Raw genomic sequence first — 72,089 nt, forward strand, 5'->3', positions numbered from 1 at the left:
TACTGTATTCTGTGGCTTTGAACAAGAGACACTTACCAAAGAAGTAGGGATCATCATATTTTGTTTATACTAAACATTTTACAGTATTATTGACAGTGGTTACAAGTTTCTTATTCTTTGGGCACTAAATACCATTTAAATTGGCTCCTGGTTACATCACAGAATTACAGAATCTTAAAAGTTGGAAGGGACCTTGAAAGATCATCCAGTCCAACCCCCCTGCCAGAGTAGGACCTCCTAGAGTAGGTTACACAAGAACTTTTCCAGCTGGGTTTTGAATGTCTCCAGAGAAGGGGACTCAACAACCCATCTGGGCAGCCTGTTACAGTGCTCCATCACCCTCACAGTGAAGAAGTTTTTCCTTGTGTTTCTTTGGAACCTCTTATGTACCCATTGCCCCTTGTCCTGTCAGTGAACATCACTGAGAACAGCCTGGCTTCATCCTCTTGACACCCACCCTTTACGTATTTGTAAACATTAATGAGATCACCCCTCAGTCTCCTCTTCTCCAAGGTGAAGAGCCTCAGCTCCCTCAACTTTTCATCACAAGAGATATGCCGCACTCCATCATCTTTGTGGCCCTGCTGTGAACTCTCTCCAGCAGCTCCCTGTCCTTCTGAGGGGCCCAGAACTGGACACAATATTCCAGAAGCAGTCTCACAAAGGCTAGTGCTTTGGACAATAACATTATTTAGAGGTCATGTTCACAGTGAGGATTAATAATATAGACCTTGTTAGTAATTTAAAATTATGATGAATGTTCTTAATAAAAAAGTGACTATGTAAACTATCTACAACAAAACAGTGTATTTCCCATTTATTTTCTTTATAAGAATCCTTGTTATGTGGCTTTGTTAGCACCACATTAATTGAAATAAAAAGAAAAAAGAATTTTCAGGAATATTACTGAGTCTCTCTGTAGTATAATTTATTAGTTTGTCCTTACTAAATGAGGGACAGCAACATAAAATGGGAATATTAAGAAGCAGTTTTGATACCTCACCCTTAGGTTTTTCAACTGTTCTTGCATTTTTTACACTATACACTGTTTTTTTTTTTTAAACACAAAGGCAGGGGCGCAGGGAGTAAGGAGGCGATTGCTTCACTGGTACAAATGTGGAGACCAACATATGCAATGAAGAAATTTGTACAGTAGATTTAAAGGCTATCAAAACATAAGTTGTCAGTCTGTAGGTATCTCAGTTTGAAGGTATCTCTTTTTGATGTATTTTGTAACAATGGCTTCTCTCATGATTTTGGTAAGTTTCTGCTTAGTGGAAGACATATCACCAAAATACATATTTTAGTTCCTGACTGTTGGAGGGTTATGATGGCACCAGTGCTTCTGACAAGTTTAAAAGACATGAGGATAAAACACTAGACAGTATTCCAGATTCCTCAGCAGGAAAATGTAAATCCCCTTATTTTTATTCCTACTGAGCTGTGGCAACTAAGGTCTTGTATTTAAATGTGAATTACTAAACAGACAGCATGATGGTGATAGGAGCAGGCTCTGTGTTATATGTAGCAACAAGTCCTCATAAGCCAAATACCCTGTCAAAAAATTCATATTCCCATCTATGCATCTGTGATAGAGAGAAATAATTTTAAGAGTATTATGCCTTTATACTTAAGCCTACCAAGGATATTAGACTAGGGAGTGGAGTGAGATTTACCATGTAAATTGATAGGTGAAAAAGCTTTTAGACCATAAACTTATCATAGCACTGAAGGAAACAATCCCATCTAAAAAAACTCAGAGAAGTGTATGCAAGTGTAGTCAGATATCATATGATATCTTTAGCATAATTTAGTGTTTATTTTAGAGGAACATTCTTGAAATGTATTTAACAGGCAGCTCAGTTAATTTCATTGTGAAAAAGTTAGAAAGTGAAAAGGCTTGGGTGCCGTCTGTTTTTTAAAAATGCCTTGATACTGAAAAAAAAAGGCAGTTGTCAACGTCAAGCTAAGATATTATATCTGAGATAAATCCCATCTCTTAGAGTTTGATAAGACTATAGGATTTGGACCACTTGCAGTACAGATTCCAATACAGAAATAGCAGCAAGGTATGGAACAACAGTAAATAATGATGCATGCTCTCCACTCATTTTAGACACCTTTGTAAAATCTAAGGAGGCAACTGTTACATATATATATGTACATTGCTGCATGGAGCTTCATGCAAGTGAATAGTCACCCACTTTAATAAGCTGGGCTGTAAATTTGCATGGACTATGGGCACACATGGTGAAATATGAATGGTACTGTATATAGAATCAGGGCCTAAATATGAAGCGTAAACATAGTTCACTTGCCATTTAAGTATAGATACCCCTGCAAGAAAACGTAGTGATTCTTGCTAAATGGCAGCTTTTCAAAGAAGAAATAAAGAGCTGGTTTTCTAAATATAAAGCAAGGTTCTCAAAAGAGTGATCCAATTTGGGCATATATCAGACCTTTCAGTGAGTGCCATTAGATATATAAGGACCAAAACAGACATTATTTTTTTATTCAAACAAGTGCATCTCTAGTAGGGGTGCCTGTGCTACTGTGCTTAAGAACTGATTTCCTAGACTCAAAAGGATGTAATCTCCTGAAGTGCTACCTAGATTTCTTACAATTGTTATCTTCCTGCAGAATTTTCTAGCAAAGGAGTGTATGGTCCTCCCTAGTTGATGTGACTGGACAAGCTAGTAATGTGAGAATGAACTTCTCCAGATAGTACAGCTTTTTAAAAGCAGGATTGTGTATAGTCTCTGTATTCTGAAAGGGAATCAGCTCTGCTTTGTCCTGAGCCTAAAACAAGGGAGTCCAAACTGCCATAGCTTAGTCAGCTAAAAGCCTTGTGATCTCATTAGAACTGTGGTGAACGCAGACTTGCAGGTATTACAAAAAGGAAGCTCAAGATGCAGGAATGATAAACACAGTCTTATAACTTTTGGGTGACTTTGTTCTCAGTCTGATTAAATGCACATCAACCAAGAATATGCCGTTTACATACTGGCAGAGTCTGAAGGCTTTGATTTTTTCGCATATTCAAGAATCCTTTTGTACATTTTTCTTTAGAAAACCCACTGACCATAATGTCAGACACAGGCACTGCCTATGCAGACTTCTGATTTTCTGCAGTCACAGGACTAAAGCTGGGAAACCAGCACTGTCAACTTCCTAAGCTAATGTGACTGCAGAACTGGCATATGATGTCAAGTTATGGGCTGGGGAGTGGTTGATCACGTGAGAATACCTTCCAGCTAGAATCCTAAGCTTCTCTCTCCCTAAAACTGGTGTATTATTCAAATGAAGAACGCAAAAGTATCACTTTTGCTTAATCTTTCCCATTGGTATATTGGATAAAAACTATTTCAAGGTAATGCTTTCAGTAAAATGTTATTTAGAGTGACTCTCATTTGTTAATGTGCACTGTCAGAAACACCCAAAATGCATTAAAAACTTCTGGTTTTGCTTATTCTTAGGGACAGGCAGAGAGAATGTGTTTTAACATATTCAGCAGTGACTACAGTCATATGATCGAATGGACTGGATCACATGGAAACTCTTGCTGCACAGAGTTTGACTGTATATGCTAAATCACAGTTAAAAACATCATATAGGGATCTGGATCTAAGGTTGGAATATCTTGATTTGCCCCCTGTTTTCTGTTAAGTGATCCAGAAATAACATTCTGTATTGATTTTACAAGTGAAAAATGAAATGGACAAGTATCTATATTAGATTTCCTCCAATGAAGCCTGCTGTTTTAAATGACTGACAGTGACAGTTCCCGTGAATGAGTCTGCCCATGCAGTTCAAATGAAATGGAATCCATCCAGTGTTGTGTCATTAAGTTAAAGATTTTATTCTGGAGAGAGCTGGAAACAGAACTGTTGTTGAAAATCGATTAAAATAGGGTAGTTTGCTCCCTAAGACACTGTGTCATTAATTTATCTTGTAAAAGATGAAATGACTCGGTCACTACTTTTCTATTTCCTTTGAAGCCTCTTTCTTTGTTGCTTCTGCCATCCTAACAGGCATGAGTAGATTTCTTGAGGATTCCTTTTGCTGAGCTTATTGGAGTTTTACATTTGTTTTGACTTAAGATCTAGTAGCAAGTCTTGTTTTTAATTTGCAGCGCAAGTTGATTGCATAATTGTGAAGCTGTTTGACATGTGTGATACAATTTGATTTGCATTCTTGCCAGTTTTCAACTGTAAGAAACAAAATCTGTTAGTAACAATTTTAGCGGGAGTCATTGGAGGGTTCTTAGAGTTTGTTTTCCATTTTCCAGAGATTGCAAGATGACACTCTTATACAAGTATTGGAACACTTCACATATACAGCTGTATATGTTAATGTAAGTGGCTTTGATATTTTCAGGGGGAAAAAAAAAAGTGTAAAAAAGACATATATATTTATATATTATATATTAAAAATGTAGTATAGAATGTAGGAAGCAGTATAATGATGATAGAAATAAGGATTTAAATTTAAAAAGTAATATAATGATAGCAGAGAGTCATTAGGATGTCTTGTGAAAAAGCATAGATTTCATTGACACCCAATTAGAAAACTTGAAACCTGGGATTATACTGGTGTAGAGGTGCTTTCCCCCTGGAAGGACAGAGTTGGCAAGTATTTGTCGTATGACCAACAGATCCTGTAAATCTGTGGAGGCGACACAGTCTTGCCCATGCAGACGACAGCTCAATTGAAGCTGGCCTGTGCGTGCTACACCACTGGAGACTTTCTGATAATATGTCTCTGGTATTGATAGGTTTTGGGGTTTTTTTTCCATTGTGTAGTAGCAGGAAGACTTGAAATAGCATTAATTCCCAAATACTTTTTCTCTGGAAAATAGAACAGAATTTTAGAATAGAAATTTAGAGTAGAATGTTGTAATAGAATAGAAAATAGAATAGAATTCACAAAATGAGAAGGTGATGCTATTGCAGTAAGCAGAGTTAAAGGAAAACAAACTGGCAGAGGTATATCCAGAATAAGAAGGCGGTGCTATTGCAGTGAGCAGACTTGATCTACGCAGACCTGCTTTAGCAGGGGTACGGACTAGATGATCTTTAGAGGTCCCTTCCAATCTCTACCATTCTGAGATTTTGTAAAAAGGAAAATTAACTCACAGAAGCATATCATCAAAAAGCAATACAGGTAAAGTTGTTAATGAGTATTAGCAATTAGACAATAAGAGAAAAGGCAACACAGTGTGATCTCTGTGAGTTCAGAGAAAGTCTAAGAAACTGCAGTGGAGGTGAAACAACTATCCAGAGACTAACAAAGTGATTCTGAAGGTGCAAGGTCTTTCTGGTACATGGAGAGCAGCTGATTTAGAACCAAGGTGGGTTGTTTCAAATTATGTGTCTTCTTTAATCTGTGAACCAAAATGTGTGACTATTACTTGCTCTAAGTACTTACACAGAATTGCTATAAATTTATATAAAACATACGAGTGGAAAAGACTACTTTGGTCACTTTCTGTGGTTCCCCATAATTGTAGGTGACTGTGAAGTAATGCCTACTCCATTTCAGCCTACAGAACATACCACAAACCACAATATATTTTTTTCAATAGCCTATAAAAAACTAAAGGCAGTGTGATACAGGAGACCAAAGTGCCTGAAAACTACAGTGTGCCATAAGATAAAACCAGGAGAGGTTGAGGAAAATACTGGTATTTTAGTTGCCTAGAGATCCTAACTCCAGCACAGGTCATTGCTTTGAAACCAAGCACACAGGCAGAGAAGCCTCTTGATTGGACATCTTGTATATTTCCTGCTGTTATTTCACTCCCTGTGAGCAATCTCTGATGGTTAAAAGGAAAACCCCTCTTCACCATGTCACCAAAATCAATTGTGTATGAAGAAAAGAAAAAAAATTGTTGTGTCACAATGCAAAGCTCCATACCACAATGAAGAGTGTTTGCCTTTGAAGCCAAAATAATGTCAATTAGGTCATTCTCACATGAAGGATCATCGTAGCGACATGGCAGGTTATATTGTACCTTTACTGTGCTTTAAAGAAAACAAAACAAACGAGCAAGCAACATCTGTTCACGGTTTGCACAGTTGGACACTAGAATAGCTGAATAGAGAATATGGTCGCTAGTATTTTAGAAGTTTGTTCCACTTTCTCTGGTAGGTTTCTGGAGATGTTTGTGTCTGATGCATACAGTCATGCCTATTAAAACTTCCTCAAATGAAAAATAAAAAATAGTGACAAAATAATCAGGCAACACAAGGGAAATACTTTTAAAACAAACACACTTCATTCTTAAATGTACTGCAAGTTTCAGCTGAGTGGCTCAAATTCTGCTGTGATAGATGGGTATTTTAAAATGTTCCCGAAGACTATAAGCACAGTTCTTAATTCTGTTATTCACAGGGAGGTGTATCAAGCTGGTCATAAGGTCTTCCCTCAGTATTTTTAATGGTCAGCTAATAATATGTTCAAAACCAAGTATTTTTTCACTTCAACTTCTGCATACAAGTTGCTTGTTAATTTGTCGTCTTCATGCTAGTGCAAGTTTCTCATCAATCTTATTTCACAACTGTGAATTTTTGTGGGGTTTTTTTTCTTGCAGTGGCATTCTTGCTGTCCCACTAATAGGTTCTTGCTCCTTACTTGCTTTCTGTGTTTCTCTAGCTGGGTAGAGACGGCGTGCGCTATGGCTGATTGGTATTTTAGTGTGCCAAGTTTTAACAGTACAGATCTGCTCTTCTTTCCCTTAGTAGAGTCACTAATTTGATTCCCTCTCACTTCATAGCAGACAATTACTATAAAACACGTATGAATTTACAATTTCTCCTGCTTTTTAAAATGTTCTTGAAATGAGTTCAACAAAGTTGGAACACTTTTGTGGTACAATTTTACCTTGCTTCTGAAATGTATCTTGAATGCCTTTATCTTGCTTACAGATTTGTCAATGGCATAATAATACAGATGTTAGCATTTTGCAACCTGCTTTACTACTTTACTTTAGTCTATAAAAGAATAGTAAACATAAAGAGATGCTATATATATCCCCAAAGTGCTATTATGTGCTAATATTCAGCATCTTACACAGAGCTCAGTAGAGATGAAGAAAAGCCCTCAGAGTAGAAATGAAAAACCTCATTGCTGATCATTTTTGCAAATAAGAGATGCGGTTAACAGTAGTCCAATTCCTATAATTTCCTATCAATTCAAAGACAGTCTTCACCGTGAGTATAGTAGTATTGTTTCTACAATACACAATGTTATTACTCTGCTTAAAAAGCAAAGAAACATGACACGTGATCCAAAGATAATGCAAAGACAGTGGTAATGACAGTAAGAGTTAAGTTTACTTGCAGATAGTAAATTATTTGTATATATATGGGAAAGTACACAGGATACAGAAAGGAAAATTCCAACTGGAGCTAAGGAAAAAAATCCACAATAAGAATTGCCAAGGGTTGAGACAGGTTGCCCAGAGGAACTGTAGAACTGCCATCCTTGGATAAATTCAAAAGTTCCTCCAACTTTATTGTGCAGTTCCATTCTAGGTACTGTTCTGGTGGATAGGGTAATTTAACACTGGAAATAAAAGATCCAAGAGTGGTTATATTTGGCCTATTTTTCATACCTGAGTAAATATGCAGTAATTTCAGGTAAGTTGCCAGCAGTTTGAGGGAGGTCATCTTTCCCTCTATTCCACACTGATGAAGTGACATCTGGAGTGATTATGTCCAGTTCTGGGCTCTTGGAACAAAAAAGAGATGAAGTGAGTCCAGCACAGGGCTACAAAGATGATTAAGGGTCTGGAGCATCATTTGCATGAGGAGAGGCTGAGAGTTTGGGGACTGGAAAAAGAAAAGAAGCCTCAGGGGGATCCTCGGAGGGAACGAAGAAAGGAAGTCAAGACTGTTCTCAGAAGTGCCCACTGACAGGACAAGAAGTAGTGAGCACAAATTGAAACCCACAAAATCTTATCTGATTGTAAGGAAAAAGATTTTTACTATGAGGTTAAGGAAGGTGGAAAAGATTGCCTGGAGAGGTGGTGCAGTCCTCATCTATGGAGACAGTCAAAAGCCAACTAGACAGTCCTGGACAACCTGCTCTAGCTGATCCTGCTTGAGCAGAGGGGTTAGACAAGATCCTCTCAGGAGGTCTCTTCCAAACTAAGCAATTCGGTGAAGTTTTCCAGATTTTAAAAGTCATAAAATGGCATTTCCATCGAATGTCTAGAGACTCAGAATTCCATGAAGGTGAATGCTGTGGCTTCTCTCTAAATATCATTGAGATTGCTCCACAATATCTGTTAAGAAAAGCAAGGATTTTTAAATATTATTATTCTTTTTCCCAGTCCAAATGTATCCTAGTAATTCTTCCATCTACAAAATACCAGTAGCTGTTAGGATAACTGGAGGGTAATTGGAGACTTGCCTGGAAACAGACTCCAGTGTAGCTCTATAGGGATGTAAGGTTGTACTTGTGGATCTGCTTGCACAGTTAGAATTATTCACTCATTTCAAAGGTTACTGAGAACTTGGCTGTATTTACCAATGTTAATTTCCTCTCTGAATTTACTTGAGAACTGACATCAAACATAGGTATTTCTCAGAAATGTTGGAGCTGCATTAATGAGTAAAATTAATGAAATGCTTGAAGTTTACAAGTTCTTATGTGTCACATTAGGACGATCCAGTAGTTCTTTGGAGATTTCAATTACTCCTCTACTTTGGTAACACTTAGAAAGCAGTCTTTATCTTTTATGTGTTAAATGAGCTCACATCCATTAAAAAAGTTTTTTAAAGAAGAAAATTCTATGTTAGAGGACACTCTGAGAACTGCTGAGTACAAGTCAGTCAACAGGGAAGTCAGAAGTTTAAGAAACAGAAAAATGAGAGCAGCTGTATTTTCATTACTGAGTTGAGGGCTGTAATCACCCTCTCTGTAATGCCACATTTGCTATTGCTAATACATTATATATATTCACTCTGACTAGCTCAGTTTATTTTATCAATTATCTTACTCTCAATATGAAGATGACAACCTTGTTTGTTTCCTCTTACCTTTTAACTGCTGAATGCAGATCTCAGTGTTCACATCACTTCTGTGCGCCTATATTTTTAAATGTGGTGTATGCAATGCTACTAGTTAACTACCTTTGAAATGATAAGGTTCTTTGTTATATTACTTTCCTCTGATAAGGAAATGAAAGCTGCTTCTGCACTGCTTCTTTATATTGTGGTCTCAAAAGGTGCTGAATACCTTAACTTTCCTCATGTTCAGGGAGAGTTGAGGGTATTTAGCATCTCATAAACACAGCTTGGTACCAGCCAGCCCAAAGGAGCTCCTGCATTGTGGAGAGGCAAGAATTTGTCATGTACACTGTCACTTACCTGGCATGAGACTGGTAGTCCTTAAAAGGATTTCACTATGGGATTCTATACCAGTTGTGTATGTTTGCAAGTATCACAACTGCTGTTCAATCATTACTGTATGGGCTATAATAAAGGATGTAAATCTGTGGTTTTAATCAGCTTGAACAGAAGAATATTGTGTATCTAGTATTGTGTAAACAGGAGACCAGCTGATAAATTTGTTTAGGTTTTTAGATAGACTATGCTTTGAAATCTCACTTAGAATCCAATTTATTTTTAAAACAAATCTTACCAGATGCAGTCACTTTGAAACAGACAGGAGAGCATCAGCAGTTGCTTGTTTTAAATGCACGTATGTGAAGTTTAATAACACTGTATCATGCTTAATCTATGTTCAGGCAGCGCCACTCTCATGCTCTGAAAAATGTCAGCTTCTCCTAAACTGACATAACGTGACTACTAATTGAAATACGCCCGTGGGAGATATATAGTCTATGTTGTCTACTTTCTCAGAGTTTAGCATTCTCTAACCTTTCACTCAGCGGTGTGTGTTTTATGGCATAGTAACGGCATAAGAACTATACCACACACTGCTTCAAAAGATCACAGAATCACAGAATGCTAGGCATTGAAAGGGACCTCAACAGATCATCTCGTCCAACCCCACTGCAGAAGCAAGTCCACCTAGATGAGGTTGCACAGGAACACGTCCAGGTGGGTTTTGAAAACCTCCAGAGAAGGAGACTCCACACCCTCCCTGGGCAGCCTGTTCCAGTGCTCCCTCACCCTTCACTATAGTTTTTCCTTATGTTTAAGTGGAATTTTTGTGTTCCAGCTTTTATCCATTAACCACCCCATCCTCCTGACATACACCTTTTAAATACTTGTGTTAATGAGATTCCCCTTCAGTCTTCTCTAGGCTGAACAGTCCAAGGTCCCCACAGCCTTTCCTCATAAGAAAGATGTTCCAGACCTCTGATTGTCTTTGCAGCCCTGCACTAGCCACTCTCCAGAAGTTCCCTGTCACTCTTGAGCTGGGAATCTTTAGCTTTATAGACTTTTTTTTTTCATGTAGAGGGGTAATAATCTCATACAAGATGAATATTTTATCAGGAAAAACTGCATCTTCTGTTGAATTGCTGTATGTCAGGTTTATCATGCATTCACCAGTTCAGTGTGCCTTTAATTCTAACAGTAATGCACCTCACTCAGCCTGGCAAATGAACTGATGTAAATGCAGAGCTACTGGAAGGTAAATATTCCAAAAGTAGGAATGGCTAGCAGGAGCAGGCCTAAGTCATTAAAGTCTCTGCTGTTGCAGCACATATCCCAGGATGAAAGGCAGACTGCCCTGGAGGGCCCACGCAAAATGAGTATTTATTTCAAATGCAGAATGGAAAAGCAGAGACCTAGCACAGTCACAGGTAACGTGATGGTATTGCAGCTAATACAGGAAATGCCTCCTTGTATTTTCCTTATTATTGTTAAAAGGAGTGTAGAAGAAATTTTCTAGAAATAGCGCAATTGACAAATATAAAGCAGCCTTAGCTTTATGGCAATATGGCGCATTTCTGAGAATAGAGGAGCAAAAAGCAGATGCATTGAACCACCGAGACCACTTTCACTCGTCTTAATCGTTCTCTGGCTAGTTCGAGGGAAGCACATGTAAAACTGTTTACAGGATCGAGGCCTAACTTAGTCCAGTGGCTTAGTGTTTGTTCTTGAGGGAAGGACAGATGGGTTTGAATATAACCCTTCCACGGGCAGAACCTGAAGTTATTAAGAGAGGGGGCAAGGGCCGAAGCGGGACGAGTGCCGTGCCGCGCGGCGCGAGGTGCGCTGCGGCCGCTCCCGCGCTTACCTGTGGCGGCAGCGCCTCCGCTCCGCTCCCGCCCGGCCTCCGCCGCACACCGCGGCGGCCGGCCCGCCATCCCTTCCGCCCGCCGGGGGCTGCCGGCTGCTCCCGCCCCGGAGCGGCGCTGCGGGCCGTGGCTCAGCAGGGCTCGGCCGGGGAGCAGCGCCTGCGCGCCCGTCCCTCCCGCCTGGGACCGACCGGCCGCGGCAGCCCGGCGGGGAGGGCAGGAGGGAGGGCTCGAAGGGGTGGGAGGCGCACGCCGTTTCCCTTTCTCTTTCGCTGGGCGGCCGTCCGCCCGAGGCTGCTAGGCTGCACCAGGTACAGCGGGGGGCCGGGGCGTGAGGCGTCGCAGGTGCGGTGAGGGGAGAGGGAGGAATAGGAGTCGGTCGAGCCGGAGGGGAGATCCCGGCCGCTGCCGGGCCGGCCCAGCCGCCGCCCTCTCCTGCCGACGGGCTGCCCGGGCGGCGGGGAGGGCTCCTCCCCGCGGGGGCCCTCCGAGGCCTGCGGGCCGCGGCGCGCCTTGCCGGGGGTGTGCCGGACGGGCAGCGGCGGCCCCCGCCGGGACTGGGCAGTGGCTACTGCACCTGTCACGCTGCCCCGCGGCGCCGGGCAGTTTGTCCCGCTGGCAGGGCCCTCGGACCGGGGCTTCGAGCGTAGGGCACACAACTGCTCTTATGTAAATAATCGCTAGGTGCTCCAGCCAAGTTCACGGCGACACTTGTCCTATGGGGCATAGGCGATGTGCTGCCAGGCTTACACACCTCTCCCTTTCCACGTGTGTTACAGGTAGGAAAATGATTCGCCCGGCACAGGAGCAGGAGTTATGAGCCATGTTCCTACAAGACCTCCAGCATTAGGAACAAATGCCTGGAGAAGTGTAGTTGCACAGCGCAGAGCCACAGCTCTTGTGAACCGCGGGTATCAGCACCTCTCAGACTTGCTCCTCTGACTCTGAGCACTCCACCAGCATTTCCTACCCCACGAATGGCTACTCAGAGGAAGCATTTGGTGAAAGATTTCAATCCTCATATCACCTGCTATATCTGTAAAGGCTATCTCATCAAGCCAACTACAGTAACAGAGTGCCTCCATACCTGTAAGTAATACTTTGCAAAATATTCCCTTCTTCATAAGTGATACTTCCTTGAAGTGTTATGTGTTTAATATGATCTCCCTGACGGTTTTTATTTACTTCTGAAGTGTTGCATGAAATGCTATGCAGCTTCTGGTAGGGTTTTGTATAGACACTGGTCTGCCATCTGAGTTGTCTTAAGGTCACATCTACTCTGCTTAACACCTTGCAAAGTAAAGATACCCCTTTTTTTTTCCCCCAAGCTAGTGGTAATTGTGCTAGCACCAAACACGTATCACTGTGGCCTGGCTGGTCACAAATAAGATCATTTGGTTGGATGTGGTATTTTGATAGTATAACTATGCTCTTGAAGCTTAGACCAACATATCTTCTGACAGTGTGCATGGTGGATGTGCCAGTTTGGTCATACTACCTCACATTTCTCTGTAATGTGTTCCATAGCACAATGCATAGAAATACCTGAAAGCTGACAAAGCATTTGTTTAGTGAATAGGTCTCTTTTAATGAAACTAACTTCAGAAAAAATTTTTCATGTCTTATGCTCTTAATGTTTCTAAAACATTACTGTTCATGAATTAGATGTATTAATGATCCTATCAAATTCAATCATCTCACTTCCACGAGGTAAATTACCTTCACACTTGATTTTTTTATATTTGTTTCTCAATAGAAGATAGTTTGCTTAGAACTTCTTGAGAATTTGGTGGTTTTCCAAATAAAATTTGAATTCTTAGAAGAGAAAGGGGATCTGTGTGTTTTCTGGTAGATTTTATATTCTTAAAGATTTAAAAACTATGAGTTAAAAGCCTTGTCTCAGCATCTCCTGAAATTTATTTGTAGTGTTGTTCTTGTAGTTTTTATTTTCTTGACTGTTTTTAAATTATGGTGTTACGACCCTAGTATATCAAGCACATATCAAATTAAAACATACCTTTCCTATGTGTTATTCATAGTACACAGATAATATTGCTTACCATTATCATCATAATAGTTTAGTTTTTGAGCAAAAATAATGTTAAACTGACTTTTTCCTAGTCTAATATTAGCTATGGTTTATAATGTGTTTTGTTGTATTCTTCCATTTCATGTTACTTGGTAAAGGAAATTAAGTTTAGGATGAGAGAAATTAAGCACAGTGACCTTACAAGAGCTTGAAACAAAAGAGGAGGTAGAGAAGTATTTTAGCTATTATTAAAAATATCTTTAAAGAAAATGAAATTCCAGCATAGCTCATTTTTTTTAATGGCTGAAGTTTAGTGAGCAATAGTAACTTTTAAAAGGTTGGAGTGAGGGAAAAGAAGTTGCATCAAAAGTCACTTCAGACTTAGAAAAGAAGAATTATTTTTATTATGGTATCTTTCTGGTTAGATAATCTGTTTGTTTTATTTCACTTCTGTTGTCAAACAATAATGGCAGAAGGAGTGTTTTCTTCTCAGCATCCTCTCTTTCTTTTGTTGAGTTGCAGACTGTGAGCTTTTCACAGAGACAGCTCTGTTACTGCCTAGTCCCCAGATAAGCACACGTGAATTTTACTCAGCTGCCATATAGTTGCACAGGTCTCCTCACAGAAAAGCTGCCATGTGTTTGGGTCCTTAAGTAGAACTACAGGAAAGAATGTGATGTGTCTTTAAAGCAAAGTTTAGTTGTATGAAGCTTACAGAAGTCCTGTGTCTGTAGAGCAAAAGGGGATGTGTGTGTGTCAGAATTCAGCAAGATACTCTGATAAATTATTTTATAATTTGTCTTTTAGAAAATGTTTAAACTTTTTTTGTTTTTAATCACAGATATGGTTCTTCAGTCACATCCAAATAGTTACTGCAAAATAGAATTTTAACTGTGCTTTGGTGTTTGTCTTGTACTAATTGCAATAATTTAAAAGTGTTGATCAAACAAAATCTGCAGGTGTTAACTAAAGAAGCAGCATAAATCCATTAGGTACTAGGAGTAGAACCTATTACTCTGGGTAAGATAAAAGTGTGTTCTCCAGTGATCATAGGGGAGCTAATGTGATCAGTACTAACCAAATCAGTTAGCAGTTAATTCACATCTTCTGCGTTGCTGAAAAATGTTGGCTAGTAAAGTTCTGCTTTGAGAAATGTTAGCCTTCTTAATAAGAGATGTTTCTGATGAGTTTTTTGGAAATGTTGGATAGACAACTCCACAGTTTACTGGGAATAAGTGCAACTCAGGCATCAGCAATACAAACTTTCCTTTTGCTGTTGGGAATTAAATGCTTAAATTAGTGTAAAATAATGATATATTCTTTTCTGCAAATTCAGTACTTTGTTTCCTTTTTTGCTACTTGCAACAGAATGGTTTTGTGTTATGGACTGACACTTTTTTTCTAGTCTGTTTCATGGCTGTCAAGAGTGTTTAAGAACTACTGTTTGAAGCATGGTAGATGTGAGTTACAGAGTATGTTTCATCATCTGTCCCCCCAGTTACTCCATTGTTAGTACAGTGTCCATTTGGGAAACTTGAAAAGTTAACTTTCCTCAGGAATATTCTTTAATGTCCTAAAAAAATTCAGACTGTTCACACAATCTTAGAAGTGTTGTTTGGAAGGGACATCTGGAGTTTGCCTAGGACAGCTTGTGCATGAGCAAGTTAGTTGCCAACACCACACAAGGTCAAGCTGTGGCTCTATATAGTTGAGTTGTGAATTTCCAAACATGGAGTCTCCACACTCAATGACTATTTCCACTGCTATGCTATGTATCTAGTGAAGAAGTTTTTCTGAAGGTCTTGCAAAATAACAACTTGTGACCATTGCTCCTTATGATACTATTTGCCACTACCAAGAAGAGCTGGGCTCCATCATTCCTTTAACAGCTCTTCCAATGGTGTAGGCTGCTGTAAGATCACCTACTAGCCTCAGCTGTTGGCTTTTGGCAAATAGAGGTTGCCTAGTTAACGTTTTATCCCTCACGTAGTTGAAATTAATTCCACGTGATGTGATCTGCTGCCTTTCCAGGGAGCCAGGGGAGACTGTTTAGCTATAGTTACCTGGGTCATCCTTCCCAACTTCTTTAAAGGTTAGCATAACACACTACCCTTTTCCAGTCATCACACACCTCATTCACTGTGATGATGGTGATAATATTTGAATACATCTAGCTTTCCTCAGTAGGCACTAACCTGCTGCTCCCTGGCTGCTGGCCGTCCCTCTCCTCAAATCATGCTGGTATGCATGGAGGCCTAGGGTAAATGCTGCCCATGAAGACCAAAGCAAAAAAGTTACAGAGGACTTCAGACCTTCCTATATAATCAGTTCATCAGTTGTTTCCCTTACTCATTAACAGACCCACATTTTGTTTGATCTTAAGCTACTAGCCTACTTGCAGAATCCCCTTATGTCCTGCATGAGTTTTAGCTGTGGCTGTGCATTGACCTTCTTAATTTTGTCCTTAACTGCCATAGCAATAATTTTGTATCCTTTTGTTTCCCATTCTTGATTCCACTTTTGACATGCTCTTTTTTCCATATTACTTAGGAAGTTCATGAGCCAAGCAGGTGTTGGGCACTGACCAGTTCTGTCAAAATTCCCTGTACAGTACGCTGGTTAGCTCCTGAAGTCTAAATAAGTTTTCTTTAAAAAAAATCATCCATCCCTCCTAGGTACCTTTTTTCCTAATGATAGTCTCCTTGGGAAATCTGATTAGCAGATTGCTTAAACAAGCCGGAAGTCTCATCTCCTGAAGTTCAGAATACTAACTCTGCTGTTTAACTTCACATCCTTCCTCGAAATCCAGAAGGCAAGTCATCTCATGGTCTGCCATCTGCAACAATATTCATCACCAGTTCTTCCCTGTTTGTGAACAGCAGACCAAGTGGTGTATTATTACCAGTTGGTCTCTCTAGTGTTTGCCTTAAGAAACTGTCAACCAGTGCAGTCTAAGCACTTTTAGAAATGCCTTTCGATTCAGGAAAATGATGTAATTCAAACCAACAATCTTGCAACTAGAGTGGCTTTTGGACTTTGCTAAAAGCTTATTCTCTCACCAGGAAATCCCAAAAGAACTTTGCTGCAGCAAAAATTGCCACCCTCGGACAAGTAAGCCGAGCTGCTTCAGAAGCTTCTGCCAATGGCACATGGCAGGTCTTATAGATCAGCAGATCTGTGTTAAATTTGAAATACAATATTTCAACCCAAAAAGTCTTTCTTGATTATCACACACTAAAGTTCTCTCTCTCTTTTAACAGAAGGAAATACAGTGTGACTGTGTCTGGTAATAGTAATTAACAGTGGAGGAGTCTCACAAGTATAGTTTCTGAGAAGAGTGGTGAACTATACTAAAGTTTTCTGTCCCGTTTTTATGCAAAAGGTAGCTAATTAAGTACTTCACTAAACATACCAAATGACCTGTTACATCTCCGTACCATCACTGAGATGGATTTGATGTTCCACTAGCTATGCTTATCCTGTGCCCCTCCTTTACTCACTGGATCAAAGAATGATTAACTTTGAGAGAGGAGATCCTTTGGAAGAATTCAAAGAATGAATTCTGATAAAGAATTTATCCCACAATTAACTAATTAAATGCTGTCTTGTAGAATATTTTGTTTTTAAAATTGATTATGAAGTTTTATTTAGGTGTGTTGTTAATCAGCATTTAAAAATAACCTTGGAAGAGTCTTTTCATCAAACAATATGTGTGTAGATAAGCATAAGATGTGTACTTTTCTTTGTTTGCATAAAATGACATACAGCACATCCTGACATTTGTATCTTTATTTTCTAACTGATTACAAAGATCTGAAAGAATGTGTGAACCAGGTATCTCTGTACTAGAAAATGTAGCATTGTGTAATATGTTATGGTTGCCAGCCAATTAGCATATGTCACACAAACACTTTCATCAGCTGTAGTAAAGCATTTTATGTGAATTTAACTTTTTGTGACTCATCTGTAGTGTCATAGTGCAACCATGAAATTCAGGTCCTCATTTCACTGGCCCATGTAACACATATCTCAAAATTCTGCAAACTGTCTACATTTAGGTTAAGCTGTTTTCTTTTGCTTGTTTGCTGCCACACTGTGACCTACAGTAAAGCAAGTGAAACAGTGTCTTTTTATTTTTTTTAATCTATACCAGAAGCATTAAATGTTTTTGTCTTGGGTTTGTTGGGGTTTTCCCCTAAGATGGTGTAATCTAATTGTGTATAAAGATTCCCTTTTCCCTACCTTTTTCACCCAATATTTAGACTTCTTCATGTTCTCTGAAACTTGAAAGTGATAGGCTTTGAAAAATTGTTCAATGTTTTATCTTGAGAATAACAAGAGGATGATTAAACATACCAGGTCAGAAAATACTGGTTGGTGATCCGAGTCATACTGCATCATATATCAGTTCATCATTCTTTAGTGCCAGAATTTATGTATGTTTTTTACTTCTACATTTTTAGTGGTAAATTACACTTAGTTTTGATAGGCAAATCCTTGTGACACCATAGTTTTACATGAGAAAAAGCAAAAGTTGGTTTAGTTAACTACAATATTGATTTACAATTTCAAGGGGTTTTCTTATACTATAAGATGACTTCATGATTTGAACTGACTGCACTAAGACTTCATCCAGGTCTGTATGTTTTGTTGAGGTAGGAAATACATCCATGCAGGATTGGCTTAAGATTCTTGGTTCCTTAAGATGTTTTGTGTGGATATTTTCTACTCAAAGACCTCTCTTACATTGGAGCTTAAGGTGTTCATTAGTCCCTTTCGTGGACCACTCATGACCTCCAAAGATGCCCCATTCTCTCAAAAAAAAGTGTAAAGAGAGCCCATAAATCTATTCAGACTGAGGAATTCCATTTCTTTCTGTAGATTAATTTATATTATAAATATTTTTCAGGTTACATTACTGTGGATTTTAGCAGGCTTCATCTTAGCAGTGTTTAGTATTTATGAGGTTTTTAAGGAGTGAATCATCTGGCTTTAAATAAATGTGTTAGTTTTCTATCCTGTGGCATAGAGTTCTTCTGAAAAGTAATAATTTCAAATTTCTTCTAGGCATAAATGGCAGCTATAGCTCATATAGCTCCCTATTTGTCTTTAGTTCAGAAAACAAACAAAAAGCCTAGCAAAGCCAAGTTTAAAATATCTTTACAAGACAAATCAATGAGCCCTTTTCAAAGCAGTCAGAGCAGTGTCATCTTCTCACAGACTTTGAGAATTGCTCTGACATGAATAGAGATCCAAGAGCAAGTGAAGGGAAGTAAATTATCTTCAATTTCAGGCAAAGCTTCCTTAAAACACAGGGAAATGCTTTTTGAAAGAGGGTAGTACTAATTGCGTACAGAAAAAAATAAATCACTCTGGTATTGAGACAAAGCCAGTGGTAATCCTTTTGAAGAATTTTTGTGCAAATCCTCTTAGAGTCTCCATTGCTACAAATTTCCCAAATAAGGGATTAGATTTGCCAGTTCCAAAATTAATAGCCCAATATCAATTAAATGTATACATTTTTCATTTTTAAAAAATTCTTTATAAATCATTTAAAAATTATGTCAGGTTGGATAAACTGGCTCCATAGAGATGCTGAAGAGCAACCCCTTCCTTTATTATAGAAGTTAGCAGAAGAGGAACTTCATTGCACTGGCAGTTTTCTGTAGAAAAAGAGTTATCCCCAGGATCAGTTTCTGTGAAGTCAAGTCAGAAGAGGTCTAGATTAGACCAAACTCTTACATTGCTTACCTCAGTGACTTTCAGATGAATTTCCATGTGGCCATTATTCACAGCTGTGGTAGACTTCACAATTTCATCATCATACTAACTTCTCAGCCTTTTTTTTCCCCCCCACACTCTTTACATTGAGGTTTTCCAACTAATGGAATTTCTATGATAGCAGATGATTCTTAACCTTGCAGTTCCCATCAGTATTGTCATCACCCAACACAAATCTGTATGCCTTCTCCTGGCAGAAGTAGTGTATAATCTCTGCCTTCAGCACAATATAGATACCAGGATCATGAGCTATCAGGTGCTGCAGTTGGAGAGCTCCATTGACAGTAGCGTATTTCACAGATTCCTTGAGAAGCTTTGGCAGAATATGGTTCTTTTCAGTTTCATTGAAGTCATCCAAGAAGTGCTTGTTCTAGAACTCATTTCAGACTTTTACTCTATCTGGCATAGGATTTAATAGGTTAATCCTGTTTAGTCCTTTGATTTACTTCACACTGACCTGCTATCTCTACATTAAATTGCTTTGGTGCTGTCTACTTTAGTAATGTAGAAGAATCATGCCCCAGAAATGCACAGGAGTTTTGTTGTTGTTATTGTTGTTGGGTCTTTTTGATAAACAGGAAGAAGACATCTCCTCCGTTAATGAATGGGGAAGATGTGATTTTCACCAATGTTAACCACTTCCATTTGTGACAATATTTCATTTTCTATACTATCTTCTGTCTAAAAATGTCTGAGTTGCTTAAATAAGTGAATTAAAATTCAGTTTTGCTGCTGTATCTACATATGGTCTTCTGTTTTAAATTTTTTTAATTTTTTTACAGTGATCACAATACATACTACTATCAGTTAAAGAGCTTTCTCCATCATGGTTTTGTGCCACTTTTTTTGTTGTGATTTTCCTGTCATGTGATTGGAGTAGGACCTTTTTATGAATGGCTCATTTTTCACTTCTCCAGAAGAGCAAAATAAATGAATGGCATGATATCAAGAGGGCCTATTTCAGAGAAATAAAAGCTCACCTAATCCTCGGTTTCTCATGAACAGCATATCAGAATTTAATAATAATGTTATTGACTGTTGGTTGGTTGGTTGGTTTTTTCAAATGACACGGCATGCTCAATTTTTTTCTTTGGACGAGCTTCAGGACTACTGGTGTTATCAAAAAGTACATGTACGGTAGTTATAGTTTGAAGATAAGTAAGATTATATTTGGAGACTATTACATTATGTTGTTTGGCCAGGTACTCAAATTCTAACCATGCACTTAAATGATCTTGGTGGCAGATTGCATGTAATTCAAGTCTGGACACCTGTAGGAGTTTCTATTTGTTCCTTAGTACATGTTTTTACAGAGCACTATGTCTTATGGCAATGCCTGTTCAAAAAGTAGAACTTTGGGAGAGGGATGCTACTTCTTCATCTGTGGCCCTGAGACCCACTTGTGACACTTGCTGACCTCAGGGGACCAAGCAAACATCCTGTTATCTAGCTACAGGTGAGAGGGCTGTTTGGTTTTTACATGTGACAACATAATATTCCTTCCTGTACAGGGTTGTGTGCCTGAAATGAGGGTACGCACTGTTACCTTTGAAGGTTCTGGAAGTTGTGCTTGGAATCAGGATATTCATTTAAAGAGAGCACTGCAGAGCAGAGTCATGGCACCTTTTGGTGCACAATGTTGTATTCTTGCAAAAAATAAGAGATAATTCTTGTCTCTAAAATCTTACTGAAACTTAAACCATTTTAAGGTAAACTGGGGAAGAAAACCCACAAACATCAGAGTTAAAAATGTCCATAATAGATGTAGGTGAAGAAACGAAAAAAAAAAAAACACATCTGTTTATAATCTTCACATGATTGGGGTTTTTTTAACTATATTTTACTGTCTGTGCCTCTTCCCCATTATGTCATTGTGTATAAGTGTCTGGGTTTTGATCAGTGACGGAACTGAACTAGGCTTTCGGTTTTTCCCAGTGCTCCTTGGTATTGCAGGTGCATGACAGAAGGGTAGATACTTCAGATAGTTGTGGGAGGTCCAATGGCTGAGAAGTTACTGATGAGCTAAAGAATTCCATCTTGGCGATGTTTGACCCTAGGCTGAACATGTACAGATGCTCATTTTAAGAAAACATTGTAGTTGAGAATCTTCATATCTTTTCAAGGATAACTTTTGTTATTTTCAGTTCTAGAGGAGGTTATCACACATGTTAATGAAGAGAAATGGTAGGAACCTTAACTATGTGTGGTTTTAAAGTTATTTGGACTTGTGCTTTAATTTAAGCATGTTTTCAAATGCTTTTTTGGGCTGACATGAAGGCTTCATTGAAATTGATGTAATGAAATTTTTCATACTTTGTAAATGTAGTAGCAAAATGTTTAGTTTTAGCAGTATTAGTTAGAAAAAGTATACAGAAAAGTGAAGAAATGTTGTAGGTAGAGAACATTACCTTTTCTGCACTAGACTTCTTACCCTGTGGAGGTGTTAGAGAATGCTTATGCAAAAATCAGTTAAGTCTAGTAATTTAACAAATTGTAAAAGATCTGTGATATAAGAGTTCTGTGATTAGAGGTTCTTGTATCTATGTGCCAGCACTAAATACTTCACAACTTGAGATTAAGAAAAAATCAACTCATATCCTGAGGGCTTGAATGGTGCTCTCAAAGCATCAGTGAGAGCAGGGCTCTCATGTCAGCTCTTTCTGGGTTCCCACATGCAGAGGATAGCACTGCTCCCCACTTATTGGGCATGTTTGGCAGCACTCAAGGTCTTCCTGAGTTCACTTTACTAGATCATCGGAAATCTGCCCTGCATCCAGCACTGCTGGAGCCGTTTAGCTTGGGGAGAGTGCCAGGAGCCAGCCACGAGCTCTGAAGTCTGTCCATCAAACACAAAGTTCATTTTAGTTTCAACCAAAGCTGTGAAGTTCATGTCCTGAAGTTACTGTTTTAAAGCACTTGGAAAAAAGGAACACCTACAGGGACGTTTAATATGTTTGCATTATTGGCATTAGCTGTCTTGTAGTAACTCTTGTGAGCATACAGGCTTTGCTTGTTAGGTGATTTTTGTTAAAGGAATTTCAAGATTCCTTAAAGATTGACATATAATTAGGATTTACCAGCTTGTTTAGAGATACTCTTAGTTCTTTAGGTAATTGATGAAAGAAGTTACAGTATTTCAGCAGAAAATATATTGTAATTGTAGCAGTCCATTTATTTTTTCAGTCCATTTACTGATGAATTTGCAGTTCTCATTTCAGTTTAGGTGAAGTAATAATAAACAGAGGATAGTTTATCTGCACCAAGAATGTTGTAACGCAGTAATAATAGGAGGCATATTTGTTCTCATCAGCTTGGCTTCCATTTTCTTATTAATGGCAGTGAAATCTACAGGCCGTAATTAATCATTTGGAAGCAGAAGCAGTGTAGTACTTTGTTTAGCTTAATTTCAACTTATTGGATTTTAAATTCACCTTGATTAAGGAGGGTTTGTTTAAACTTGCTGTGGTCATGATCCTGATTTTTCATTGTAAGATTCAAGAATTAAATGTTTACTGTAAGTTCTGTGACTGCTTTTGAAGGTGCTGTGTCAAAAGGGAAGCAACTTGTGTACAATCTCTGTGAACATTTCTCTTACACTAAGTATTTACCACAGTATTTTCAGTTTCCAGCAACACTGTTGGAAGGAAAATAATGTGCATAAGTCATTTTCAGATCATCTGAAGGGATGATTGGCTCTGCTGGGTTGCAGATCCCCAACATGCACTTTCTCAGAACCTGCTTTTCACATGTGCTACACGGTACAGGATTTTACATTTTATGATACTGGGAGAATTCTAAGTACTAAAAATACTGCATACTTTAAAGTAGCACTTGTCTAACCTGTGCTGAACTCCATGTCCTGACAGAGCAGAACTAGCTGTGGCTTTGAGGAACATGAAGTAAGACACAATGTAATAATTTGCTTTAAAATAATATTCTTTAATGCTTGTATTTAGCTGGTATCATTAGGTCATGGTCAAGCAATATTATTTAGATCTTAGTCTAAGTTGTGGATTTTTTCTTTTTTCTTTTTTTGTCTCTCAGTTTGTAAGACTTGTATTGTTCAACACTTCGAAGACAGCAATGACTGTCCCAGGTGTGGCAACCAAGTGCATGAGACCAATCCACTGGAAATGTTAAGGTAAGACACACAACATTTGCTGAAATGGAAAAACAAAAAAAAAAAAACCCAAACAAACAAAATCTTCACATCTTTTATCCTGAAAGGGAATTAAACATTTTGGTTATTTGTATAGAACTTTCATCAGCTGGTTTTGGACAGAATCTGTCAATTTCTCATTTTCCAATAAATTGTAATTTGAGAGGGTTCTCAGATAGAATAAAAGGAGGATGAAGAGAAAGACTGGGTATATTGTAGATATTATAAAGTGCATTTAAATAACACTATTAAATAAATGAACCAGATGCCTTTCATTCTTTACATGAAATTAAATTCTAGAGTTGCTTTTTCAAACAATTTATGGCATTCCAAACTGCATGCAACTTTTTTTTTTTTCTTAGAGGAATGTGGAAAATGAATCATGCAAATTACTGAATGTTTCCAGGGTGTAGATCTGCCAGTCTGAATTGAACTCTTCTGTCTGATTATTGAAAAAACACTCATGAAAGAGAGTCTTTTAGTCTCATTTTGAGACTAAAAGTAGTACCTTTTCTTGAGAGTATGCACTTTTTAGATAACAAGAATCTTTTCTTAAACAATTATTCTTGAAATTCAGGATTCTATTTTAGTGATGTTGAAACAAAGGTGGTAGCCATCCTGCAAGTGTAGTACAGAAATCAAGACATGTCATCTAAGTGAGTCAACATGGCTTCACCAAGGGGAAATCCTGTTTGACCAACCTGATAGCCTGCTATGAGTGCATAACCAGCTGGCTAGATGAGGGGAGAGCAGCGAATGTCATCTACCTTGACTTCAGCAAGGCTTTTAACCCTGTCTCCCGTAACATCCTCATCAGAAAGCTCAGGCAATGTGGCTTGGATGAGTGGACAGTGAGGTGAATCGAGAGCTGGCTGAATGACAGAGCCCAGAGGGTGGTGATCAATGGCACAGAATCGAGTTGGAGGCCAGTGGAGTTCCACAGGGATAGGTTCTGGGGCCAGTCTTGCTCAACATCAACGACCTGGATGAGGGGACAGAGTGAACCCTCAGCAAGTTCCCTGATGACACCAAACTGGGAGGACTGGCTGATTCCCCAGAAGGCTGTGCTGACATTCAGTGGGATCTCGACCGGCTTGAGAATTGGGCAGAGAGGAACCTCATGAGGTTCAACAAGGACAAGTGCAGAGTCTTGCATCTGGGAAGGAACAACCCCATGCACCAGTACAGGCTGGGGGTTGAACTGTGAAGAGCAGCTCTGCTGAGAGAGACCTGCGAGTCCTGTTTGACAATAAACTAACCATGAGCCAGCAATGTGCCCTTGTGGCCAAGAAGGCCAATGGCATCCTGGGATGCATCAATGCAAGTGTGGCCAGCAGGTCAAGGGAGGTTCTGCTCTGCCTCTACTCTGCCCTGGTGAGGCCTCATCTGGAGTCCTGTGTCCAGTTCTGGGCTCCTCAGCTCAAGAGGGACAGGGAAGTGCTGGAGAGAGTCCAGCACAGGGCCACCAAGATTATCAGGGGACTGGAACATCTTTCATATGAGGAAAGGTTGTGGGAACTGGGGCTGTTTAGTCTGGAGGAGACTGAGGGGTGATCTTATTAACATTTGTAAATATCTAAAGAGTGGGTGTCAGGAGGTTGGGACATCCCTTTTTTCTATAGTAGCTAGCAACAGGACAAGGGGTAATGGGATGAAGCTGAAACACAAAAAGTTCCACTTAAACATAAGAAAAAACTATTTCACTGTGAGGATGACGGAGCCCTGGCACAGGCTGCCCAGAGGGGTTGTGGAGTCTCCTTCCTTGGAGGTCTTCAAGACCTGCCTGGACATGTTCCTATGTGACCTGATCTAGGTGAACCTGCTTCTACAGGGGAGTTGGACTACATGATCTTTAAAGGTCCCTTCCAACCCCTACCATTCTGTGATGCTATGATTCCAAGTGGAAGAAGTTAATGTTTTTCTAAAATGAGGAAGCCACTCTCTGCCTTTGCTTCCAACACTCTTTCCACTGTCGTGTGTCCCCCGTCCCCCCCCAGTATTATTAGTTTGTAATACTTTTGTGCACTTAGGAAGAAATATTCTTACATCAATGTTAAAATAAATCTTTACATCTGGAATTTAGTAGGGTTGGTCAACGTGTTTACTGTAATTTATCATATTTTTGCTTTGATTTTGGACTGATATGTATGTGCATAACAATTGCCATGCTTCAGTTATATACCAAGAAGACAGATGAGACAGATTAAATTCGATAACTCTAAAGGATGTTATTTTGTCACCTAAATGGTTTTTTGGAAGGGTAGAGCTAAAAGGGTTTATGTAGGTGTTTGCCGTAAGTATTTTTCTGATCTCCTGTTCAGTGTCTGAGGTACTGTGTCAGCCATAATAGGAGACGCCATACGGAGTTCAGGCTACTGATAATCTGAAAACAAAAGCATTTTAGAAATATTTCTTTTATTCTAACCGAACCATTTCATGGGAGCTGAGAAATGCATTTCCTGAAACAGCTAGTAGATGTTTGGTAATGAACATAATGCTTTAAGCCAGAGATGTGGGAAAAGCTATTTTCTCTGTAATTATTTCCTGAAACTTCTTTTAGAGTCATTTGTTTATTTAGCAACAAACTGCATATAGCCAGTAGTTTACTGGTTGTATTTTTATCAAACAGTTTTTACCATTTTCTAAATTAATAATCAGAAGAGCACCTGAGCAATATAATTCTCTCTTTTGAATGTTGCCTGCATAAGTTAATGCAGGTCTTACACTCTGACTGTACAGACTAGCCCCTCATTGCTGAAGAATGCAGTCATTTTCTGAGAAATGGCATTGAACACTCTAGATAGTAATTTTTAATGTGAGCTTTCAGATAAACTTAGAAACTGTGCTGAATAACTATGAAAACTATGTAAGTTTTTTAGATAACTATGAAAACTATGTGAGTTTTTTAGATATCTCTTTTGACAACACTTAGTGCTGTTGAAACTATTAAGCCAAAGTCTAAAATTCAGCATGGAGCTCTAGAATGAAAATTTAGGAAGAATATTCAATTCTAGAATTCTCTTTCCTGATTTAGCAGAATTCTGCATCATCAATATTCAGTAGGGTCTGCACTGGTTATACCATGAAGGCAAGCTTCTGTTTTTCTTGCTTCTTTGGATGATAATCTTCATGTGCATCACTTGAGATAATTAGCAGTTATCACAGAATAGCTTTGTTCTTATAACTCATTCAATAGTATAGATGAAAAAGATCTATATGAAGCTGACATAAATGCATCTTTCTTCTTTTTATACATTCTTATTTGGTGGTTGCAAGATGTGGGGATGGAAAAATATCTAAACTAGAAACATTCTTTCTGTTAGTGCTTTAAGATCATATTCATTGACTGAGACCTACTTTGGAGTTATGTCATTTCATGTTTTCCCATTAATGGATGTTTCCATTAATACAAGTCTTTGTTAGAGTGATCAGAGGTGTGGATAAGAAGAACACTGTAAGAAACATCTGAAATAGAGACTTTTTATCATTTCCTGTTTTTTTCCTGTAGTTTAAGTTTAGTTTCCCTGTACTTAAAGTGTTACTTTTTCTGTATTTTTAAAAGTATTGATTGTTATTTACACTTCATAAGGACAAATAGCACTTTTTGGTTTGTTTTTGAAAGAAAGTTATTGACTAGAGTATGAAGTCAGTTCTTGCTGCTTGCACAATCAATTTCCTAAGTATACTGGTTTTCTTACTATATAGACAGTACCAGTGACTTGGTTTTGACCATTGAAATTAATTAGACAGTGCCAATTGGGAATTAAAAAAAATAATGTAGAAACAGCAGCATGTATTATACCATCCCGATGAATGGTTAGTGGGATTTTGAATGAAGGTAGTGATGTTCTCTTTTTGAAGTCCTTTTCTTTTTTTCTGGATAAGTTACGATGATTGGAGCTTTCTTACAGTGTGAAATGAATACCACTTACATGACACATTCCCAGGTTCCCAGTGTTCAGTTGTAGGAACTTCATAGAAAGAAGTACCATCTAGTTACATTAGGAGAGGCTAGAGGTGGTAACATGTCAAGGTAGGGTCATGTCATAAGCTAAGTGCATAGAAATCCCATGATTTTGCATTCCTTCTTAGGCCTTAGCTGTAAGAAGAGGCCCTCTATGCTGCTTCATTTTAAGGAAGATCTGTCTGATTTGCTGAAGATTTTTTTCCTGTCCTTAGAAGAAGCAGCAATCAAAATAAATACATGGAGGTTGTAACTTAAACAGGAATATTCCTGTGGTATGACTGTCTTTGTGAACTGACAGATAACACAGGGAACTGGTCTCATACCAAGATGATTGGTTAATAGATCTAATTGTAAACTTTCAATTACAAATATAAATTCTGTAAAGAAGAGAACTTGGAATGCTCATATATTTATCATAAAAAGATAATTGTTACCTATTATGATTACTTTAAGGCATTCCTCAAAAATTAAATCTTTTGGTCTTCTTCCTACTTTGCCACTGCTAGTGAACGAAAGCGAACAGTTATATGTTATATAACAGGCCTATAGTGTATTATTAATAACAGGTACACATACATGTATGTATATATGCAAATATATATGTACAGAGAGATATATCATTACTGAAATGATGAAATAAAGCAATTGCAATAATTGCTTTTGCTATCTTTTCATTCTAGCTTCTGACTGAATCTCAGGGTACTTAATTTCCTTGGCCATATGACTTAGTGCTTTGTTTTGTCATGGGTTTTTTATTAGGCTGTGAACAGGGAAAGTTACTGTTACCAAAAAAGACATAGAGGGCAGAGGAGAGAAAAGAAAAGGAAACAGAATGAGAGATAGAGGAAACCAAAGAATAAGTGAAACAGGCAGTGGAACTAAAAAACAGATGATAAATTAAAGAGTTAAAAGAGTAGGTAATTCAGAGGAAGGGAAAGAAAAAATTTTAGCTTCAGGAGCAAAGGCAAGTGCACTGTGTCCTCTGGAAGGGGACTGTAATAGTTATTTCTGGCACTAATGTCAGGAAATCAGAGGACATGCCTGTGCTGCATACTGTTGTCTGGTAGACAAACTCATGGCAGATTTAAGTGGTTTAAATGAATTATGTTGGGTACTGAGAACTGTCTAGCCAGAGCAGCATGGATGCTCTGTGGTGGTCTTTATCCTGCCAAGACTGGTTTGTCTGTGTTGTAATGAGTAGGCAATAATCTGTTCAGTTTTTCATAACTACCTTATTACCAAAGCACTTGAACACTTATTATGATAATAGAGTTTAGAATTTTCGTGATTTCATGATCTGGACCTTAAAATTGGATACTACTTCTCCAGTTGGTTCCTTTTAGTAACACAATTATTTGCGTGTAGCACAAATTAAAACAATTAAGTTTTTACAGTATTGTACATCTTCTCTATTACTTCATTTTTGTCTTCATACATTAAAAAATAAATTCCCTGGTTAGTTCTAAAAGAAATCCATTCAAGAGGTAGTTGAGATAAACTTTAATGCATGCTCTCTCTCAAGCTAAAATCAATTGGTTCTTGCAGGATGTAATATTTACCAGAAATATATAATCCATTTTACTGTTCAAAAGCTTTTGTTCCTTAATAATATTTTGAGTATTTTAAATGCTGGTTTCTACTTAATGTGAAATGTATTTTTTCCTTTTGAAAGGCTGGATAACACTTTAGAGGAAATTATATTTAAGCTGGTACCTGGACTTCGAGAACGTAAGTCTTTCATTTGTTTTTAGGTACCTGTTTGGGTTGATGGAGGGAATATGGCTGTTTCTAATGATACACCTGTAGTATCAATTTAAAATTTCATGTTACTTTAATTTTTTTGGTGTTAACTAGAGGAACTGCAGCGAGAGATTGAATTTTGGAAGAAAAACAAACCTCAAGAAAATGGACAAGGTGATGATTTTTTTTTTCCCCTCTATCATCTGTACGTTAGTTAATGTTGCTCATTAAGCCCTGTTTCTTCGAACACTTATTCACTTGTGCATTGTTTCTACTGAATCCAGTATCTTTATACTACAGAAACTCATACAAGTCTGTGTAAATGTTGTCTGGCCCTTTATGTACTGCTGCTTTTCTATTAACCAGTTGTTTTACAAACAGTAGCTTATTTTACCATTATTTTTATTTGCATCTCCCAAAGTTCTCACTTTCAATGCTTACACAATTTTCCACTCAAATTCTTAATTTTATTAATACAGAAAGATGCAGAACTACTCGAATTTTTTACAGATTATTTTCTGTTACTGAATTTGACCAGCTGTTAAGTAGGAGGTTGTCAAGAATTATTTATGACAAGTAGTAAAACAGTTTTCCACACATACTAAACAATTATTTTATATAGATTCCAAAACACTTGTTTTTTCTTTTGTAGTTGAGAGCTCAGTATTGAGGTGCTGAGGACTACATCTAAGTGTTTTTATGTCCCTTTAATTTGATATCAGCATTTTCATAACATAGCCTGTTTGATTTGGGCATTTTGAAAGGCTCTACTAAGCTAAATAAATAGCTACTTTTAGTAAAGGATCACTGTCAAGTAAATATCCTTTATACTCTTCTGCACCCCAATGTTTCTAATATCTTTTCAACGTCATTTCTTTCTCTTTCTTACTAGTTTTGTTGATTTGCATTTGGCATCCATTATAAGGGACAATGTTTTTTTCTTTGTTTTAATTTAATGAAGAATTGCAGGGCAGTTTAGATTAAATTATATTAGTTTACTACAACATACTGTGTAGAGTTTCCCCATACAGTCTTAAAAATACTTAGAAAATATTTTTATGAAGTACGGATATTTGTTGGATATTTAGAAAATTATTTTCTGCTATAAACACAGATAGAAAAAAAAAAACCGTGTAATTTGCAAATTTGTAGCATCTGACTTACTTTTAACCAGTTTATTCTTCTGATTCTTACCTTCCTCCCATAATTTAATGGTAAACCTAATGGAGACTAGTTCCTAAGTGCAATGAGTTAATAGGATTGTTTTGTGAATCAGAAGAAAGCTCTAACTCTCATGAAACACTTTTAAGTAGCTGCAGATGTATCCTCTATCCTTTGGGTTATCGAAATTTGGCTCTACAAAACATTTGAAAGTTGAGACACCTCATTAAGACAAGTTATGAGCATTTACATTCCTTTCAGCCCTAAACAAGTATTTAGAATCTTGCCTGAGAATAAATTACTTGGTGAGAATAATTTTGATAAAAAGGAACCATTTCAGTTGTCAATACCACATCCTGCAGTCACATAGTCTAGTTTAAGAGTCTATTAGCTATGTCCTGTACCACAGGTCACAAAATAGTTCCCCACCTTAGGATCTAAGATAGCAGTGTTTACAATTTTCACATATCAGAACAAAAAATAGCCAAACAAGAAAGCATATCTCAGGCATTGGTGACTCCACTAGGAGAATGTTTGCTGGAGAGAACTGATGATGATGATAGGAAACGTACTGTCGTCTAGAGAAAAAAAAAGTCTTTATTGGTCTTCTCAAATCTGAACTGGAGTAGGAAGAGAGCAAGCACCTTTATATTGATTGACTCACTCTCTGGTGATCAGTTTTACACTGAATATCAGAGAAAAACACGGGAAGTAGACAATTTTCAAAGTCTGCAAGAAAAATGAGACACCAGTTGACTCCTTAAGGAAGGAGAATTGGAGCTGAGTGGTATGTTGGTCTGGTTTTCCTCAAGTCCATTTTGGAGAGATTAAAATTTCTTCTTTTATTTTAACCTCTGTCATATTGAACTTTAGTAACACATCTCTAATGGACCATCACATTGATTTCTGGAGGTTGCCTGTGCAAACATAATTAATTCTAATATATACAAGCACTTTTAGTAAATTCTCTGGTGCCATTTGTAAGAGGGAGCGTTTGAATTTCTATCAGAATACCTTGAAAGCTATGACTTTTTTGTGTGTTTTCTGTGATCATTTTGTGGAATGATTTTGTGATTGGAAATTTGCTAATCTCTATTTCTGCAGTTGATTTGCTTTTTCAAACTGCATAACTAAATCTTTCTCTGTTACTCAGCAGTGATAACTGTTGAAAGTTGTGGATGCGTTTGCGTTAACATAGAATCTGTGAACCACAGGCAGACTTCTCAGACAAATGCTTCTGACAGGTAGACTGTGGCTGCTTGATGAAAAGAGTTAGGTTCCTGGATTTTCACAGATACTAGAAATTCTGTTCATACCTAGATGGTAGAAGCAAAATACATGTATGATATAAACTCGACTAAATATGTTGATAGCTAGTAGGGACTTAAGGGTAAATCTTCTAGACTTATAAAACACTTCAAAATTGTCAGGAAGAACAGTAATGAATGTAGCTTGAAACTCATCTTGAATATGTAAACTGAAAAAAATTAACTGATTACTGTGTCTAAGGACTTGGGCATGGCTTGATATTTATTAAAGTTTCCATTATGTGTTTTCACCTTAAGTCTTCTAAATAACTTTTAAAGTTTGTGATAAATGTAGGAAACAGCAAAATTTTATCTGAAAGTTTTTCAGGACATACAGAAATAGGTTATTAAAGTTACTTTGATAATGTTTTATTCCAAAAGAGAGCAGCCTTTGTTTTAAAATGCTAGATAAATAAGTTGGGGTTATGGAAAAAAAAGTCAAGTGTATGTAAGCCACACTGTCTGAACTTTCTGATGACTATGTTATGAGAGACAATGTCAAAAGCCTTGCTGAAGTCAAGGTAGATGACATTCGCTGCTCTCCCCTCATCTAGCCAGCTGGTTATGCACTCATAGAAGGCTATCAGGTTGGTCAAACAGGATTTCCTCTTGGTGAAGCCATGTTGACTACCCCTGATAATATCTTTTCCTTCATATGCTTAGTGATGACATTCAGGATGAATTGTTCCATCACTTTTCCAGGGATGGAGGTGAGACTGACCGGCCTGCAGTTTCTTGGGTTGTCCTTCCTGCCCTTTTTGAAGTCTGGCGTGACATTGGCCATTCTCCAGTCCTCAGGCACCTCGTCTGTCCTCCATGATTGTTCAAATATGAGGGAGAGAGGCTTAGCAATCACATCAGCCAGCTCCCTCGGCACTCTAGGATGCATCCCATCAGAATCCATTGACTTATGAGCCTTAAGCTTGGCCAACAAGTCTTTAACCTCTTCCTCTTCCACCCAGGGCAAGTCTTCTGCTGTCCAGGCCATCCTACTATCCTTGCTGGACTGGGCTTCCCGAGGGCGAGCCTTGGCCATAAAGACTGAAGCAAAGAAGGAATTCCATAGCTTGGCCTTCTCTGCGTCCTCAGTCACCAGGGCACCCTCTGTGTTTAGCAGCAGGCCCACATTCCCACTTGTCTTCCTTCTGCTGCTGATGTACTTGAAAAATGCCTTATTACTGTCCTTAACATCCCTGGCTAAATTTAATTCTAGAAGGACTCTAGCCATCCTAGCTGCACCCCTGCATGCCCTGGCAATGTTCCTATACTCTTCCCAAGAAGCCAGCCCCTGTTTCCACCTCTCGTAGATGGCTGCATTCTGCCTGAGTTGTCCCAGCAGATCCTTGCTCATCCATGGAGGCCTCCTTTCCTTCTTTTCCCACTTTCCTACATGTGGGGACACACTGATCCTGGACTTGGAGGAAGTGGTGCTTCAAGATTGACCAGCTCTCTTGGGCACTTCTACCATCTAGAATCTTAACCCATGAGATCCATCCAAGTAGGTCTTTGAATAGGCCAAAGTCGGCTCGCCTGAAATCCAGGGTCGCAGTCCTGCTTTGTGTTCTGCCTCTTCCACAAAGGATCTTGAACTTTGCCATCTCATGGTCGCTGCATCTGAGGTTGTCTCCAACCTTCATATCCCCAACGAGAGCCTCCTTATTTTTCAGTACCAGGTCCAGCAGCACACCCCTCCTTGTTGGTTCCTCGTTCGCCTGTGACAGGAAGTTGTCGTCAACAATCTGTAGGAACCTCCTGGACTCTATGCGCTTCACTATGTGGCTTTGCCAAAAACTATCAGGGAAGTTGAAGTACCCCATGAGGACCAGGGACTGTGATCATGAGGCAGCTCTCAGCTGTTCATAGAAGGCCTTATTCACTTCCTCCTCCTGATCCGGTGTCTTGTAGCAAACTCCTACAACAATATCACCTGCCTTACCCTGCCCATTAATTTTTAGCCATTGGTTATTAGTTACATACGTTGCAGCCTTACCTAGATGTACTTGCTAGACGTGGCATTCTTGGCATTCAACTATGCTAAACCTTTGAAAACTGTAAAGAAGGTTTCCAAAGAGATTTTTAATCCAGGAATTGACAAAACATGTAACAGCATCAGTGAAGAGAGATAACAAGGTGTATGTGATCATATAGGATGTATTCTCTGCCAAAACATATGGGCACCATTTGTCTTTTCTTATATTTTCAGTTTTAAAGGAGGCTAGCTAGGTATATGGTTATTTAGTTATAAAATCCTTCTGGAGAGAGAAACCAAGTCAGAATTGGATGAAAGTTAAGTTTTATCTTCCCTTAGTTTACTTCATGATAACATTACAGGAATTTGTTTCCATTGGGCTATTGCAGGAGGCAGTTAATATGAATTGATTACCTATCTTACTTTGATATACAGGTGTTGGGATTAGTTAACTCCACTGTTTATTGAAAAGCAATATTTTTTGGCAGTGAACTGCCACACCATAGAGTAGATTTACTTGGTTATCTTGATGCATGCAGTCACAGGGAGTTTAATCACTAGATGTACACAGAAGCAGACAGCCATAACTCTTAGTGGTCCATCAGCCCAATTATTTTCTGTCACATGGAAATCTGTTGTTTGCATATTACATTAAAATTTCAGTAGCAAAACTTTGTTTTCAGAGATTTGTAAGTCAATCAATTTAAGAATGTAAATTTGAAGAAGTTAATTTGAAGAAAAATATACTCTTGAAAATTAAGTATGTGTTTGTTGCTGCTGTGCCTTTTAATGATTTTACACTTAATTAATATGATCTTCATATTTTACAGATGAAAGCCCAAAGGCTGATAAACCCAAAGTAGATGAGGAGTGTGATGAAAATGAAGAAGATAAAGACTATCACAGGAGTGACCCACAGATTGCTATCTGCCTTGACTGTTTACGCAACAATGGGCAGTCAGGAGATAATGTAGTCAAAGTGAGTAGCAAATATAATCTGTGCTGTTGTTATTGTTGACAGAATAGCACCTTACAGGAACCAAACAATTTAATAAGCATGAACAATAAATTTAAATGTGGTTACCCATCTCCACTTCCACACTTATTTAGTCCTTTTGTTTGAGACATTTAAGTTGCATATAGAAATCCATCTGTGACCGTAGATTTATTTATTTTAAATACAACCCTGATGTAGATTATGTATGGCTGAGTTACACAACACATCATGGCATACTACAGAGATACTTAAAAAGCTAGCTTAGGTGAGCTGCCTCACACTTTCAGGACTGCCATTTTACTGTGACAGCATGAAGCTGCTTTTCAGATATGTTATTCACTGAATGACTAGGACCCAGATCTTCTGAGCTGTAAACCTGATTCTGACACTGATGTGTCACGTATCACATGTTAGATATGTCACTTCTGTCTATAAAATGTGTAGACTAATACCTGCTAACTACTGTTTTAAGAATTAGAGATATTTGATTTCTCTTCCTGAAGGGAAGATTACCTAATGGTACAGTCTAAAAGAAAGTGTTTAGAAATACTCTTAGATTTTAACAATTAATTAAATTACAAACACAGTATTTTTTTAAATATTAAAACATTACTTGTATTTTGTGTGCTGTGTTCCATGTATAATTTTGAAAGTTCTTAGGAAGGTCTTGATTCAGCAAGAGGACATGTATGTATTATCCCTGTCTGTTTATGTAAGAAATCTGTGTTTCCATCACCTGTAGGAGTTTAAGGTTCTAGCTTTCCTTTTAAATCAAAACAATGAGGTTCTGGGTCACATAATCTGGGACAATAGATCATATTTCAGGTTTTTAGCCTCCCTGTGTTTTACCTAGATAATTTGAGGATGTTGATCTTGATGAGGGAACAGAGGGCACTCGTGGCCAAGAAGGCCAATGGGATCCTGGGGTTATTAGAAGGGCTGTGGGCAGTAGGTTGAGAGAGGTTCTCCTCCCCCTCTCCTCTGCCCTCATGAGACCACATCTGAAATATTGTGTCCAGTTTTGGGCCCGTCAGTTCAAGAAGGACAGGGAGCTGCTGAAGAGAGTTCAGTGCAGGGCCACAAAGATGATGAAGGGAGTGGAGCATCTTCCTTAGGATGAAAGGCTGAGGGAGCTGGGTCTCTTCAACTTGGAGAAGAGGAAGCTGAGGGATGACCTTATTAATATTTACAAATATGTACGGGGTGGGTGTCAGGAGGATGGATCCAGGCTGTTCTCAGTGATGTCCGATGATAGGACAAGGGGCAACAAGTACAAGCTGGAACATAAGAGGTTCCAAAGAAATACAAGGAAGAACTTCTTCACTGTTCAGGTGATGGAGCACTGGAACAGGCTGCCCAGATGGGTTGTTGACTCTCCTTCTCTGGGGACATTAAAAACCCACCTGGACGAGTTCCTGTGTCACCCACTCTAGGTGATCCTGCTCTAGCAAGGGGTTTGGTCTAGATGATCTTTCGAGGTCTCTTCCAACCCTTAAGATTCTGTGACTTTGTTTTTACTTCATTTTTTTCTCTCAAGGACTGATGAAATTCTAAGAGTTATGATGTGTTTAACTCTCAATATTACTAACACAAATACTTAGATTATTTAAGTTTTTCTGGGGCTTTTGGTAATTTTGGTGGTGTGTTGTGGGTTTTTTTCTCTCTTCCCTGCTTTGTCTTTCAGAAGTTTCTTTAGAACTGGAGAGATGTCAAATAAAAAAAAAGTGAACAAAAATGAAACTGTGATGTCATTTTGGATTACAATAGTGCAGCTAGATTGGTTACTGATTGGAAGAAAATGTCAATTGCAGCTCTTCTTGCCCTAAGGATTACTTTCATGCTCCAAAATTTCTAACATGGGTTTTTTTGTTTTGTTGCTATTGTTTTAGGGTTTAATGAAGAAATTTATCCGCTGTTCTACTCGTGTGACTGTGGGAACTATCAAAAAGTTTCTCAGCTTAAAATTAAAACTACCAAGTTCTTATGAGGTACATTTGAAAGAACAATGCTTGTATTTTTATTTCAGTGGAAAGTATTCAATCATGTTTGAACCTGAGGGACATTTTTGTAGTCCAATCACTAAATACTGTTCAGTATTCCAAGTTATATTTTCTACTCTTAAATAAGAAGTGATCATTTTATCACCGACAGTGACTAAAGTTGCTAATGAACTCATACAATTCTAGAAGCTTCAGTTTGTTACTCACCTATGAAGGAACAGATACACCAGGTTTTGATATTTTTATGTAAAAAAATAAAAGGTTTCCGCCTGGCTAATGAGAAAGTCAATACAATTTTCAGCCAGTAGCTGCTGGGGAAAAGGAGAGTTCAACTAGACATATACCGAATTAGTCTTCAATTTCGATATAAGAAGCTATCAAGTAATTAGGAAGAAATTAGGAGCAATACAATTTGAATATTTCAAAATGCAGATACTTGTTCTATACATTCTCTAGAATTAGCTGCAATTCAGTGGAGAGAGAGTCTTTGTTGACTGAGTGATTTGATCTTGGCCAAGACTGTTCGCTGGGGGTATTACCTAACATGTTAGAAGTTGTGATGCAAGGTGGAGCTGGGAAATATGAGACTCCTGCCTCTGTTTCCCCTCTTCCCAGGAATACAGAAGTTTTGACCTCAGCACAGACTATTTCTTCAGCTGATTCTCTTGCAGTAGTCAATGACTCCATGGGCTCCTGGCTGCCTTTAGCACAAACAACAGCATCCCAGCTTTGGTCAGAACCAGGGCTGGGAAGTTAGGTGCACACATTATTGCAGAACAGGAATATAGGCAGGAGTTTATCATATTGTCATGACATACTGACCAGCCATTGTGATTTGATTTTGTTAATTATGTTAATTCTCTGGCACCATAATGGCTCATGTTACACAGTATGTGCTCACTTCAAAATTTTGACATTCTTTTCCTCTAAGAACCAGAGGCTAGTAAAAAAAGAATTGTCAAAGAATTGTCAAATATTTTCAGTGGAGGGTAGAAGATGCCATAGTAGAGTTTCAACTAGTAATTTTTCACAGTAAGATCATTACTTTTCAATTCTTTACCTTCAGTTAATGAGGAATTATGTTTGTATACTCAGAAGTACATTTTCCTTGTAATTTATAGTTATTTTAAATTTCTTCTTTTTTTTAGTTACTTTAGAGCTCATTTTTTTTTTAAATGAAAATTTCAATACTACTGCTTAGTATCTTTGCATTTGAAAGAGCAATTTTGGGTTTGAAAGGCCTTCATAATAGGACATAAGGCTTTCTCTTCAAACACATACTGCGTAGTATTGATAAATGTAGGGAATGTTTGTCTACTGGTGATTTCCTGCCTAGTTTAGCAGACTTTCTTCACACCTTAATGGAAAACACAAAACTGAAAACATGAAGTGGAATGCTAGTGTACAAAATAGCATATTGTCAGCATGCTGCATTTATGCGAGTTTCATGTGGAATTACTGTGTAGTGATAGAAGTTGAGCGATTAACTCTCAGAGATTCACTTAAGAGTTCATTTAGCTGTTAAAATTTTGCATCTCTTTATCTTACTGTTTGTTCTGTTGTATTTTAAGCTGGATGTACTATGCAACGGAGAGATCATGGGGAAGGATCATACAATGGAATTCATCTATATGACAAGATGGAGACTAAGAGGCGAAAACGTAAATGCTGTTACATTATTAATAAATGATGTTTTGGTGTATTTATTATAGAGAGTATACCTAATTTCACAGCTTGGTCCAAAATATATTCTGTGACCCTTCAAAAACAATTTATTTACAAGTACATTTTGGATGTTTTCTTGGTTTCTTATGTTAAAACCTGCAGCATGCATATTGTGTGGATTCTGAAACTTAAGAATAGCAGGTGTACAAAGTCTACACACAAGTTGTGCTTAGAGTTTTAAGTCAAGTATCTTGTTCTTTTTCTCCAAATTTCCTTTTAGTGAGCTTTTGAGTTAGAAGTTGAGGAATCTGCATCAAGCAATTCTTTACTAAGGATCTGGGATTTTTTTCAGTCAGTAAACTGAAAGTGACACTGAAAAATTGTTGGTGAAATCTAATTGGTTTATTACTGTTTCTGTCAATACTACACCCAGGGTTTTTTTTCAGATATGCTGTGTAACACTAGCATCCAGATAACACAGCTAAATTGTGCTGTGTTCTTGAGCTTTCCTTGCTTTGTGTGTGTATTTTAGAACTGCAAGATTTAACTTACTGAAAGATGTTTCTTACAGGTCTGATACACAGTTTGATTTAGTAGCCCTTATAGTGCCTTGTATCTTGAATTTTTTGTTGTTGTTGTTAGAAGTCATATTCCTATCTCCTCTCTAATACATTTGTTTGTTTGTGGCTGTGGATTGTTCTCCAGTCTCTATTGGTTTGTAGCATATGCAGATTTGTTGTGTATCGCTACAAATCTGCTATAAGAGGCTGTACTGGAGTACAGCTAAGGTTAAGCACGTAACATATGTTAATGTATTGAGCTGTAGAAAATTCCAAACTGTCTGTACTTCACAAAAAAAAAAAAATTAAGTACGTGCCATAAAATGTATTGGGACATGGACAGAGAAGATAGAGGATTAAGCACACTGTAGAGTTAATAATTTATGTATTTCTAATGGTTTTGCATTACTTTGAAGGGGAAGGGGTTAGGATAGGTTTTGGTATTCATTACATTAAGTAATGTTGCACTGAAATTCGGTGGTTGCTGAAACCCCAATATTGCATCAATAAGGGAGCTTTATGCAGTATTTTTTCCAGTACTGCCTTGAAACCGGTGGGTGTTTGTTTGGCTTGCCATCTTACATTTTTGTTAGCATTGGCTGTATTATTAGGAAGTGTTGAGGCAACAACTTTAGTGATAATGGAATTCTTTCATGACATTTAATCCCAAGCCCCATCCTACAGATGCACTTCTGGCAATTGCAGTAGTTTGGAAGCAACAGTAACTATCATCTTCACAAAAATCATATTGTTTGTACTGGTTAAAATTTTTAAAAATCTCAGAACTTTTTAAGCAAATGTGAGAGTTAATAGCTCATGATTAAATTTGTAAGTTATATTTACATACACATAGTATAATCAGATATGTGTTCATCTTTACATAGTTTTAAATTACTCCCTTGAAGTCAGAGATGACAAACTGAAACGTGTAAAAATTACATTGTGCTGGTAATAGATCCAGTAACATCCAGGCTTCTATTTTATTTTCCTTAACTGTGTTGCGTCTTGTTACAAACCAGAAGTTGTAGTGGTAATTAATTAACAATCTCTCCTTTTGGATGAAGATCAAGTAAGTCCATTATCTCTGTCTTTGGAACTATTCACCTTGAGCTTTTACTGGAACACTTGTGGACCTTACAAGAGATAGAGTAGCAAAGGGAAAATATCCACTTATTCATTGGAGAATTCTTTTCTGTGTTAAATAAGTACATTCAATTTAAGATTTAAGCTTTACATGTGAAAGTTTAAAAAGAAAAAATAAAAATGGTAAATGTGTATGTCCAGCTGTGGATGCCTCTTATCTGATCAGAAAATCATCTCCTTCGCAGTTTCCGTGTCAGAACTGCTCATCTTCGCAAGTCTGCTCACAGGATGGCACTTTTTATCAGGTAAGAGGCACTCACAACTGTACATACTACAGTCATTAAGGTCCTGTCAGCACTGCAATTGTAATCCAAGTTGTGGAGTTTTCATAATTCCTCACTACAAGGTGCTGTATGAACAAGACCTGAGCATTTTTGTTCCTTCAGAGAACACTCTACTGAATGACTAAATAGAGGCCATTGCAGAAGATTTTACTTAACATTAGGCCATTTAACTTTTTGTTAGAGAGATATCATTCTGTAGGCTCATACATCAATTTGGTAGGATTTTCTACCTCTTCCTATCTCATCCTTCTAACTAGTAGCACTGGACAGTCACTGACAAGAGATTAATGCTGAAGACTCTGAATTGAAAGAGACTACATTGGCTTCATCTCTTTGTGACAATTTGTATGAAGTAAATAAAAGTTATATTTTTGTGATATAATATTCCTTTCGTATCTTTTAAAGTCGGAAATGGAATGATGCCTTATCTCTAGAACAGAACAAACCAAAACATCCAGTACCTGCAAACTGAAGTTCATTCCTAAATTTCATTGATCAAGCTGGTTTATACCGATGTGAAACAATATCTGAGTTTCTTCATTGAGAATTTTTGTTTGAACTAATTTCTAAAAGTTATTTTGGTCATTCTGAAATTAACTTTTACTCAAGTGAAACCATTAAGTTAATGATAGAGTCACTCCCCACTGTGGATGGTAGTAACTTACTGCAGCAATATCTACTTCAGTAATAAGAATTGTTCCACCATAGGGCATTTTATTGGTACAGTTACTTTGTAATTTTGTTTGCAAAAACACTGGGCCTCAATGGTTTACTTGGCAGTTTCAGTGAGGTGACTGTTCTGTGTCTGCCTATGTGCACTTCCAATTAGCGTTGAGTATCTTTAAGAGAAAATCACTATAATCAAAAGTGAAAAACATGTGAAATGGCATTTATTTTAGTCATATCCTATGCAAAAACAATCGGAGACCAAGTAATTTATGATATTACAAATATGTGTTCCATAATTGCACGTGCAATTATGTGCTCCCTACCTTCTCTCATAAATGCTCCTGCTACTGTTGAATACCTCTAGGTTTATGTTGTGATTCATCTGCATTACAGTTTGTAAATCCTCAACAAGTATGACCACATTTGATCATCTCACTACCATGGCATGCAAAGTTTATTAACCTGTGTAGGTGTCTGTAAGAGAGATCTTTCTGTTTTGGTCACTAAAGTTCATCTGTATTGCTTTTTAAGAATACAGTAAAAATAGCTTCTGCAATAATTCTTTTTGCTTCCAAATTTGAAATTAAAAAAAAGACTGAAATTAGCTATGTTTCTCTGCCCTGTGGCAGAGACATAGTTAAGCCCATCCAGCTGCTGAAATTGTAAGATTCCTGTGTTCTATGCTATGGAAAACATCATATTTTTTTTTACGTAAAAATATATCATTAGATCTGAGGTTGAGGAGTTTGGATTTGGGGAAGAGGTTAGCCCTTATCTCTCAGAAAATCAACAGACAGCAGTTTGTCCTGATTTTTTGGGATTCTTTAATGCTAGGGTAGCCCAGCACCCATTAGCTAGTGCTATTAGTATAGCTGTGGAACCTCCATGTATAACAAAATCAAACAAAGTATGTCATCTGTAAATAGACTTTGGTTTAGAAAGTGTAAAATATCAAGATTGCTTTTTGTCAAACACAGCGACACAGAAATAAGAGGAGTTGTTTGAGCACTCCGAGTCTATGTGTTGTTACACATAAATCATGAAACATGTATAATCAAATATGGGAAATTTACATTGACAAGTAATTACAGCTAACTCAGAGATTAAATACAGATTTGAAGCACGGGTGTGGATTTAACTGTTGAAATGTATGGAAGTGTTTCATATAGATAAAATTGATTGTCAATACATGTGTCTTAGGGATAAGATCTGGCTGTTTTTCAGGCAGTTTTTACTCGCATTTCTTTGTATTTTTTATTAATTATATCCTCATGTTTCCTTGTCTATTTTTGTTGTTGTTTTTCTCTTGCTTTTGTTTTTAGTCTTACCCTATGGTACTTCAGTATCGACCTAGAATTGACTTCGGATAGACCAAAGGGCCAGATCCCACTGAGATGAATCCTGCACTATTTGTTTACCCATCGACAGATTGCACAATGAATGGATGTGCCTGGTTTAGGGGGACACAACCAGATTTTCAGCATGCAAATAAGGACATTGTCTTTCTTAAAATTGTCAGTTGCATCTCTGTTGTTTCTATTAGAGCAAGCCAAGTGCCATTCTGCTACTGAAATGTGCATAAGATATTTGTGTATCTTAAAAGTGTGCTGCAAATCATAGCCAAAATCATGAAGTGTACAGTCAAGATTCAAAATCTATGGAATATTTTTGCTTGCGTGTTAGAAAATTTCTCTGGTCCTAATATTGATTACACTAGCAAAATGGCAGAGTGCTCATTCCGTGTGGTGTTGCAGTTTCACACACTTACTATTTTACTGAATATTGTTGTTTAAATCATAGAGTACTGTAACAATAACTAAGGATTATACCTTGAAAATATTTTGTATAGAAAATATATTTAGAAAAGTGGTGATTGGGCCACTACCTTTTTCTTGATAAGCTTCTCATGGGTCCAGGTATAGCTCACTCATGAGTGTGCAACAGTCCTTTTGCAGTAAATGAAGATGAATTACCCTTAAAAAGAGATGTAGAACATGGTAACTGAAAACAGTAACTTTAAACCTTCTAAATAGATTCTGATAATATCACTTAAAAGCATCGCAGCCTTTGTCATTGCACTTTCACATGGTTTCCCTAAAAATTGCAATTTGGGATACTAGCTGTTATGGGGAAGTGGCTTCTGGTCAGATTACATTTCTTCTAATAAAGCCTTCATAAAAATGAAGCTTAAAATAATGTAAATGTCTGAAACAAATTTCACTGTAAGATAACAACCAAGGCAAACTTTTACATAATAATTACCTTTCATGGTTAGTATTGGTTGGAGGTCTATCATAGGCAAAGACAAAAATAATATATAGCTTTAAATACAGTGTATTTCTTGTGACTATCTGGAGCTTAGAATTTGTTACAGAAATTTTCACTAGTTAAAGTCAAATCATAAAACTATTTCCATAAAACTCGAGGTAGTGCAATACTGAAGATAAGCAGTCTGACCAAATTAATTGTTCAGGACATTGTTTTTTCTGAGACCTGGTAGTGCTGGATAAAAAGTGATTGCTGCCTTAGGTATTGCAAGCAGAATGGTTCTAGCGTGGAATGTTTATTGGAGTTTCTGGTAATGTTGCAGGGAGCATATGTTTTCTGTAGTCTTCCATTGTCTTTGCTCTGCTTGAAAATCAGTTGAGTTTTCACTTCAAATTCTGAGACACAGTTCAGTACTGTTATGTAATTTCTAGTTAATACATGTCTGCTAAGTATTGTAGATAACTGTTTACTTTCTTATGCCTTTTGCATATAGCAAAAAGGAACCAAATCAGTTTTTTTCAGAGGCTACTATTGAGTGAACTAATCACTCGTAGGTGGGACAATGAAAATTATATCTTGGGATCAAGTATAAAAGATAGAAGCAAGGCTGTAATTATTAGTAAATTTGGTTTTGTACGTTAGTACATTTCTGTAGGAGAAATAAGCATGTTGTAGATTAAATCTAGCCCCTTTAATGTTAGCATGGTTTCTAAGATTGATGACTTGAGGAACCCATATATAGTTGGGTTGAGTTCTGCCATTGCACTCCAAAGCCCATATGAAATGCAGAAATAAAGATGCTGTCAGTAGCAGTCTGTTGAGGAAACCTGCCATTGCAGGTCAAGGTTGCACATATTGTGCAGATGCCAGTGATGCAAAAGGTTTGGGAAGCTGCTGCTCCTTTCTGCAGGCATGGTGTGCTGACTGATAGAGGCACTGGCTTATCCACACTGTAGATGGGAAGGGTTGCACGTGCTGGCTGCAGAAAGGGGTCATCTTTTTGCTCACTCAGCCGATGATGAAACTCGACAAACAAAATGATACTCCATGTAGGGAGGGCCCTTCTCCTGTGCAGAGTCTCTAGGGAAAAATAGATCTTGTTGTATATACAGAGGTCTCTTCATGGAGCAGCTTGGAAGAGCAGAGCATGCATTCTAACTGCATTCTTCTTTAGCATATACAGTTGTTTTGTATGGTAGAAATAGGATATTATTTGTAAATATTTACATGCACATACAAATGACACCTTACAGTTTTTATATATTTCACATGTTTTTATACCAGAACTTTCACTGTAGATTGATTCACTTGACGTAAAACGCCTGTTTCGCTTTATCACAAAACTAATTGTAGTACACTTACGCATAATGTCTGCTTGGTTCAGAGGACAGTTTTTTTCTCAACTGTTGTGCTTGCTGCTTTGACAAATTTGAACAGACTTGTTTTTAAGATAAGAACACGTTATTTTTTAACCCATTTTAAGTTATCATCACAGAAGTTTGCATTCACCTAACAGGACCCCCGAAACAGGACCGCTTTGTATGTGTGGGCTTCTGAATGGCAACTAATAGAAGATTTGACTGTGCAATGACTTTCTGTATACACAATTGAGAGAGATGTGAATTCTCTTGATGAGAATTAGACTTTGGTTTGTTTCATGGTATTTTCTTGATGCAACTTAAAGCTAGTTTACAGAAGACAAATCATCGTTTTAAGCATGGAAAATACTGACAGATATGATGTAATGTTCCCAACTGAGAATCACGGCATTAAATGCATAGGATCTAGCCACCTACACTTCATGCATTTCTGATTTGATGGCATGCTGCCTGTGTGTTCTTATAATTTAATAGTTTTTGTAGCAGTGAAGTGCCAGTGAAATACATATCTTAACTGGGCAGCTTGTGTAACACAGGCATTGCCTTCATAGGAATTTCTCTCCCATATAGTACATATGTGCCATGTGTCTACAGATATGCATATTTAATTCATTTGTGCCAATTAAGAATATCTGAACAGCATAGGAATATGAGAATGCATGTACAGATTCCTGTGTGCCAAAGATGGGGTAAAGTGAAATGAGTACCTAAGCATTCCATTAAATCTGCACCATATGCCATCCTAGAGCAGATGACTGTATACAGTCACATTTTCAGAGCATTTCTGTGACAAAGTGTCACCACTGCATGTTTGTAAAGAATAGGAATATAAAATAAGTGTTGCTGCCACTGTTGTTTCCGTGACTTTCCCATATGGGCAGTACCTAGCTGCAGGGGAATAAGGTGTGAAAAAATTGTCACTACTACCTAACCTTGCTGTCTCTTCTTTAGCACATTTGGTGCTTTTCTTTTTTTTCCCTAAAAGTGAAAAACTTGTGTCTGCTTTTAACTCTGGGGTAACAAGTCATAAGCAACTTATTTTTTTGAGCATAACTATATGGTGCACTTTTTTCAGTAACAAACTGTAAACTGTTACAAGATCCTAGAATATCTCAAACAACACAGAATTAGATGGTTAGGCATGAAATTTATCTGCCATCATGCATTCCTACACAGCTCATAGCTAAGGGCCTAGTCCTGTAAACATTTTTAGTTGGATGAAATACCAAATAAGATTACTACAATAATGTGACTCATTGCTGTAGTAGGTACCATTCACGTGAAAGCTGGGATTTGGGTCCTAGGAGTATGCAGTGTGTAAAGTATATTGTGCATACTCAGGCAGCTTGCAGTTATTTTGCAAAAAAAAAAAAAAAAACAACCCACCCTATAAAAAGTATTACTTTGACTTTACTGAAAATGTTATTTAAAGCAAAGTGCCTGGTTATTGATACAGAATACCTTTTAAGCCCATTATTTGCATTTGCTTCTGTGTTTTATCTGTGGTCTTAAAATTTTCAACAAGATTATTTCATAAACCAAATGTATTGAGAACTTTCTTTCATGGGAAACAATAAGAAAAAGAAATGTGTTTAGATAATTTAAAATTGAAGAAAACCCCTCTCTGAAACCCTGTGTGAAGGTAATTACTTTCATATTGGGATTATTTAATTTTCTGCATGAGGAACCCATGAATTCTTGATCTTTGTCTTTTTTTCTCTATAGGTTGCAATAATCTACATTGACTTTTCTCTTCTACTGTTATCAAAAACAGTTCCAATATGTCTGCAGAAGAGAGATTGATCACATTCCCTTTTATATATGAGCTAGGCTCTTGTTTTCAGCTACAGACAAAGTAATGGTTTGGAGTTCTATCTCATCTCTCCCATGTCTAATTGTTAGATGTGACTTTGTGAGAGAAGTAAACAATTTTTTCTTCTCTCTTGTTTTCTAAAATAATAAAAGAGACCAGGGTTTAGTCCTTTAGTTGAACCAATCACTGACCTGTCTTGTTCTGTTTGTTTCATATCACTGAAAATATAAAGAGGCATTCACTCCCCAGAAGAAATGTTCTTGGGAGGACTTGCAATGAAAGGAATAGCATCCAGTTCAGCCAAATACTACGTCTCATAGAAATACTAGAGAACAAATAGTTGTTCAAAGGCAGTGTTAAGTCTCCAACTAAACAAGTTGAACTCTGTTTATAGAGGGGCTATATAAAATGCTGGTCAACTACATGGACTGATCAAATTAATTTTAATCTTCGAAAAGACCAGAGGCAGTTAAGAATTATCTCCTTATCCACAGCAAATATATATAAACAAAGAAGTTTAAATGAAGAGCTGATCTAGTTTCTTCACTTAACATAGACAGATTGAAGGCATCAGTTTGCTTCCATCAAAGATGCATATGTCATGTAGAGTATTCCCCTCTCATTTTCCTTAATGCTATGTTATTTTCATTTATCTCAGTTAAAATGTCTATTCATACACCCTCTATCCTGTAATTGATTCGAGGTTCTTGCACATCTTTTACCCCTTCCCGTACCTCAACCCATTTCATACCCAAAAAATAGAAACATTGAGGAATTGTAAAGGACAAATTGCACACGAGGAATCAGCTCATAGGTTTCATTTGTCAGGCAGCTCTCACAAGTTTCAGCAGTTTTCACAGTTCTGCATTTTGAGTCCTTTATAAGCCAGTTTGAAGAAGGTAATGCTTCCACAAGGTGTTCAGTTAAAACACTTGTTTGAGGCAGATTGCAATGTACTGGAGCATGTTCCAGGATGAATTCTGAGACATAAGGGGATAGATTAACCCTGATGACAATGTGAAAAGCTTCCAACTCCTCATTTATCACTAGTTTTATCACATATGGGTGGTCTGGCCTTCAGACCTCGGTTGAAGCATCCTTCTGTAAGAACGTCCTCCAACAGATGATCTTACAATGGTGATGTGTTTTTCTTCATAAGCAGATCTAGCTGCTGAATTAAATTTTTTAGACCACTCTTTACACTGTCCTTAGATCAGATTAAAAGATCCAGTTCCAGAATAGAAAACTGATTAATTGATGAATTCTTGGCACATTCTTTCATTCAAGGTACTTGTCCTAAATCCGAGTTCAGGTAGCTTGCTACTACAGTTGAGTAATGATATTGTTTTGTTCTGTAGTAAGCAACTTATATCCATGCAGTTCTAGAATGTCACAGTGAAACAGAGGAATTCTGTATATAGAAATGTCCAGGAACCTTTTTGTACTTGCAGAATGAGACCTGGTTCTGTATGCTTATGATGGAGGAGACATTCTGGAATGAAAGGTGTCTACAAGCAGAGGTTTTTGTCATTAGTTTTAACCAGAGAGGCATTAGTTTGACTTTGCATGTTTATCTGAACCATTAGGCATACTTTTCTTTGAAGTAACTTTTATGTGTATTTTTAGCAACTGCTTCTAACAAGGTTAATAACATGACAGTTGACAGGTGATGAGGTGAACAGGAGTAGTTACTGTGCATTTCCATGTTCCTCACGATAGTGAGTAGAAAGCAAAGTAGTTCAAAGCAGGTAGTTATACAATATACCAAATTGCTGCAACAGTAAAAAGATTGTGCTGCTAGTTAACATACTGAGGGTTGTATAGCAACTGAAGTTGTAATGAAGATAATTGTTATCCAAGTGCAAGGCACATATTTTGTGGTGGTATTCTACTCCTAAAGTTGTGATTTGTATGATACTGAGTACAGTAGACATTGTTGCTGTTGTCTCATGAATTTTTGATCTGGTAAAATGAAACCTGCTCCCTTTTGACTGAAAAATATCACATACTAATTGATTTTAAATTACTTTTTGTTGTCAGATATTTAGTTTGTTCATTAAAAAAAAAAAATTAAAAGTAAACTATTCTTAAGGATAATCTGATTGCCTAATAGTATCAAGGGACATATTTAATACCAAAGGTAATGCCACCCAGAAACGGACTTGGAATAAGGCATTGGCACTTTTCTGGGAGTGCAGTAGTTGAGAGTTACACCTGGCATCAATCAGGCAGAACTTAACTGTTTGTAGCTGTCACCGAGCTGAACAGTTTGGCACACATATCACAGTTTCCCAAACAAAACAGAAAAGGCAAAAACCAACAGGAGTAGGATAAAGGTTAACAGACCTAGAGTAGCTCTTTGAGCCATAGCACGTGTTCCCGAAGAAAGCACAAAGGCTTGCATTACTGATGTGTCTGCTATACCTGGCCTGTGAACTAAGGAGAAACTTCAGTGCGCTGTCAATTCTGTAAACCTTCCAAAGCACAAAATAGTCACCAAGCTACTTTTGGGTGTTGTAGTTCAGTGATATTTTGGAGGGTGGAAAGGACAGACTTGGAGGATAATGAGAAGATATTAAGTATGTCTTACAGATTTTTATAGATATTTTTTTAGTAAATGGCATTGCTGTCCTTGATGTGAGACCATTGTTTAGCAAGTTGATTATTTTACTTCTGCAGGATAACATAGAAAGAATAAAGAAATCCAAATATCTTGATTTCCTTTTCCAGGATAGTGATTAACTACACTGGAAAGTAATAGGACAATTTATCTATTTAGCTGACTGAAATATTTCACTTTAAAAGCTTACTGATCATTTTTTTTCCTAAATACAATCTTACTAGAATGAACATGAAGCAATGCATTTTTCCCTTATTGCAAACTTAACTATTGAAATTATTTTGCATTTTTTAAAATGGATGCAAAGCCTGAATTGTCGGATGTTCCAGGCTACCAATGAGATTAGACAGAGTTACTCTCAATGGATTTTTTTTTTTTGGGATGGGGGCCTAAGTGTCCTTATATAAGCTGTGATCCAAGTTGTGATAAGAAAGGAGCCTATGGTGAGCAGTAATAATGTTCTAATGCTTCCTTGCATTTGATCAGTAGTTGACAGTTTTTAATATATCAGCCCTCACAGTACTTAGGAGCTCATAGAACATATTGTGATGTTAAGTTGCTAATTTGTTTTAAAATATAAAATGTTTTAAGCTTTTTGTCAAAAGTGATAACATCATATTACAAATAAACCTTTTTGTGGTTGTAAAATTTAGCTTATAAATCATTCAAATTGAAGTGAAAAAAAAACACAGGTCATTGTTAATGACAGTCTATCCTACTATTAAGAATATATGTATTTTTGTAAAGGAAAAGCACTTGTAGATATTTAGTCAGTCCAATATCTATGTTAATGTTTTGGAAAAAAAGAAAACAAAATGCTGCTTAGAGAATCACTTATTTCTCTTTTTTTTTTTTTCCCTCAAATGCATTTTCTGTTGATTTATGAAATGTTTATTCTGTGTGAAGCTGTATAGTTAGTACAGCTGGGCTAAATACATTTCTTAATCAATTCTATCTGACTGTGGTAATACGTTTTGTCTGATCAGAATGCTGATTGCAAAGCATAGACTGGTGGTGCTGGTTTTCATCTTTGATATTAGCTTCATCCTGCCTTAGAACATTTCTACTTTGTACTAATTACAAAAATACTAATTTTTTGTGCCATTTTTATTTTCGTGGATGTTTTAGAGTATATTTGGTTGTATCCTACTATACCTATAACCATTTTTACAAAATGGAGACAAAATTTTACATACTCTATTTAAAAAACAATTCCCCAGATGAAAAAGTATTCCAGATTAGTCAAGATTACTACTTAACTTTCCTCTAAAGGAAACTACTGCTGGGGTACATTCATGGAACATGATTACATCGCTAAGGTTTCTCAACATTAGTACAAGTAGTATTTTTTCCAATTCAGAATAGCTCACATCTTTTAATATTTTGTGGCTGTTTGAAACCTCACTCATAACTCTATTTTGATTCATCAGAGGGAATTAACACAGTTAAAAAAAAAAACACAACAAAATAATAAAGCAAAACTGTGGCAACCACATTTATTTGTAGTTATTAGTGTATGTTCCAAAATCTGTTTACTTGTTTCAGTGGGATTCTACAGGGCTCTACTCCATGGGCCTGATACTGAGTTAAGCTCTTCAGCTTGACCGTAATGGAGCTACTTTCTTTCATTATCCTTGTAGCTACAACTTGAAATGACCCAGAGTTTCCACTTTCTCTCTGAATTTCCTTTCATGAGTAGCTAATATTTTCTAGATGTAATCTTATTCTATTAACCTTCACCAAAAGTGAGTAAGTTTTGCAGTGTTGAATGTGCACGCTAGCAGTAGGATTCAGTGTTATAAACTCAGCTGAGTAAATACTTGCATAATTGGCAAATTGGAGGAGAATTTCACTCAGACTCTGAACACTTGTAATGGCACTATCTCATTGATACACGTGCTTCACAAAGACCTGCATGTTATCAGGTTTTTATGTGTTTTATTACTTGAATATTGTCCATTTTTGCAATGTTAAAAAAGCTGATTTCTGTATTAATTTGTTGGGAGTTCACATCTCAGGGTCCACAAAGTAGCATTTCAAAAATTTCAATCCATTTGAGCTGAGTGCAATACCAGTGTTGCACTCTCCTATCTTTGAAAGAGCCAAATCCCTTGTGTTTTGAGGTATTTTTAAAAGCAGTGTAAAATTCACCCAGTTTTACCAAAAAAATGTGGGGTTTTTGTTGTGTTTTTTTTTAAATCTGTGCTAAAAATCCTTAGAAGCCACATGTGGCCCTGGGGAAAAATGAGCCACCTCTGAGTTAGCAGCAGTGAGAAATTGGGTAAGGGCCGTGTTGGTGCTTCAGGAAGGTTGGCAAAGAGGTCCTGCCTCATGACAGAGAGTGAAGTGTACGCTTTCACAGCTGCATTTGCATTTGTAAGAGATTTATTTTACACCAACAGCTCATGCAAACCCTGTAAATGCACCTTTTAGAATCTTGTGTATAAATATATTTGATATGTAATGATATTTCTTGTGATGCAACTACCTGTATGGCTCAGTACTGGTGATGTTAAACTGAGCACATGATGCTAATATCAAGGATATTCACAGCACCTCTGTAACAGCTGATAACAAATGAGAGTTTGGTCTGACCTGTATGCTGCAAGATGCCTCTAGCCCAGTTGGATTAATTTTATGAAAAATCTAGATGAGCAAGAAGTATAACTAATCTGCTTACTAGCACTGAATTGCTCCTTTCTCAAAGCAATAAATATATTCATGTTGTAACATCTGTTGTGTGGCCTACAATACAAGTTGTTTTGTTGCATTGTTTCTATATAATTTATTTTGTGCAATAAAAAAATCTCTGGTTTTATCTGACTTCTCTCTAGTTTGTAATAGTATTTGAATTAAAACTTGTACTAGTTTTATATCTCAGTCATGCAAGCATACTGTCAACTCACAGAACTGCAGAGTAGAAAGTGCAAGACAATAATATTTTGCCATATAGAAAAATCAGAAGGTACTTACATGACCAAATTTTGTTCTCATTAATGTCAGAGAGTGTTACCGTTCATTTTCATGGGTGCTAAGCCTGCCTAACACTAAAGTTGACTGGATTTGGCCCCCTGTTTGTAAAATATAACCAAGAGTGTTGCACACACAGTGTGTGTTTGGGGCTTTTTTGAAAAAGTGCATTTCAGTGCCTAACAAACCCAGAAAGCTTCTGACATGGTTGGTTTTTTAAACCTAATTCCACTGCTTTTTATCACATCAGATTTTTTTTCCCTTCTCTGTTCTCTCCCTTTTTGATGTTGTTCTGAGTTAATATGGTTCTGTCAGTGTTTATTGTTCTGTGCGCTTAACTTCTGATGACCCTTTATCATCTTATTTGGGGTTTTTTAACTCTAAGGTAAGGTAAAATAAATCAGAAGGTAGAGCATATCCTTATAAATAAGATCTTGTATGAACTAACAATCATCAGGCTTTATACTGAGTTACTGCAAAAAAAAAAACCCCAATGGAGGAAGAGCTGTTATTCAAGAAAGCTGATACTTCTTCCCTGGATGCTACTGTGAAACCTGTAATACCATCGCATGAGATCTGAGATGTGGTTCAGATTTGGAAATGTGAGAAAGGATTGCTGATTAACCTGTAATGATCTGAGACAAACAGCATTTTGCATCTTCTTGTAAAATCCTTCTAGATATTGCTAGAAGAAGATAACAACTGTTTCTGAGAACAGAATATCAAGATGTATATATAGTATATTGCAACTTGTACATGTGATTAAGTAAAACATGTTTTCCAGGGGACTAGTTAGTAGCATTACAGTTTGCTAATGCACAGGCAAGGAGCAGTTGTGGCACCATTGGCTGCTGTGTAAGCTGTGCAGCAGCAGCACAGCCTTGCTGGCTGTCTTTGAACCTTTTTCGTGCTGAATATTTGACCTCCAGGTTTTTCAAAGGTCATAAACTAATCCTTTCTCTTCTCCTAAAGGTATTCTTGAAACTTAGGATGTGTCAGTGGATAAACCCCCAAATTTTACATATTGCGTCTATATTCTTCATGAAACAGAAACTGAATCATATTGAAGTGCAAAATTTTTCTTCTAGGTAAGAAGCAATGTGTCTTCAAGCAAGATTTCCATTAAAAATGTCAGTGGCTGAATTATTCTAAAGAATTGTCTCAGGTAGCTAAAAATAGATTCTTTCTGAGAGAAAACAAAACCACAGAAACATACATAGGAGTAGTAACAAATGCCTGATGAGTTATAAACCCAGATTATGTTTTGTTGAAGAAGGAAGGTAGGTGGTATACAAATAGCTATTTACATCAGGGGCACGGCACATGAATTTCCCTGTTAGAACTGTGATTCAAATTGCTCTCTGTCCTGATTATTTTTTTTCTCTTTTATTCCAGAGGAGCATATGCTATGCAACATCATTATAGACAAGAATAGTGTTTTGCAAAAGAAAAGTGATTTAGTAATCTAGTTTTCATTAAAGAAACAGAAATTTGCTGGCAATATGTAATATGAGCACCTCATTCCAGTGGCAGACTTCCAACATCTTCATTTGGAAAGAAGACTGCTGCATTCATAATTTATAAAAGCATTGGCATCTATCCCATTAAAAAACACAGGAAGAGAAAACATTTTTATATTCGAAAACGCTCTGTCCATCTCTTCTGAACTATTTATAGGTGACGTTCTGTCCTTTCCTGACGGTATGTAATTAACTGCTGTAAGTGCATTTGTAGATACGGAAAGTAGTTGCAGGTAATAATGTTCTTAACAAAAGCTGTACTTGGAGTCACTTTAAGTTACTTGAATTTAATGTTGTCCTCTCATGATTGATGATGCACAACATGTATGTGTCGGTGCCCCCAAAGGCTTCAGTCCTGCTGCCAGGAGCCTCTGCAAATGTTAATGTCCTCCTGTATCTGTAGCACGGGCAGAGCTACTTAATAACTAGTATTCTTCCTTTAGTTTTTCTGTCCATATCTTTCTCAAAATGTTACAATTTTGTCTTGACTGCTTTCTAAAAGGTGTTTTATTTCCATGCTCCTTCCCATAAACTACTAAAAGTGCTGCAGACATTAAAGAGACCGCTCTGTTTGCTCATCTTTTGCTGCACCCAACATCAAGATTTCTGAAGATCTTAAAAAGTGGGCTGACCTGCTGCTCTTGCACTTTGCTAGGTTATGGTGTTGGATTTGTAAACCACCTTATTAGTCATGGACTCTCACCAAAAAAATGGCTTTGAACAGCAGATCCTAATGGTCTCTTCTGAGACAGATACTGCACGACTCATGTTAAGAAATATTTTTTTCACTTGCAAAGCAAGAGGCTACCTATCTAATACCACAGGACTCAAAAATTCAACACAGTAATGTGAACAGTTTGACTATCACCAGTCTTGATGTAAAAGAAGTTTATCATTGCAAGGAAATGGCATCATGGAAGTGCTAGCACAAATGAAAGTAATGCATTACCTACTACTATTGTAAAACCTACTATGTAGCATTGTGTGCAGATTATGTCTTAGGTTTCATAGTACACATATTAAATAGTTCCTTAGATTTCCCATGGGACAGCATCTAGAATTAGCTATCTGGACAGCATTCATTTTCTCAAAGTTCTGGAGTGTATTTGAATGCATTAAAAAGGAAAGGGAAAGGAATGTAGTCCCAATGAGTTCCCCTTGGAAGCAAAGAGCATCCAGAACAGCACCTGTATTTTTCAGTGCATTCTTTCTTCATCTCCAATGTTGATTAGTTCATAATATTAATCAGAAATTTTATGGACTTCTAGACCCTTTGTTTTCTTGCTAATGTTCAGCTCAGATTGTTGTTCTCTGGTAATGAAAATCCCTGGCATGAAAAGAAAAAAGGCATGGATTTATACTGGTAAACAGTTCTGTAACTTGCAGAAGTCAACCTACCCTTCATGTTCTACTGATTTTCAGAGTCTTTTTTTCTTAGAGTAAAAAGTTGCTTCCAGAGTATCTTATAAATAAACAGAAGAACATTGCTAATCTGCTTGAGGTAAGCAATATGTAACTTGTTTTTCAATTTTTTTAATACTTGCTATTTTGAAGAGCTCTCTGGCTAATGCTTTGAGACGATGAATGTTCTGGCTTCGAGCATTACCTATCTAGTCTGTCATCTCTTCACAGACATACAAAATCAAAAATATTTGGTCACTGTGACAGGCTAGTGAAAATTTGTGTTAATACAAGAATAAATAATAGTGTAGCTTGTTTAGAGAAGATATACTATGAAGGATAAAATCTGCACTGTTCATATTTTCAACCAAAATCTCATATAATTTAGTTTTCTGTACTTGCTATGAAGACCCCAAGGTATTATGTTACAGCATGATAACTGCATGGAACCAAACATACATTATGTAGATGCTTGATCCAAAAAAACAGGCACATGCTTAAAGAGCGCTAATGTGTGTAACACAACACAGGTACATAGGATTTTAGTGGTGCTATTCTGGAAATATGAATGGGCTTGCCAGTGACATGTTCTCCATTTGTTTCACAGATTGTATCTAAAACAAGAAAGTCACTAGGAAAATAGATGCCTACCATGTCAAAGGAATCCAAAGTGCTTTGTATGTTATGTATTTAAAACATACCTGTGCGGGAGTGACTTTGCCATGGCAACGTGGCCATAGGTGAAAGTAGAATAGAGCAACTTAGCACAAGAAAGTAATGATACATTCAGCTGCAGCTGCAAGATAAATTTTCAAGGTAAGAGTAACATGAAATCAGAATTCACATTGAAATCTGTTCAGGTCTGTCCCCTGGCTTTGGAGAGAAATGCCCAGAAAAAAACATTCAGCCTTGAAACACTCGTGCTTCTGCCTGCAGCTCCTGGCCCAGACCTATGGGAAACACATTCTCAGGAGTAAAAAAGAAATCTTTTTTCAGGAAACAGAGAAGGGTGCTGTGTCACTATGAGCCTTAATATAGGGTCATTTGCCAACGTGGTGAAACTGCAACAATCACTACTGAAAGAAGCTGAAGAGAGACTAAATTCTTTTAAGTTATTCATAATATCAGATGGATTTTGTTAAAGGGATGGATATGGTAGGAGAGACTACTTGTCTTTCCAGGGGAGAGAGCTATGCCCTAATTTTCTTTATTCTGATGTCACCTACTGCTAGTCATAGGAGGAGACTGGCTAAAGCCAAATTTGAATAACCTGTAGGAAATTCAGTCTTCACCTGTCATAGTTCTCAGCTCTCTCAATTGGACAACAGCAGGTGTGTCCAAGAATTTCCAAAGACTAGCATTGCAGAATGCACCATGTGAAGGAAATTGCTCAGCATGACAACAGAAGGAACACCAGGCAGCCACCCCACAGAGCAGCAGCAGGAAACCAATTGAGTCCAAGTACTGTAGCTGCGTTGGTGCAGCATCACTGTTCAAGCTATTAGCAGCTCTGTGCAATGAGTGTGGAAACTGGCAGCAGATGGGCAGGGGCTGTGAGTTTTGAGCCAAGCAACCAGCTTGGGTCATTGCAAGCCAGGCTAACTTTACACCATGCTTCATTGTATACAAGATGTTTGCCTATAGAGTATAAATAAAAAAGTATTTAAAAGTATATTACCTTTCACCAACAAATACATTTTTTAATATCACCCCTCTTAACTGCTGCCAAACCAAGGCTGAGTCTAAAATAGGTGACAAGCAGATACAACAATGTCTCTTAAGTGTCCTCACATTTTGCTACTAGGAAGCTTAGACTTAGTTGCAGGTACTGTTAGCATTGAGTTACTAGAGAATTTGACCTTGGAAAAGGTAGAAGGGCATCCTGGAGTCTTAGCATAGAATTATAAGCAGGAAAAAAATGTGTCCTAGCTGTGGCAGAAGATAGGAGGCTTCTTGGTGTGGCCATCAGCCTGAGGCTGAGGCTGGGCAAGACATGGTCTCTGGATTTACAGGTTTTTTGTTGCTAAATAATTTGGGAGCACAGGTCTTGGGAAAAGAAAGCCATCAAGGAAAGAAGCTGTATTGTCTGATGTGCTTTTATTTGCCCACAAGCAAGAATATTTATCTGAGAGTGGGAGTGGTGGAAAATAATGTGGTAAGGAGTGCACAGTTGTGAATATAGATCAAGCATTTCTGTGAGAAAGTAAGCACTAGATAGTGCTTCACACTATTAATAGATTCTAAGAAAAGATATCATGTCCCAAGAGCAAAAGCAGAGTGGGTTGTAGCCTGCTGCTAAGAGAACTTATCTAAATGTAGTCCACACAGAAGCTGATGATTTGTTTCCATTTACTCTATGAGTCAAATGTGTTTTCTTCCACTTCAGTACAGGATCAATTATACGCATCTCTAAAAACCTACAGGTACAAGCATCTCTAATGCAATAGGCCACAAGGCACATACACATATCATTTGACAAGCTGAAGCTGAACTGAATCTGCAGCTCCTCATACATGAGTAATATTTTGAAAAGGAGGAGAAATCCAGCTTTGTTGAGTGATGACCCATGAAGGTGGCATTAAGGATACTCAAAGTGTCATAAGTCCTTTCAAAGCAGAACTTCAGATGTTCCAGTTATGCTTCTGCACAATCCACTAAGAGAGATGGCAAGATTTTTCCTAACTTCCATGAATATGTGAGCAAGCAAGAAATGTCAATTCTTCTGAGTAAGAATGGGGAGCAGCAACACAGCACAGTCCCGATTGTTGTCAGTAGAGCAATGTGGATGCATGCAAGGCCCAAGTTCAAGAGTGGGACTCAGACAACACAAGCATCCAACCCTAGGGATGGGAAGAAATGTTCCTCTGGGGCTGTCCAGAATCGAATGGATCAAGGCTTGTTTTAGCTTTCACACAGTGCTTTTGTCAAAGGTGGAATGCATATGGAGAGTTTGTGCTTTGCATTCAAAGAAAAATGACTTTTCAACAATTTCCCAAAAGCCCTGGGCTTTTTTTTTCTTTTTTTTTACTTTTCTGAATTTAATGGTAAAACTCAACACTGTAAAGCCAGAAGGCAAAGCTTCTCCTTAGCACTGAGAGACCTTCAGTGGCATGAAGGTCTGCAGATCTGACAGTAGCAAAGGAAGAGGGTTTACTGATTTGAAAATGTCTTATTAAATCACAGAAACTGCAGAGATTTAAAATATAGTTCACTGGACTGTACATCAGGCTAGAAGCCAAGGAAAGCAGAATTAAAAAAACCCTATTCCCTAATTTTATAGATGTTCTCCATGTTCTTTAATATCAGGCCTGTACAAAGCCAATAGTTGAGCCCTAAGCTGCTAACGTAGAATTTGCTGCTGTGAACAGTCACTTCAAATCAGCCACTCACTGGGTTCAAATGTGCCCAAGTCAGGATTCTGAACTGTAAATAATACCTAGTGGTTAGGCAAAAACTAAGCTTAAATGCTGAAGGCAGCTGCTGTAGGTCATCTGCAATAGCTGGGGAGGATATACTCTGTTGCCTTGCAGTAAGCAGAACAAGGAGACCAGTGCAGTTACTCATATTCAGGAGCTGTTGGCAGGAATGTGCTGGGTCCTCCTGTTATAAGCTCTTTTTATATGCTACATGTCACAGGTATTTGGTTACACTGTGGAAGGATTTTGCTCTCTATGTTTTGTTATCAGTTGGGCATGTGAAGCTGTGAGCTTTTACCACTAATTTCACCAGCAATGGTGACTATTCTGTTTGCTGTCCGCACCCGAAGTCCCATCTGAGAAGCCAGCTGCATTACCAGCTTCCATCCTTTCAGGATGGATTTTCTTTTGAATCAGGTGCTGGTAAGTCATACCAGATCTCACAGAAGATTTCCCTCTGTTCATCATTAAAACACCTTTGTCCTTTTAATAGCAACAGCTCTACTTGAAATTACAGTGGTTAGTTTCTTTGCAACCAGCTCTCCTGGTGGCAGTTGTGTCAGCAGGATGGAAATTACTGCTAAACCAGCAGTCGGAGGTATGCACAGTTGCTAAGGTCTGAATGCAAAACTATCTTAGTCCTCAATTGCTCCTTCCTTATTATCATAACACCAAAGCATGGGGCATCCTCCTCAGGTAACCCCTACTCTAGAAAACTCCCATCCCACTGATCTCCAGTGACCCAAATGCACAGGGTAGCTGCAGCATCCCCAACCCTGACTCATGGTGGCAAGATTCGCTCCCCTCTGCCTTTCAGCTCAGAAGACTCCCAGGAGATAAACCCCTGGCAGATGGGCTAATTTTGTATCTTAAGTCATGACATCTGTAACATAAATAGTGTCCTGGAATGCTTAGGGTAATGAGACCCCAGCCAGTGCCCCAGAGGCAGTGTGACATGAGTAGATCTGTTCTACAAGTGACCTGGTTAGCTACACTTGGTTAAGAATGCATTGTTTTCTTTTATCCTGGTAAATAGATAGTAGGTAAATAGACCAGTTTCTCCTCCTTACTGCTGTCATTATTCACAGTGTTTTACCTTTGGTATTAGCTTCATATCATGGGCTTATAATCGATGGTCCCATTTACTTCACATCTCTCTTACATTATGCTTTACATGATGGAAAGACAGATGCTGTATGTTGGTACTGCATTTCTGAGTCATTCCACAATGGTTGTTGCATCCATGAAATTCCCTTCTCCATAACCAAGTGGGTTTGGTTCCTCTGTGCCTCCTGCCTCTATGGAGACCTGCTTCAGTTGGTAATAACCTTTATGATATGCCTGAGAACAAGTGTAGTTCTTTTTCTCTTAAACGTTACATTTAAACCTTATTTTTTCTGTCTTCTTCCAAACTTTCTGTAAGGCAGCTAACACACTCACTATATCCTGCTCAAGGGTGCCAGTACCCCTTCTACTCAAGTGTGACTCCCAAGGAAATTAGGACTGGGGCTAGGTCCTGTGCTGCCTTTGCCAATAGGTTAGGATCAGGGAGATTGCATGTGGCAAGAATGTGGACAAGGTAAGACCGTTCTGGAGGAGAATCTAATTCTAAACTTGCTCGATTTAAGTCTGGACTTGCTCCACAAGCACTGTGTTCATGTAGAGCAGATTAGATTAGATCCCAAGATCCCCTCTTCAGTATGTGCAATATCAAACCTCATTTTTCTTATTGCAAACAAAAGAGTGAGGAAAAGCGTGTCATTGTGTACTCTCCTCCCGTGATCCACGCTTGTGTGTGTTACTTGCCACAGGTGGCGGGTTTGCAAAACCAGACCACACTCAAGAAGTTTTGAGCAACACCCACACATAAGCTGAAGTAATGCCACTGCAGGATGTCCTCAGGATCTCCCAGTAAGTCTTTACTCCCTTTCCAGTGTGAACCTCCTCCTGGGATGAAACAGGGTGACGAGACTAGTTCCTCTGTCCCACTGGCCCCTTTCTGAAGTGCAGTAACTGGTGTTGTACTAAGGGGATACCTAGTTAGTGTTAATGTCACCTTGGAATTTGTTTCAACATGAAAGCAATATTTATAGTAAAGTGGGTTGAGTATAAACATGGTAAGAATGGACCAGAGCTCATCACTGCCATTTATTAATCTTTCAGTTAGCTAATTAAAGCAACAGAACATGGTCTTGCTCTCTGCTTTGCTTCCTAGCAAAAATAAAGTATTAATTGCACCCTTAGCTACAGGAGGACATTGGCAAGAGATGTTTGGATCTGAGTAGGTTTCCGGCTTTGTTTCAGTCTGTTTCTAAACATCTGCTGGGGCGGGTGGCTGCTTCAGGGGGGACTGAAAATTAAGTTTATTGATTAATTTCCTTTATGAAGGATCTGAAGGGGATGGCTGCCTGCAGAAATAATAGTTGTTAAATGACCGTATTTGGAAAATGAGTCAGTGAGAAAATAGCTTGCAAATCCTCCAGCTTATCTCCAGCAGGGAAAGAACAGAGACGTGCTAAGAAAGGGGGAGAGATTCTGACTCGGAGATGTCAAGTTAAAATGACCTTAACTGGAACTTGGTTTCCTTTTTAAATGAAAAATCAATTAGGGACGTGTTGGAACTGCCCATTTCAAATGTTAGAATTTTTTCCTGATGAAAAAAAATCCACTGAAATAATTGTCCATGTGTGAAATATTTTTAAGTTCACAAGTGTCTAGTTATGCTGGGTATATAAGAATTTGCTCTATCTTTTACCTACTTTCACCTACTTTTTCTAGCAAAAAATACATGAAGGAGAATACAATGATGCATGTAAAGTGTGAATAACAAAAGAAAGGGAAAAGAAACATCCCTGTGTTGTATGAAGTACATGGGTATCATTCACAAGGCCAATGAAGCCTCTAAAAAATTAAAATATCTCTCACACGAATCCTTGGGTTTCAGACAGCTAGGCAGCAGCCCATCTAATTAGCTACAGTTAACCATCTCTTTAGCAGCTCTGTCACTGCTGACCTTTCTCATTTACTGTGAGTCTTTGTAGAGGACATTTTCTATAGTCTTTTGTCCTGGCAGCTGGCTCTTAAACCCAGGAGCAGACTAAAATAGTTTCTACCTTCTAAGAGTTCATGGGTGTCTTGAGTCTCATTTTCTCTTGTGTTCCTGAAGAGACAACACAGTTTCACCATGCTTTGTGTTGATGTGGGCTTGGAGTGCCTGCTAGTAAAATGGTAACGTTTGTTAGTTGGGAACTTTGGGAGAGGTGGAAGGAGAGAGGAAACCATCAGCAATCTGATCAGAAATACAAAGTTTCATCCTTGCTTTTGTTCCTAACATAGGGACTGGAATGGGGAATGGTAAATGAAAAGATATCACATCTGATATTTACTAAGTAAACTTTTACAGTTCATGCATTAGACTGGTAGGCTGCTGTGGAACAGAATAGCTTCACGCTGATGCAACAGAAATGTTCCTTGTCAGAGCTAAAATCAAAAGGGCACAACACCAGAGGGTTTGCAGTGAGATGTGGTGGGGTTGAGCAGCCATTCTGGAAGAGCTGTGGGGGCCATGGACCATTACGCTCAGGACTGCCACATCCTGGTGAGCAACCAAGGCTACACTGGCAGCTGGGAAATACTTTCAAGTCTTGGACTGGAAGATAGAAAAGGTTTACAACAGCATTGCTTGTTTTCACTGCAAACCCATCCCCACATATGCAGTACAGACATCCCTAATACCAGTAATACTCCTGTTTTTCGAAATCACACAGGAAACAAAGGTGTATACACATACAAAACACATACTGCATTAAAACAAATAAAAAGCTCCTGAGTCTCATCTGTGACAAAGAATGCTTTCCAGTCCACCTGAAAACTCTTCTCTCTGGAGTGGTTTTGCTGTATAATATTTCAAAGATGTAAGTTCCAAAGATGAATACAAGACACCAGTTGATTAGAGAAGTACTGAAATACAGGGCTGCAAATACAGACAGGGAAGGGAGGATTGTAAGGAGTGGTGTGGGCACACAGCAACCTGCAACACAGCAAAGTACAATGAGGTGTGTGCAGGATGGGATGGCCCTTCCTTAGCAGACAGGGTTGTGACAAAACCAAAACACCTCAAAGCTATGAGGGGTATGTCAGAGAGCATTAGCTCTGGCCAGTGAGGGCTTTAACAACTCTTTACAAGATGATCCTTGTAAGAACTATATACAAACCCTCTATTTACAGTAAGGACTGTGTTCTGGCCCTGGACTGCAGAGCACTGTTATCCTTGTTCTGTTTCCTTTAATAAAGATGGATGTATCACCCTTGTGTCCCAGTGAAATACAAATGATTTCCCTCTAGCTGAAGCTTCCTCTACATCTTAATTGGATGTACTGTAATTCGCCTTGTGAGATTGAGGAAGAGGAACATGCTGTGCCCAGTCTGAGTCATGCAGGACATCTAATGAATGGGCTGCTGAGGTTGTTCCATCAGCTCCCTTGGTCAATCTCAGAGCCCCCACTTCAGTACCCATCAGCTTGCAGAAGAGAAAATGATTAAGAGTTGCATAAAAGGTTTACACAGTACTTACAGATGGATGAAGATCTGTGCTATTTAATGCAATGTAACATAATTATTTAAATCACCAGAATGTCTAGAAATTCCTAAAGTATTCCACTGACTTTTTTCCACAGGCTGCATATTCGAAGTAGGTGTTGCAAGTGCCCTTTTTATTCCAGACATATTAGTTTGAGCTGCACCCTTTCTGCTAGACAGTAGCTGTATATTAGCTAGCTCATGCACTGGGGCTGTCTTAGGGAAGACAGACAAGTATCAGTTCTGACCTCTGTCCCAAAATGGCAAACAATAATCTGCATTGGCATTGAACTTAGTGAAGAGGCTCAAGTCAGTTACACCTGTATGAAGAACAGCATCAAACAACAACTGCCTACACTTCCTGCAGTAGGTTTACTGCAGCTTTGTATGGACTTCAACAGGGGCACAATGATGCTTGTTGAGTTGACCACAACCGGTTCCATAGGCTCCTTCTTTCCTTCAGGCAAGAAGCACCTTTAAAAAAACCCAGCACTTTAGAATCATAGAATCAAAGAACCATTTTGGTTGGAAGAGACTTTTAAGATCATCACATCCAAACACTAACCTCACACTGCCAGGCCCATCACTAGCCCCTGTCCTTCAGCACCTCAGCTATGTGTCTTTTTAATATCTCTAGGATTGGTGACTCCACCGTCTTCCCGGGCAGCCCATTCCAAAGCTTAACAACTCTCTTGGTTAAAAAGTTCTTCCTAATTTCCAATCTAAACCTCCCCTGATGAAACTTGATCCCGTTTACTGGTGTCCTATCCTCCATTACTGGAGAGGAAAGACCGACCCCCACCTCACTACACCTCTCTTTCAAGCAGTTGTAAACTGTGATCGTATGTGCCCTCAGCCTCCTCCAGGCTAAATATCCCCAGCTCCCTCAGCTGCTCCTCATAATACTTATGTTTCAGACCCTTTACTAGCTTTGTTTCCCATCTCTGGGCCTGCTCCAGCACTTCAGTGTCCTTCTTGTAGTGAGGGGCCCAGAACTGGACACAGTATTCAAGGTGCAACCTCACCAGCGCCAAGTACAGGGGGATAATCACTTCCTTGGTCCTGCTGGTCCCTATTTCTGATGCAAACCATTGGCCTTCTTGGCCACCTGGGCACCCTGATGGCTCATTTTTATCTGCTGTCAATCAACACCTCCAGGTCTTTTTCTGCAGGGCAGCTTTCCAGCCACTCTGCCCCAAGCCTGTAGCGTTGCCTGGGGTTGTTGTGGCCCAAGCGCAGGACCCAGCCCTTGGCCTTGTTGAACATCATACAATTGACCTCAGCGCATCGCTCCAGCCTGTCTCAAGTCTCTCTGAAGAGCCTTCTGCCCTCAAACAGATCTACACACCCACCTAGTTTGGTGTCATCAGCAAATTTACTGAGGATGCACTTGATCCCCTCATCCAGATCATTGATAAAGATGTTCAACAGAACAGGCTCCAGCACTGAGCCCTGGGGAACACCACTGGTGACTGGCCACCAACTGGATTTAATTCCATTCACCACCACTCTCTAGGCCTTTCTTTCATGTCTTTGATCCTGCACTCTGGTGGTTTGGGGCTTGCTTCCAGTAAGAAGACCAGCAATTTGTTTGTTTGTTTGTTTGTTTTAAACAAGTGTGGTTACTGAGAAGTAGATTAATTCAGTGGTGAGCCTTTGAAATTGGGGGCTGAGGAGGAGGATGAGTATATGACCAAGGGGAAGAGCTCTAAAGGAGGTGGGTTTGTTTATCCTGGAGTGGGATAAAACTGGGAGGCTCTAACTGCTACCAAAAGGGGTGTTAGAGAGTAAAAGGAGGTGATTTCAGTAAACAGAAGCTTTATTAAATAGTAAAATTCTTTGTGTCACTGAGGTTACACAGCACGAAGAATTAGCATATGCCTGTGTACTGGTAATACCTCTTCACTGCTAAAATAAAGCCAGTTTAAGCAGTAATTCACATGTTCCCTTCTCAGACAATATCTGGAGCTTTCAATGTTCTTGCAATTTCTGAATACTGCCCTGACAGTGGGTTGGAAAAAAATTAAAAGCTTCAAGTTAGAAGCCTGAGTTTCATGGGAATTGTAAATGTCTCAACAAATTTCAGAGGATCTTTAAGCAAGCAAAATGAGATACTACTCCAATGCCTCTGTGTAATCAATTGCAACATTTATGACTCAGACTATGAAACATGCAATGCTGAATTATTCACTCTGGGCCAAGAAAAATAAGGCAATGAGTCTTATACTGCAAAGTATTATTACAGGACAGCAGTGGTATTTTGAACTTCTAAAAATCCTGTTAGTGTAAATTAACTGAAAATAGCAAAACATACCATGCTTAGCTTTTGAACACATACCATTTTATTTCATGATTATTTCTTTTTAATTTACACTTTTCTCAAAGCACAAGAAAAGCTGAAGTGGAAATACACATCTGTATTAAGTCAACATGATGTAACATGGTAACTGTTATTTCACTTGCTTTTGATCTTTTGCATGCAGAGCAGTAGGGCTTAAAGCACTGGAAATGTCACAGCCTCTCCAGCCCCTAGGCCTTTGTTATGGATGCCTGAAGTAGTCATCATTTGCCTAAAAAAGTCAGCAAGTGATCCAAGCCCAGTTTGTAAATATCTGTTGGCATTTTTTCAGAAAGATCATGCCCTGAGACAACCTTTTTGCAGTTTGACTAGCTCTGAGTAACTCATATTCAATACTAACATTGCTTGAAAAGAAGTTATGGGGGAAAAGCGCTTTTCAGACCAGTAATTAAATCAGATATAAGACCCCCTGAACAATAAGGTCAGTAAAGCACGTGTATGTATTGGTTTAATTCAGAAAGCAGCACTAGTACCATACCAATTTTTAGACAAAATCACTATCTTTTTTTTCTAACATTTTAAATTACCAGCCAAGGATCATGAGGAAGACTGGTGTTGTGAACTGTGGTTCCTGCCTCCAAGATGAGTTGTGTTTGGCACTTGAACAGTGATATATGCAAGCATTTCTGGCAGCAGAAAGAGTAACCAGGACTCCCTACTTGCACTGGAGTGATTTGAGCATGGAGAGCGCTTCCCTGAAAGAGTGCCATGGCTTGTGCTGGTGGGATGGGGAGCATTGCCTCATGAAGCCTGAAGCCGTCACATCTTGGCAAAGACATCCTGTTCAGAATCACAGGTTTCTTGCCCAGAGGCAGAAGCAGCTAAGCATCAGTGATAACAAATTAGGAGGACCCCTCCTTGTTGTCTGCTTTACAAGAAGACAGGAGCCACCATGGCATCTGTTTGCCATCTCTGATACTTGCAAACCAACTGCAGCATAAACAAGGGATTCCTGTGACCTGGCTGAGACAAAGCCCTGCCTCTGGATGTAGAGTAGGTTGAAGCAGAACTGGATGCTCAGCTTCTTGGCTCTGTCTAAGCTGAGACAGTTCTGGATGTATAAAGTGGCACAACTCTGGGCACTTGGGCATTGTGAAGTGGAAAAAGTAGCTATCTGTCAAACTGAGTTTTCTCTGGTGCTTGGAGGCAACCAAGTGAAGAGACTGGGATCAGGTACTCACATCCTTCATAAGTCCTTTTTGATGTTGCCTGCATCCTTTCTTGCCCAACTGCCCCAACCCCTGCTTTTCTTTTTTCATCTCAGTTCGTCTGAATTCTGTCATTGCAAAGACCCTATCAGGTATCTGAAAGTATGAGTACTTCCAGAGGTTAGGTGTTATTAGTGCAAGTAAGAATAAGAAATGCCCTCGAGTATAAGGAAACACTAGTTTTAAACCTGCCTCCAATTTCTTCATGAATCTAAAGGTTGCCTGTTCAAGAAGCTTCTGATGACATTGATGTTCATTTGAGTATTGAGTGATACTAGCTGCTTTTAAGGATGTATAAGTTTGTCTGTAACGACTTTTTAGTCTGAACATGCTCAGCCAGGACATGTTACTGGAAAAGAGATCAGCATTGGCTCAGTCCTGCTGCATTGGCAGGTGTTTCCCTTCACTGATGTCTGTTTTCTTTGCCACTAGAGCCAGAGAGAGGAGGCTGAAATGAAAGTTAGGATTGGCAAGGAGAGGGAAAGGTGTAAAAAAGTGAATCTCAGCATTCTAATCACAACTATGATTATAATTAGAGATACAGCAAAGATAAAATATGCAGCATGCCAGAGGGACCTATATATTGAACTGCTTCTGGGTGGCTATCTGACAAGTTAATTAACCACAATAATGTTGAAATACTCAGAATGATTGCTTGGAACTGGACTTGGCGTTCTATCATCATAGTGACTTGGAGAGAGCAGATAGAAACTTAAGGGAGTAAAGAAAGTTGTGAAATTAAATATTTCTCAACCAGAATGAGGATGTTCAGTCTAGCAAACCCTACGTTACAACTAATGTTAAAGACTCATAGAATCATAGAACCATTATAGTTGGAAAAGACCTTTAAGGTCGAGTCCAATCATTAACCTCACACTGCCAGGCCCATCACTAAACTAAACCATATCACTCAGCTCCTTATCTATGTGTCTTTTAAATATCTCTAGTGATGAGGTCTCCACCATGTCCCTCCCACACGCCTGTTCCAAAGATAAGCAAGTGAGCTCCCAAACACGGTCTGGACTCAGAGCACACATAGAGAACTCAAGTGACACAGAGGTGGAGGAAAGAAGTTTTCCTCTATGGCCAGCTCTCTTCATACTAAAGTTGTTTAAAAGTCCTTTCCTGGTTTTAAGGAGGTTTGGGGGATTTTTTTTTCTTGTATTTCTATTTTGCCCAAAAGTGGGAACTTCTGAGTCACTAGCCTTTCTGTGGATGGCAGAACAAAAGTCTAAGCAGCAGAATGGTGATGGGGCATTTCTTTGGGGTGAGCAGAATGAAGCTCCAAGTTTGGCTTACTAAATTAGCAGCTTGCTCAGCTCTAGGTGCTTGAGTACATAGTACTAAATATCTACAGTTAGATATGTCACTGTTGTTTGGTGTGTGCTGACACTTCTGGTACAGAAGAATAAAATCCTTTATCCAAAGGAGAAAAATACAGAGGTGGCCATAAATGACAATTTCTGTCTTGTGTGAAATGCTGATATACGTCAGCATTTGTTATTGTCTTGTCTGCCTGGGGACAGAGAGGTGAAATAATGACCTGTAGATGTTGGTCATGTGGAAATTGTTTTCTAGAAATTTTCAGATGGGTTACTGTACTGACTGCACTTGCAAGGACTCGGCAGGGCACCTTGACAATGCATCAGTGGCATTCTGACACACCAGTGGCCTATGCTTGCTCACCTTTTAGTCACTGCTGAGTGTACTGCAATCCCTCTCTTGCTTGCTGCAATGCAGATGCATCGTTCCAAGATCCACAAGTTTAAATAACTGGGTCTGTCCATCTACTCAAGTGTGGAAATTTGAACTGGAAACCATAATTCATGCAGGAAAGTTGTCCACTGCTGAAACCATATGACTAGCAACTTGAAACTATTAAAGAACTACAAGTGAAACAGGAAGCTTTGTAAGTGACTTATAGATCCCTAGTGAGACCTGGCTTCTCTCCTGTCACAAGTAGATATGATGCATATGGTTTGTTGGTAGAGAAAATGCATATCTGTAGAAGATGGTACGCAGAGAGATCCATCATAAGTTTCCTTGACTCTGTGTAAATACCTTAATTAGAAGAGTTTTTAAAAGTACCTTTCCAAATGTCAACTTCTTTTCAGTTTTATTAGCTATAGAGGTATATTTATGCTTGGTCTGTTGCACCTCCTGTGTCTCCTGTGTTTGTGCAGAAGTTTGATATTGAAAGGGCTGCTTACTGTAACTGGCAGGTTTGTGGTGGAGGCTCCTTTCTGCATGTGAATGTTGGGGTACCTTCATTTCCTGCAAAATTGATGAACAAATGAGAACATCTCCTCTGAACTAAAACTTAATTGTAACCAAACTTTAGGGACACCCTCCAGTGATGATAAACAAAACCATATCATCGCATAAAAATGTGAGTTGAATAATCTCAATGCTCTCTTCTGCTCAGAGATAAACAGTTCAATCAAAATCTTTTCAGTTGCACTGTCTATTCACCAAGGAGCACCACAGCACCTTCTACCCTCACCACAATTCCTTGTCCTCTTTTAAGCTGCTAATGCCCCATCTCAGGAAGAAGTCTGGAAGGAGAGCATGAAGAGGGATTAGGAGGCCAATAGAGCCATACTTGATTATTGCAGGCACTGGGAAAAGGTCACCACTTGCTTTAACTTAGCTCCCGTCCAGAAGTACTAAATGTCATCATGTTTTGGATAGACATTTATAATTATTGAGAGAAAACAGTAAGCTGTGGTAGATGTATCTGAGTTTTCAATTTAATATATTGGGTATTTGTGATTGAATGGGAAAAGACCACAATGTCAATAGACTAAAATGAAGGTTTGGAGCAAAAGCCACATATTGCAGTCCTTAATCAATCAATTCTCCTAATAACTCAGATGGAAATCTTGCTGCAGGAAGGATCATTTTTTGGCAATAAAATATAAGAGCTACAGCAAAACATGAATAATTTTAACATGATTTATTTACTTTCTTCTTTGTAAATGACTTTTTTCTTATTTGTGCTTGTAACAAGAAATCTCCTCCGTCCTGCACAGCCACAAAGACTGCTTTAAAAACCAAAATTGTTATTGGACTGTTTTCAGATGCTTCTCTTGACGTCAGTAAGGAGATCTGGCTCTCCCTGAAGTGCATTAAACTAGTGGATATGAATATTATAAATACATCAAGAAACAAAAGCATTTCTTCAAAATAAGAGAGCAGCAGCTCTTACCTCAGCAGACATCCCGCCACCTCCCCTCTGCAATAGACAGAGGCATGTCTGTTTGGATAAATGCCCTTCTTCTGAGCTGTTGTCTTCTGCTCCAAAGCACATCTATTATTTGAAGGAGGATTCAGTCATATCGAGTTATATCTAAACAAAGGAAGGTCCTGACAAGTCAAAACTAAGAAGTAATATCATTTTACTACAGAGTCAAAAATAAATCAAATATTGGCTGTGATATTCCCTGTGCAGAAAAAGAATGCTTACTATTCAGTCATGATGTCTAGGGTTTTTTTTCATTGTGTTTGCATATTGAAAGAGATGCAGAGGGTAACCCAGGACATCAGTAAGTGGCTTTTCTTGTAACATGAGATTTCCATGCAGCACACGTATGAGCAAAGCATCCGTGGGCAACTTGGCACTAATAATCCTGCAAAGATGATCATACTTGGGTACTGATGGAAAGCTGATATGACTCCTCAGCCACACAGAAGCAGTGCTCCCAATGGTTTGCATTAGTTCATATAGAAGGCATGCAGACTATGTCGCTAGCAGACAGCTCTGCCTTATTAGGACGAGGCAGTTTTGTTCTCAGAGCCTGCGCTTTCCTGGGTTGTTCAGGAGCCTGATGAATGAGTAGACACCAATCTGACTCTCTCTTTTTTTCATGCCAAATTGATTATATTGTTTCAACAGAAACTAGAGTCTCTTTCCTTAAGCTATGTGTTGGCACTTCCTTCAGTCTGAATACGTAATTTTGTGTCTTTGGGTGGGCACAGAGTGTGTTCATCGCCATCTGTGGGTGAAAGATGTATTCTTCACATGTTTAGTTTGGGTCCACATAAAATACTAAAGATGGGTATGCAGGAGAGAGAATTTCTAGCTGAAGTTCTTCCCTCTTCAATCTGCCAGCATTGGATTTTTCATGTGGGAACTTCCTGAAGAGCTGCTGTAATTTTGCTAAGCAATTATTAGTAAGACTACTTGGACCAATCAGGTCTGGGTTTTGAATGATGCTGCAAAGTAAACATGGATATAAAAGATTGGGCACTGGAATTTTGGCATTAGCCACATGTCTGGCTTTTTTACACCACTTTACAAAGCTTCAGCAGCAGAAGAATCAGCTTCAAGGAGATCAACTCTAGTCTCCCTCTTCTCTAAAAAAATTGACATTATGACTTTTTGCAAAGTTAAGCAGAGCCTGGTGCTTTATGCAAGTGAAGGCAGTCTCCACTTGCAGACGCTGAAGCTACATTTAAAAAGTGTATCTGCAGGGCAGCTGGTCACTTCTATAGGTCTGTGGAGCAGAAGCCTTGCCCAGTGCTGGAGTCTGACCATGGAGTACCTCAGCCCATAGTTAGATGATCAGTTACTGGGAATGAGCAAAATAGCATTACTGAATGACTTCCACCAGTTGCTGTAGTCTGGCCCAGAATGTGCAGGCAAGAAGGTATCCTGATACCATTGTTTCTTCTCTGGTCTAATTTTGCAAACAAAGCAGGACTTTCTGAATACTCAGAATAGGCTTAGACTTAACCAGAAAGAGGTCAGATGTGAGGCTACATGACTACCTTGAATATTTTCTGAAACAACATTTGTCTATAAGGGCCCTTCCCAGCAGTAAGTGTAGACTTTAACAGCACCACGGCTGTGGAGTCAGCAGGGAGAAGGGCAAGATTTGGAGTCCCACTGCATCATCCCACTCATTTTGTATAAATTACAAAATAATGATCAATCACAAAATGCTGACAGCTTCCTCAAGTGGTTTAGAAATTCTTTCTGTTGCGTAAATTGCTGTTTATAGCCATAGAAAACAAAATAGCAGAATGAAAAAAGTAAAATTCCTCTGGCTTCTTCTCCAATTGAGAGGTACCAGCAACCACTCTGGTGCAAACTGTTGTTGCTATAGCATTTCATTTCATTTTCTACAATTCCAGAAGTTATTCTTCTACACATTCAGTCCAACAGGAGATTCAGCTCTCCTATGGATCTGTTCTCTTATCTACATTTTCCCCATACTTTCTAGCTTTTGTTTCTGTAAGTTTCCCCAAGGACATCCCACAATACTTCCTGCTCCAGACTTTCACTAAGGCACGCTGTAATTAGTTACACCCATAACTTCCTTAGGCAGATTCCTGAGAGAGTGCATCATTAGAGGGTTGGGGTTTTTTTGACTTGCTGTAACATGCCTAAGTTTTATAGGCATTAGACCTTTTAACACTTGCTAAATTTACACCATCAAAGAGATCAGCAATACAGAAGAGTCCTAAATTGTATCTATTATGTTTCTCTCAGTTAAATATACTTGAGAATGCAATGCCTTTCACCTTACAGAGACTCAATTATGTATCAAAGACATGTACTTTCAATTAATAAAAGCTGAAAGAAGGCCTCAAGCAGAGGTGTTGTCTTGTAAATCATTAGATTCAGAATTCTGTCATGATCTACAGAAAAAAGGACAGGTTTAAACTATTACACATGTGCTGTCTCACTACCTCCTCTCTAAAGGATTATAGCCTTCAACAGCAAAGAAATGTGCAAAGAGTGTGAAAAAGAAAAGAAATCAGAGGTGAAGCATAATGCTGACCTGGGCAATGTAGTGCCTCTTTCAATATATATGTTTTTATTAGCTACTAAAAGCTTAATTCTCGATCATAAAATATTTCTAGTAACAGCTTCATTGCTGTGACAGAATTCTGCTTCCAGGTA

General features: G+C 38.3%; 1 protein-coding gene across 2 annotated transcripts; it reads left to right on the top strand.

Annotated features, from left to right (window-relative positions):
* Window positions 1-12,016: 12,016 nt before the first annotated feature.
* On the top strand, window positions 12,017-51,535 carry PCGF5 (polycomb group ring finger 5). 2 transcript variants are annotated; one of them, XM_062000950.1, is made up of 9 exons: window positions 12,017-12,307; window positions 23,073-23,169; window positions 28,827-28,882; window positions 29,009-29,068; window positions 34,162-34,310; window positions 36,218-36,316; window positions 37,900-37,989; window positions 39,882-39,941; window positions 41,972-51,535. In XM_062000950.1, the coding sequence occupies exons 1-9, from the start codon at window positions 12,196-12,198 to the stop codon at window positions 42,017-42,019; spliced, it is 771 nt and encodes a 256-aa protein (XP_061856934.1). In that variant the 5' UTR covers window positions 12,017-12,195; the 3' UTR covers window positions 42,020-51,535. The 2 variants fall into 2 exon arrangements, with proteins under 2 accessions (XP_061856934.1, XP_061856933.1); XM_062000949.1 differs by lacking the exon at window positions 39,882-39,941 and having other exon boundaries at window positions 12,103-12,307.
* The last annotated feature ends 20,554 nt before the right edge of the window (window positions 51,536-72,089 follow it).

This window comes from Colius striatus, chromosome 8 (assembly GCF_028858725.1).
Source record: "Colius striatus isolate bColStr4 chromosome 8, bColStr4.1.hap1, whole genome shotgun sequence".
NCBI classification, from domain to species: Eukaryota; Metazoa; Chordata; class Aves; order Coliiformes; family Coliidae; genus Colius; species Colius striatus.

What these genes read in the sequence shown, in the direction of transcription:
- PCGF5 (XM_062000950.1), top strand. Translation starts at nt 12,196, where the DNA reads ATGGCTACTCAGAGGAAGCATTTGGTGAAAGATTTCAATCCTCATATC. An exon ending in AACAGAGTGCCTCCATACCT is followed by an intron (nt 12,308 to 23,072) that starts GTAAGTAATACT and finishes TTTGTCTCTCAG; the next exon opens with TTTGTAAGACTTGTATTGTT. An exon ending in GGAGACTAAGAGGCGAAAAC is followed by an intron (nt 37,990 to 39,881) that starts GTAAATGCTGTT and finishes TCTCCTTCGCAG; the next exon opens with TTTCCGTGTCAGAACTGCTC.